Raw genomic sequence first — 60,948 nt, forward strand, 5'->3', positions numbered from 1 at the left:
GCTATATCATCATCACTGTGATGCCTAACTGGATGGATCACATACTATAAATGGCCCTGTTAACATCAACAAGATGGTTATTTGGCTAGATCCGAGTATCAGCAACAGGCAGCAGCTGTTTAAAGAAGAAAACTGGTACCATACTGCTACTCTGAGTTCATCCTAATTAGAGTACCATGCTACTTTGTTGGCAAACTAAGGCCCATGGGCCGGATCCAGCCCAATTGCTCTCTGGATCCGGCCCGCGAACAGTTCTGCAATCGCTGCTTGGGTCGGTGCACCATTTTTTCCCAATCTTTTTTCGGGCGCCATTTTTTGGCAATTTCCCCCTCCCTCACCGCGGCAGCGGCTCCTCAATCCTTCTTCCTGGCTTCTCCAGCCCTGCGGAGGAAGGGAGCTGGGCTTTGATAGGAAGCCTTGTCGCCCACGGGCCTCTCCCCATGACCGCACTGTGGGCTGGAGCTTGGCGCACCTGCTGGCCCCGCGCCTGGGAAAGCTGGCCTGAAAAGGGGGGAGAGAGGGAAGCGCCCTCCACCGCGTGCGCTCCCGTGCGTGCAGTCTGGCCTGCCACTAGGTCTGGGGGACGGTGATCCAGCCCCCACCAAAAAAAAGTTTGCTGACCCCTGTACTAGGGAATGTTAGACGTCAGTCTAACAAGAGCCATTGTTTAAGAAGAAAAAAGTTACCTGTGTCACGTAAGAAATAACGTGAGAGTTATTCCTGAACATCTAGAAGAGGGGAAACCCTTTAGGTTACCTCTACTTGAAGCAGATAAGTCTTGGCCTCATTCAACTAATGCTGGATTTTTGAATTCTTCCAACTGCAAAAAAATGGCAGAGGTTGTGAGAAAGGACAAATGCAGCCTTACATTCCACGAGGCCTCTTTCAGATGCCATTTTTGGGATGCCACCATTAGGTCCACCTCCAGCCTGGTCCACTGACTGCCTAATTCTGTCCTGGCCACAGCACTGCATCTCTCTGGTCTGCTGCTCCACAAGAGAGAAGGTGCCCTCAAGGTTCCCAATATGTAGCAGGTTCTTCATGGGAGCAAATGAAGCTTTCAGAAAAGAGAGTGAGAGCGCTTTACCAGGGGTGCTAGATATGAAGCAGTTTGTTGATATCACGAAGCAATGGGAAAGCACTGCAGAGCATGAAAGAGGCAAATTAAATGCTTCATCAGTTTTACAGGGCATGCATAACAAGCACACTGTTCGGTCCCAAGAGAAAGAAAAAACCAACAGCGACTAGTAAGCTGCTGCTGCCTTAAGGGCAGGTCAACTCAACATGCAAACAAAAGAAAGATGAAGTAACTGAGAGGATCCATCACAAAACTTTCATGAGAGTCAGCCCAAGCCGTACGCATCAAGAGCCTTTCCAGGTGGTTGTTTTATTACACAAACACTGAGCATCTGTTATTCCATCATTATGCAAGATCTAGACAACCCAAAGCACTTCTGTCAAGGCAAAACTCCCATTTACTCAGCAGTGAGCTCATCTTGTTAAAGAAAGTTCCATGTGGGATGTGTTTTTTTTGTGTTAAAGGAGACTAGTACAGAAGTACAGTGGTACCTCTGGTTGTGAACGGGATCCGTTCCAGAGGCCCGTTCGCAACATGAGCAGAAGGCAACCCGCGTCTGCAGGTCGCGACTGGCCATTTCTGCGCATGCGCGTAAAGTCATTTTGTGCATCTGCGCATGCGCGAGCAGCGAAACCTGAAAGTAACCCTTTCCGGTACTTCCACTCGCCACGGGACACAACCTGAAAACACTCAACCTCAAGCAAACGTAACTTGAGATATGACTGTACTCAACCTGCAGTCCATAGATACCTAGGGCGTTCATGAACAAACCCACCCCCTTTTATTTCTGTCTGTGGACAAACGCCGGCTCCCTCGGCCTACAGAGCGAGATGAGCGTGCAACCCCAGAGTCATCCGCGACTGGACCTAATAGTCAGGGGTACCTTTATCTTTTTTACTTTGAAATGTGTCTTGCGGGGGGGGGGAGAGATTAAAGAAGTTGAACTTCTGGAGAAGAGATCCATAGCTTTCAGCAGATTCTCAAAAAGGACCATGCCATGACCCCAAAAAAGATTAAAAACTATAGGTAGTTCCCAAGAGATAGCACTGTTGACAAAACAATGGACTACTTTCTCTCTACTTTCTTTATAGCACACATTTTTTATAGATAGATTTTGTTTGTTTTCAAACTGTGAGGGTTGCCATGCCGTGCCATTCTAGCAGAGGATGTTTATTTTACCCCTGCAAAACAAAATGAGAAATGAAACCCAGGAAACATTTTGTTCTGGCATTCCCTCCAGGAATGTACATTTCTCTCTTGTACTTTTTGATAACTGCAATAGGCTATTCCTACTCCAAACTGTACCCCGGGGTCAGAGCAAACCTTTTTTATTGTCAGCAAAGGCTTCCTACTTTTCCAATCACAACTCAAATTACTTCAGGAACGTACACAAAACTCACTTCCTCCTTCATTCCGAATTAATCATTCTTCATTTACTGCCACCCCTTGGTCCAGCCCCCACAAACCACTAGTTCTGTTCAATACCACTGCACCACTAAACACAAGAATTTCTTAGGGACGAGATCACCATCCCAACTGTTAGTTCAATCACGGAATTCTAATAACACAGCAAAATAATACATGAACAGGTTTACACTATAAACCATTGTTCTGGTTTGTGATGGGCTTTTGGGCATCCACCTCCATTGGGCCTCTTGTTACAGGTACCATGAGATGGCTCACAAGCCGCTCAAATTCAGGTGCACCCAGAATAGCAGCATCTTGCCTGTCTCCAGAGCATGGATTTTAGCAAAGCTACTCTTTTCTGATTTTACTTTCTTGGGCTTCCTGATCACTGTACAGGGTGACAGCAGCCACGAAATTAAAAGACGCCTGCTTCTTGGGAGAAAAGCAATGACAAACCTAGACAGCATCTTAAAAAGTAGAGACATCACCTTGCCAGCAAAAGTCCGTATAGTAAAAGCTATGGTTTTCCCAATAGTGATGTATGGAAGTGAGAGCTGGACCATCAAGAAGGCTGATCGCCGAAGAATTGATGCTTTTGAATTCTGGTGCTGGAGGAGACTCTTGAGAGTCCCATGGACTGCAAGAAGATCAAACCTATCCATTCTGAAGGAAATCAGCCTTGAGTACTCACTGGAAGGACAGATCCTGAAGCTGAGACTCCAATACTTTGGCCACCTCATGAGAAGACTCCCTGGAAAAGACCCTGATGTTGGGAAGGATGGAGGGCACAAGGAGAAGGGGACGACGGAGGACGAGATGGTGGGACAGTGTTCTCGAAGCTACCAGCATGAGTTTGACCAAACTGCGGGAGGCAGTGGAGGACAGAAGTGTCTGGCGTGCTCTGGTCCAGGGGGTCACGAAGAGTTGGACATGACTAAACGACTGAACAACAACAACACTCTTTTCTATTCATCCCCTTGTGTTCAGCACAGCTGCACTGGAGCACAAGAGCTGGGTTTTAGTTAAGCATTTCACGTCATACACAGCAGCCTTGCTAGATCAGACAGAAAGGCTCACTGAACCCAACCAGGTACACCCAAAAAGCCCCTAAGCAGTATGTGAAAGCAACCATCATCTCCCGTCCTTGCAGCCTCTGAACCTGGAAGTTGCATATAGGCACCACAAGTAGCAGCCATTGAGCCTTCCACTCCGCAAATTTCTCATATCCCCATTTAAAGCTACCCAGGATCACATTTGCCAGCAAATCCCTCAAATAACTGTCCCAAACCTTCTGCAAATCGTATCACTGCATGACCCAGAGTTCCAATTTTTGTCACTTGTCTGTTATGGCAGCAGTGAAACTAGGCTTTATTTCACCCGGGTCAAGAACCCAGTTTGACACTGTGCCCACACACATTTGCGTACACGTACACACACACACGCTGAAAGTCTCAATGGCACCCAGGGGCATCTTGCCCATAGAGGCTAGTGGCGCAGGGCACCAGGGCGCCAAGTTCCAGAGGGCGCCAGGGAAAAGGCAGAGGCTGGACGCGGCGCCACCCGACATCAGCTCACCGCCCTCACCCGCCTCCGCCATACCATGCTGAAGCAGTGCCGCACCCGGAGCCTCCGTCTGCCGTGGCCACCACGGCACAAAGCGTCCAGCTGAACCAGGAGGCACCTCCTCCAGCCTCAGCCTCTTCCCCGCCGGAGGAGCCACCCTCCAGCCACTGCCCGCCTCCTGCAGCCCTGCCATCCTCCCTAAAAAACTCTGGGAAACGGGAGGAGGCGCCACCGGAGGGAGCTTTGCACCACAGCACCGGATATGCTTAAGACGGCCCTAATGGTACCCCTCTGGAGGTTTCACCCAGGGCAAAAACCCCAACTAGCCCCCCACAGCTACTGCTCTGGTTATGGCAAAGGCCTTTGGCATTTCCTTCTACTACTTTTTGTCTATTTTTACCACCTGACACTGTACATTTAAAAAAAAAAATCCAAGTGTCCCTCAAGAGTCTTCTTAGAATTTACAGTGGTACCTCGGGTTAAGTACTTAATTTGTTCTGGAGGTCCGTACTTAACCTGAAACTGTTCTTAACCTGAAGCACCACTTTAGCTAATGGGGCCTCCTGCTGCCGCCGTGCGGTTTCTGTTCACATCCTGATACAAAGTTCTTAACCCGAGGAACTATTTCTGGGTTAGCAGAGTCTGTAACCTGAAGTGTATGTAACCTGAAGCGTATGTAACCCGAGGTACCACTGCATTATTATTATTTAGCTCCTTGTGGTTATAAGACCAGTTCAACTGCGTACGCTCACTCCTATCTTTGAGGCCAGCAACAGGCAGACATACAGCAGAAGAGGAACAAGCAAAAACTACGTGGATTCGGGGTTTTAGGGTTCCCAACGCCACAGGGAAGCAAACCCATGAAAATTAAGGACAGTCTGTCAACAACACAGCTCTCTGAGTATCCAGAGCCGCAAGCACCCACACGCACACATACTTGAAGGAGGCAACAGGAAGCAGGTCACGTCCCCCTGCCAACGGTTTGTGCTTGCCTGCCTTACACTTTGCACACAATGGCTGGGTTCCAATTGCTCTTATGGGCATGCATTTAACACACTGCCAAGTCGAAATTTAGGACTACTCTTAATAAACGCCAGTAAATTCTCCTGGACTTCAGAGGCTTTGATGCAATGATCTCCTATTTTGTGTTTCCAAAGGGCTGCTTATATCAACAGTCAAAAGTACAGAATTTAACCACCAAGCACTAAAATCGGGACCCAAACTTTACAATCCTAACAGACACTGCTGTCAGTAAGTTTTGCCCTTAACTTTAAGTGGGAAAGGTGTTGAATAGTAACAGGAAAGCCTATAACTGTTCTGGCATTATTGGGGGGGAAATTGTTAGCACATGGATGGCTGCCATAACTCTGTGTGGGTAGAGATAGAGACAGCTAGTTTTTATAACACAATGCCAGCCCTGCCTTTTGTTAATACCCACAGACTGCCAGACTTTTAAATACTAACAACCAAGTCCCCAGACAATAATAGTACTTTGCAATGTTCTCTGAAGTCTCTGGAGAGCTTTGATTGCTATTAAAAAGACCCTGCCATGGCCAAGAAATTAAATCTCCTCTACACAGATGGTGAACTATGTGGTTTTCAACCCACCAGAAAACACTAGTTCCGGTTTGTTTCTTACAAAAACCGAAACGAATGAAAGAATCACCCAAGAGAGCCGATCCCTGTACACTACCATTCACACAGATGCAACTATTGTGGCTTATCAATCGCAAATTTAGAAGGATGCAAAGCAGGAGAAAATAAAGATTTAAAAAGAACCACGGCATTTAATAAAATCCCGCAGAGGGCTTTTGTAAAAAAGAAAAAAAACAAGTTAGAGGCGTTATCAAGAATGCTTTTGTTATTGGTGTGTTTCTGTTTTATAATATATATTTGTAATTTTTCTGTTGTGAACTTCCCTAGGATCTTCGGTGAAGGGCGGTATAGGATTTTACTTAATTAATAATAATAATAAAACTTATTCAGGGCCAGGCCTTCTGAAAGGGGGGACAGCCTTGTTTGTTATCAGAATTATAGAGCTGGAAGAGACCCTCGAGGGCCAATCTAGTCCGACCCTCTGCAATGCAAGAACCTCAGCAGGATCATCGAAGGGCAGAGTTGGAAGGGACCCCCCCCCCCTTTGAGGGTCATTGAGCCCAACGCCTTCCAATGCAAGAATCTCAGCCCTCTGCTCAAAAACCTCTTTGGCGTTTCCGTCTTGCAAAGCGCCCTGCGCCCTAGAAACGAGAAGGTCAGCGCCGGACCGGCTTTCTCTCCGGACAACCGGAGCAGGGAAGGCCAGCGCCTCGGCCCCAAGCAACGCCGGGGCCTCCCACCCCGGCGGCCCCCGAAAACGGCGGCAGCGTCTCCGCGGAGCTTCCGCGCGCAGCCTCCTCCGAGGCGCAGGCGGAGGAGCGAGCGGGAGAGCGGCGCGCCCTTACCCGAAGAGGGTCCCCGCCGAGCTCCGGGCGCCGCCCTGCGCCCTCCGGCCCTCGTCCGGCCGCGACGCGAGAGCCCACGAGCCCCGCCCGGGCCGCCTCTGGAAATGGAGGCGCTTGGAAGCAGCAGGGGCGCAAAGCGCAGCCCGTGGCCGCCTTGGAGAGGCGCGGAGGCGGCTGCGCGCGCCCGGAACGCGCTTCTTCTCCGCCCTTTCCTGCCGGCGTCCAGGCCTGGCGCGCCTCCGGGGGGGGGGGTTGCGCGCCCAAGCGACGAGAGGAAGCGGGCGCGCGCGCGGGGGGGGGGCGCGCGGTCTTGTCGCTTTGGTGAGGGAGACGGAGACAAAGGGAGGCCTGGAAATGGAAACGGGGGGAAACTTGCCCGCTTTGCGCGCCAAAACTGGGCGGAGAAGCTGTCCAAAAATTTCCCCAATTTTTTTTTTATTGGTTTTCATAATATTATAAACAAACACATAAGACACAAAAACATAAACCATAGCCTTATTGAAAATTACACTTATTAACATTGTTAAGTGACTTCCTCGTTTCCCCTTGGTTGAATTTCATTGCATTGTAGGAGGTGAGGACAGGTGACCCCACCTAGGCCCAAAGTCACCCCCCCAACCAGGCCTCAAAACTATCCAAAATTCCTTTTGTCTTCTAAAAATCCAAAACAGATTTTCTCTGGTCTTCTCTGCTTTTCTCACAAGATGCTGTGGCAAAAGGCAAACCATTACTTTTTATCAGTACAGTGGTGCCTCGCAAGACAAAATTAATTCATTCTGCGAGTTTTTCCGTTCTACGAGTTTTTTCGTCTTGCGAAGCACCACTGCGTATTGACGGTTTCCCGTAGGAATGCATTGGCGGTTTTTAAAAAAAAGGCGCAAGACGTTTTGTCTTGCGAAGCAAGCCCATAGGGAAATCCGTCTTGCGAAGCAACTCAGAAAACGAAAAACTCTTTCGTCTTGCAAATTTTTCGTCTTCCGAGGCATTCGTCTTGCAAGGTACCACTGTACAAGAAGGCTTCAAAAAGCTAATGAATAGACTCTGTCAGAGCAGGCCTGAGAACTGACTTTTATCTCATTCTAGTTGCAGCATCTTTGGACCTGCTGAATCGCTTTCATTCCCCTTTTCCTGGGAAGGGTGCTAAGAGTCCACAATAGTCCCAAGACAGCTTTCTGTTCATGCTCAGAGGAACTCATGGGGGCAGGACTCCTGGAAAAGGAGGAGAAAGGGGAGGGATCTGGAAGGGGTATATATGCTCTGTGCACATGACTGTGAACCCGTGCATGCTTTTTGTGAGTTATCACACTTGCTCCTTCTACCAGTTCATGGATGGCAGAAATAAAACCTTTTTCTCTGAAACTATTCCTTGAGTGTCTGTTGACTCCCACTTCCCTTTCCCGGGCGCAATATTTTTCCCACCCGAGGGCAAAGCCTCATAAGGCTACATTTCTTGGTGCGTTGGCTGGGAAAAGCAGCATTCCCCGAGGATAAGGGTCATGGGTCCAAGGCGTCCCTGCGGTGAACAGCTCAGATTGGTGTCTGCGGTTCCAGTGCACATCCTGCCAAGTTCGTGGGAGGAGTTGCCACCCGTTCCTGAGTGGAGACACTGCAAGGACCGGAGAAAAAGCAACGGCCGAAAGAAGGTACCTCGAGGAAAAAGGTAAGGCTCCACAGGGATAGGTGGGAGCAAAGAGAGTTTGATCAGCTCCACCAGTAGGGCAGAAAAAGTGCCACTGGTTTTGGTTTTGCCCAGAAGGAAGCAGTAAAGGTGCTGCTGGGCCCCGGTCGAAGTCGAAGCTCTGCCGGTTGGTTGTGGTTTTGGTAAAAAAAAGGGGGGGATTGGGGGAGGTGCATGGGTTTTTTCTGAATGTGCGTGTGGGGACACTCCAATGAATGTTTTGAGCGTGTGAGATGTTGGAAGCAAAGTGTGGTCTGTGACTGAGTGAGAGACATGATGTTAGGAGGACAGAGTGTCCCAGTATCCCAGTGTTCCAGGGTCATGTCCTTTTAACGGTTTTCCAAATCACAGTTCTTATAAAATTTAACTTAAACATTAACATCCTTAGATCTTCACCGGCCCAAGACTTTTGGGCACCTGAGGCGGGCCCCAGAATAAGACACCCTCCGCTCACGAGAGGTGGGGCGCCTCTCCTTCCTTGGAGGTTTTTCAGTTGAGATTCCAGCATTGCAGAGAATGGACTAGATCCCTCTGAATCCCTTCCAATTCTGCAATTCTGTGATACAGTGTTGTTGTTTAGTCATGTCCGACTCTTTGTGACCCCCTGGAGCAGAGCACGCCAGGCACTCCTGTCTTCCACTGCCTCCCGCAGTTTGGTCAAACTCATGCTGGTAGCTTCAAGAACACCATCCAACCATCTCGTCCTCTGTTGTCCCCGTCTCCTTGTGCCCTCCTTCTTTCCCAACATCAGGGTCTTTCCCAGGGAGTCTTCTCTTCTCATGAGGTGGCCAAAGTATTGGAGCCTCAGCTTCACGATCTGTCCTTCCAGTGAGCACTCAGGGCTGATTTCCTTCAGAATGGAGAGGTTTGATCTTCTTGCAGTCCATGGGACTCTCAAGAGTCTCCTCCAGCACCAGAATTCAAAAGCATCAATTCTTCGGCTGTCGGCCTTCTTTATGGTCCAGCTCTCACTTCCATACATCACTACTGGGAAAACCATGGCTTTAACTATACAGACCTTTGTTGGCAAGGTGATACAGTACAAGTCCCATAATCTCTTTCTACTGGCCATGCTGGGTAGGAATGATGGGAGTTGTAGCCCAACAACAGCTAGGAACCCAAGGTTTAGAGACTCTGAGCTTTTACAAACTAAAGAAGGGGGGGGAGTAGAAAAATGCTTTCACTTTTCATTACCTCGGGTTAAGTATTTAATTCGTTCCAGAGGTCCACTCTTAACCTGAAACTGTTCTTAACCTGAAGCACCACTTTAGCTAATGGGGCCTTCTGCTGCCCCTGCGCCGCTGGAGCATGATTTCTATTCTCATCCTGAAGCAAAGTTCTTAACCCGAGGTACTATTTCTGGGTTAGCAGGGTCTGTAACCTGAAGCGTATGTAGCTTGAAGCGTATGTAACCCGAGGTACCACTGCACGGGTGTTACAGCAAAATATATCCTCTTAGGACAGGGGTCAGCAAACTTTTTCGGCAGGGGGCTGGTCCACTGTCCCGCAGACCTTGTGGAGGAGCCGGGCTGTATTTTGAAGGGGGGGGGGGAATGAATGAATTCTTATGCCCCACAAATAGCACAGAGATGCATTTTAAATAAAAGGACACATTCTACTCTTGTAAAAACACGCTGATTCCCAGACCGTTCTCGGGCCAGACTTAGAATCATAGAATTGTAGAGTTGGAAGAGACCACAAGGGTCATCGAGTCCAACTTAGAAGGCAATTGGGCCGGATCCGGCCCCCAGGCCTTAGGTTGCCTACCCATGTCCTAGGACAACAATGAATGGCTACTGAGATACATTAGTTCCTTTTGAATGACCAGAGAAATGCACTGGATTTTCAAATAGTCATTTGGAAAGAATGCATTACATTCCTGAGTGATGGGCAGCTTATGCAGTATAATTAAGGAATGTCACAAAGAACCAATGTATTGTCCGATCAAATGGTCGCTGAAATGCATCGGAGTGAGGTAGGCGATGAACCCAGAATAAATAGCGTCTTGGCAGTCATTTTTTGAAATGCATTTGAGATGAGTTGCATCCTGTTATATAAATGCTTGAGACGAAACAGGAGCGTAATTGTAGTGTTGAGGCACTCCTTATTTTCTCTTTTCAGTACAATCCCCAGTTGCTGAGGATTCTTGGGGGGGGGGGCGGAGACGGATGCTTTAAACATGTTTTAAATTTGAAGGTGTGGATGTGAAGTTAGGGAGAAGCAGAAGCCTAAGTGGATATCACCCAGTTGTAACACCCATCGTTCCTGTCCAGCCATTTTTTCCCATGCTGAGGACTCCCAGACCAAATCAAAGCTCCAGGGACGGATGGTGGAGGGGATGAGAAAAGCTTTGAGGTAGTGATATGGTGAAAAGGTCATTTTTTTTCTTAACCATTCTCCATCAATCCATGAGAAAACAAATAGAAAACTTTGGTGAAATTCCGACGGGTGGCGTGTTGAGTTTTTGTTATGCTCCTCTTACTTTCAAAGTAGCCGAAGTGTCTTTGTGAGAGCCCTTCCTTTCTTTCTCCAAACCATCTCTCTGCACAAGTTGCACTCTGGGGCCTTTCCAACGGCATGTGCTTCCTAAAAACATCATGGTATCCTCTGGCTGGGCTTTCCTGTGAGCACAGGAAGGTGGGAACATTGCGCCACGAACACCTGGCAGCTGTTCATTGTTGCTCTTTTTAAGCACAGTTCCTTTTACACTTTTAGAGACAGTGCAGAAAGATGTTTTTAAAGGTAGAAGGAAGGACTTCCTTTAAGGACTTCCTTCCGTTCCTGGGTAAGGTGATTGAGAGAGCGGTTGCTGAACAGCTTGGTGGGTTTCTGGATGAAACATCGGCTCTCGACCCATTCCAGTCCGGCTTCTGCGCTGGTCATGGGACCGAGACGGCTCTGGTCGCCCTAACATGATGTTCGTAGACAGCTGGATCGAGGTGGGTCGGGGCTGCTGATTCTTCTAGATCTGTCAGCAGCTTTCGACATGGTCGATCACGAACTTCTGGACCACCGCCTTGCCGACGTGGGGATCCAGGGCACAGTCCTTCAATGGCTGCGCTCGTTTCTCTCTGGTCGGGGACAGAGGGTGGCGCTTGGGGGGGAACTGTCATCACGCCACTCCTTGGTGTGTGGAGTACCTCAGGGTGCGATACTCTCCCCGATGCTTTTCAACATCTTTATGCGCCCCCTCGCCCAGCTTGTCCGGAGTTTTGGGCTGGGTTGCCATCAGTATGCTGATGACACCCAACTCTATCTGTTGATGGATGGCCATCCTGACTCGGCCCCAGACACACTGGCCAGATGTTTGGAAGCTGTGGCTGGATGGTTACGTGGGAGCCGGTTGAAGTTAAATCCTTCGAAGACAGAGGTCCTCTGGCTGGGACGGGACGATATGGGATTGAGGGGGCAACTCCCATCTCTTACGGGGGTGCAATTAGTGCCAGCACTGTCCGTTAAGAGTTTGGGTGTAATCTTCGACACCTCCCTTTCCATGGAGGCGCAGATTGCAGCTACAACAAAGGCGGCATTAGCAGGGAGGTTGATAGTGCAGGATAGGGTAAACCTTAAGCTGCTCCATCCCAGCTACTGATGTAGAGCTTCAGATATCTCCACCCCTTGCACTTTTGTCAACAGGAAAATAACAAGTTTACCACGCTCTGGTTATGTTCTTAGAGAAAGAGTAAAATTGCACTTTCTTCATCTAGCCACAAGATGGAAATAGACTCCAGTTTATTTAGCTGCATTAATTCTGGCTGCTCCCTGCCTCTGTTTTTGGGTGGGATACAATCCCTTTCCAGCACATTCAGGTTTCACCATTAAAGTTGCTTTGGCACTCAGGCACAACAAATCTGCTCTCCCCCCCGTCCCCACATATCAGACTTCTTGCACAATAGGAATAAGGTTACCAGATTTTTTTTCAGTGAATCTGGGGACATTTTTCAACTTCAATGGATTTTGTATGGGGACTGATTTGTACCGTATTTTTCACTCCATAAGACACACTTTTTCCCTTCTAAAAAGTAAGGGGAAATGTGTGTGCGTCTTATGGAGCGAATGCAGGCGGGAGGCTCTGCTCAGAGCTCCCTTTAAAGAGCCATGTGGAGTGTGTGTGCGGCTCTTGAGGGCTTTTCCCCGAGGAGGGAGAAGGGACTGACGGGCTGCCCTTCTCCCTCCTCGGGGAAAAGTCTGCAAGCGCTGCACACACGCTCCATGCAGCTTGTGAAAGGGGGCGCTGAGCAGAGCCTCCCACCTGTATTCGCTTCATAAGACGCACACACATTTCCCCTTACTTTTTAGGAGGGAAAAAGTGTGTCTTATGGAGTGAAAAATACGGATACTGGGATGCATACAGGCTCTGCTCAGGGCTCGCTTTAAAGAATTTTTTTTTCTTGCATCCCCCCTCTAAAAACTAGGTGCGTCTTATGGTCAGGTGTGTCTTATGGAGCGAAAAATACGGTAAATCCAGGGACTGTTCCTGGGAAACGGGGACGTCTGGTAACCTTAGATAGGAATATACTGCCATGGTTACAGTGTTGGATTAGGACCTGGGAGACAAGGGTTAAATTCCCCACTCAAGCCATGAAACTCACTGGGTGACCTTGGTTCAGCCACAGTCTCTGAGCCTAATCTAACTCACATGGTTGTTGTGAGGATAACGTACCATGTGAGCCACCTTGAGTTCCCTGAAGGAAAGGTGGAATATAAATGCAATAAATAAATAAAATAAAATAAATAAAAATGGCATGATGCAATGTTGTATTTCCTCCAGACACGCAAATCAGGATGAATGCTGAATAAGCAGATTGCCTAGAAGTGACCTATGTTGGTGTTTCATATGTAAAGGGAGGACAAAGTTACCTGAGGAAAATAATCCAGTTGTATGCTTTCTCTTTCCCCCTCTAGAAGTGCACAGTTAAGAGGCAGGTGATTTAAAGAGAAGTAACCTGGCCTTGGGGACACGGGTGGTGCTGTAGGTTAAACCACAGAGCCTAGGGCTTGCCGATCAGAAGGTTGGCGGTTTGAATCCCCATGACGGGGTGAGCTCCCATTGCTCAGTCCCTGCTCCTGCCAACCTAGCAGTTCGAAAGCACGTCAAAGTGCAAGTAGATAAATAGGTACCGCTCCGGCGGGAAGGTAAACGGTGTTTCTGTGCGCTGCTCTGGTTCACCAGAAGTGGCTTAGTCATGCTGGCCACATGACCTGGAAGCTGTACGCTGGCTCCCTCGGCCAGTAAAGCGAGATGAGCGCCGCAACCCCAGAGTCGGTCACAACTGGGCCTAATGGTAAGGGTCCCTTTACCTTTACTTTTAACCTGGCCTTTGAAACTTTCAGCACCAACCTGGTCATTCTGTTGCAGATTACAGCGGTTTGCATACTCCCTGTTTGAACAGGGCAGGCATCTCTCATCACTTTGTTTCACATGGTTTTCCTTGGTTTTCATTTCAATGAGTCTTACTCCATCCCAGGTAAGTGGATATAAGACTGCAGCCTCAATCAAGATATCAAACCCATTATTAAACAAACATTACATCCCTAGTTATAGCTGGTGTAAAAGACCATATTTTAGCTTGGTGCGAAGTGTAGTAATCTCTCGAGATGATACCCATGCTGTTTCTCAAAGAGAACTTTTGGCGCTAATCTGGATCCATCATATCTTGATGCAATCATAGAATCATAGAGTTGGAAGAGACCACAAGGGCCATCGAGTCCAATCCCCTGCCAAGCAGGAAACACCATCAGAGCACTCCTGACATATGGTTGTCAAGCCTCTGCTTAAAGACCTCCAAAGAAGGAGACTCCACCACACTCCTTGGCAGCAAATTCCACTCTTGAACAGCTCTTACTGTCAGGAAGTTCTTCCTAATGTTTAGGTGGAATCTTCTTTCTTGTAGTTTGGATCCATTGCTCCGTGTCCGCTTCTCTGGAGCAGCAGAAAACAACCTTTCTCCCTCCTCTATGTGACATCCTTTTATATATTGGAACATGGCTATCATATCACCCCTTAACCTCCTCTTCTCCAGGCTAAACATGCCCAGCTCCCTTAGCCGTTCCTCATAAGGCATCGTTTCCAGGCCTTTGACCATTTTGGTTGCCCTCCTCTGGACACGTTCCAGTTTGTCAGTGTCCTTCTTGAACTGTGGTGCCCAGAACTGGACACAGTACTCCAGGTGAGGTCTGACCAGAGCAGAATACAGTGGCACTATTACTTCCCTTGATCTAGATGCTATACTTCTATTGATGCAGCCCATTCATAGTCCTACTTCATTTTATACAGCCTCTCAGATCTGCTTCCTTTTGGATGCTAAGATAAATCATAGCAAATGGTCTATTTCTTTTTTTAAAAATGAAAAGTCAAAGTTCTAATCTTAAAGGGCATCTTTCTGTCTTGAAGGCAAGAACTGCTACTCAAAGAGCAAAGTGGTAAAGTAAACTGGGGGATGTGAAGTGAAAAGACAAGCCCACTTTATCCTCTACTTTTTACGAACAAGTAAAATATGTGTTAAAAGGTTTATTATGGCCCTTTCACAACAACACCAAATACATACGATTCTGAAGGACAAAAGCTGTTCTTTCAAGCATTTCCACCACTATAAAATAATGTTGCTTTAGATCAAAGATTGCCATCGTGCACCCCATACGTTAGATCTGGCAGTAATACATATCACCTGGCCCAACATTATTAATTAAGCAAGCGTTAAAAATATTGTTCAGTTTGACTTGTTTTCTACAAGTTGTAAGGAAAAGTTGCGTTTCACACTTTAAATAGGCCAGCTTTTGGATTTTGTATGCAGTTATATATTTAAAGGTGCATTTTTCTGCAATGTTGTGCTTGTTCATATTGCTCTCCACAACTCTGAATTAGACTACCTGTGGCCCCACACAAGTACAGGCTGAGAACGAGAAAATCTCTTGAAAGTTTGGCATCTCTGCCTCAGAGCATGTCAGAGGTTAATGCTGGAGTCTACTTGGCTCAAATGCAGAATGGGAGAATACGTTCTGCATTGCTGGCACCAGAAGAAGTATTGGTCGACTTGCAAATTACCAGGGAATGCTGGTTAAGCGACAACAATTGGTGGATACTCCTTATGCATTCTAGTCTTAAGATCTACACTAAAGTATCCCTTCTGATACTTACCTGTGTAGAGGTGGCTTGACGGGACCCTACCCAAAGGAACCGAACCCAATACTGCCTTGCCACTTTGCCACCCATCCATCTCTAGCAAAGATGGTGGGGGCAAGATGTAAGCCTTTGCACAGGGAGAAATCCAAGTGTGCACAAAAATGCATATACCAGCGGGGAAATATATTGCAGAATTGTGAAGAATGGAATACAATGAGAAAGAGAGAGACAAAAATGGGTAGATTCATGCGCTCCTTACTGCTGTCATACATATAAACTCAGAACTGGCCATGCAAAGAATCATGATAAGTAATAGCTTCCTGACTGGCCATACCAAAAGGTACCATGTTCTAAGAAAAACTCTATTGTACCGCTGTACAATAGAATCTGTGGGACGCGGGTGGCACTGTGGGTAAAAGCCTCAGCGCCTAGGGCTTGCCGATCGAAAGGTCGGCAGTTCGAATCCCCGCAGCGGGGTGCGCTCCCGTTGCTCGGTCCCAGCGCCTGCCAACCTAGCAGTTCGAAAGCACCCCGGGGGGCAAGTAGATAAATAGGGACCGCTTACTAGCAGGAAGGTAAACGGCGTTTCCGTGTGTGGCTCTGGCGATCCAGAGCAGCGATGTCACATTGGCCACATGACCCGGAAGTGTCTCCGGACAGCGCTGGCCCCCGGCCTCTTGAGTGAGATGGGCGCACAACCCTAGAGTCTGTCAAGACTGGCCCATATGGGCAGGGGTACCTTTACCTTTACCTTTACCTTTACAATAGAATCTATATTCTTTGTCCAAAAAGACCAATCATGGTGCATTCAGACTAAAGGAATTTTATTTCAGATTCAGAAAAAAACAACAGTGAACAAACATGATTGGGAGTTAGAGAGTTTATTCTCTGTCAAGTTAGAAAGGAACTTGATTCATTAGGCAGCACACTCTAGGCAAGAACAAGTGAGGGCTTGAGGATCATCTTATGTGTAGAGGCAAAATACACAAATAGTATCATAACATCAGCTCTGCAATCACATATCTACATAGAATGCCTTTAATGTACACAAATGTAATTGGTCCTTTGTAGTGATCAGGACTGTATGGAGCCATATGGACAAAATATATATTAAGAACATTTTACAAAGCGAGGGGAGGAACTTAGAAAATGGAGTGGTTATCTGTACAGTCAACATAGGTTTTTGGCCTCTGACAATTCCTTTCTTCTAGGGCTATGCCTTTATATTCCTATGAAATATACTAGAACAAGATAGGTGTGATGCAACATAACAATGTTCATTGAAACATTAGAATAGTACAGAATTATACTGCACTAATCATGCAAAAAAATAACTTTTCTGATCTGTCACTGTTAAACAAACTCATAGTTTTAAAAAAGCAGACATATCAGTGAACCAATGAGTTTAATGAAGGAATACATCCAACAATTCAATTGATGCCAATGGGAATTTTCCTTCCACCGCAAATAGTTGTGTGTGTGTGTGTGTGTGTGTGTGTGTTGAGATCAAGATCAAGTGGGACTGCAGCAGCTGTAAAGGGTTCAATACCTCCCTATCATTTACTCTGTTCATGGTCTGGATTAGGCCCTCTTGCAGCTGCTATTTACTTTAAAAACATCAATCACACCATTGCTCGTGTCATTTGGCCCTCCTTCACGTGTAATTTGGCCCTCCTTCTTGGATACTGGCCCACATCACTGCCAGCAACAGGAGGCTCTGCCTCCCATGGTGCATAGTTATAAAAACAGCAAGATACTAAACAGTGGCCAACAGCAGCGCTGAGCAGGTCAAAGCACCTGAGGTATAATAAGGCAGGTGGTGTCATAGTTCTTTTTTAGACTCACAGCCTTCCCAGCATGGGCCTTCCTTATTAATGTAGGCACCATGTTGAGCAAAATATCCACCCAGCGGTTCGTTTTCAGTTTAACAGAGGTTCTTTTGGCTCCACCTGCCATTTACTGTGGACATCAGCAGAGAAAGACACAGAAGGCATTGTTACACGGTAACAAGGCGTGACATCATATTTCCTCCTAAAAACCTAACTAAGAAGAGTCACAAAGCACATGTGTAAAGATACGGCTTAAAAATGCAGGCAAACAGAACGGGAAAGCACTCCGAAGTCTGAAATAGATGGCAGAACCGTATTTTTCCTTATGAGAAGTTTAGTCACTGAAATAATATACAGTGGTGCCTCGCAAGACGAAAAGAATCCGTTCCGTGACTCTCTTCGTCTAGCGGTTTTTTCGTCTTGCGAAGCAAGCCCATTAGCGGATTAGCGCTATTAGCAGTTTAGCGGCTATTAGCGGCTATTAAAGGCTTAAGGGATTAGCGGATTAGCTGCTAAAAGGCTATTAGCATCTTAGTGCCTTAGAAAAAGGGGGTGGGGAGCGAAAAAAAACCCCCAGGAATCGCAAGACATTTTCGTCTTGCGAAGCAAGCCCATAGAGAAATTCGTCCTGCGAAGCACCTCCAAAACGGAAAACCCTTTCGTCTAGCGGGTTTTCCGTCTTGCGAGGCATTTGTCTTGCGGGGCACCACTGTACCACTTTGAAGTGATCTTGCTAACATGAGGGTTTGGACTGATCCCACTAAACCAGAAGAAAATGGGAGTGTAGCAGGAACCAGAGAGGCAACCACCTAAAAGAATGGCTATAGTGGGAACACTTAAGTTTGTTGATACGTTTTCCTTAAGGTGCCTTCCTCTCCCGTCCAGCTGAGTTCTGTAGCACCAAATCAGTCAGCTACAGTTTGGACACAGTTATTTTCAAAGCCTCACCAGTCACAATGCATAGATTTGCATTTCCCCCTCCTGGCAAGCTAGCTGAAAGCTAGCCTGGATCACCTAAAATCACCAGAAGACCACACGCACTTCAGGCCAGATCTCCTCCATAATGAAAACAGGACAGCATCTCTACATACCCCTCACATTTTCTCCAAACCCACCCCTTAATATATGTGAGTCTTGATCCCTCTCCACAATTCCCCTCCAACTAATTATCTTCCTTTTCAGTAGCACTTTCCACAACTGCACTGCAAAAATCAACTGCTTTGCTCACTGTTTAAACTATGAACCCGAATCCTCATTTTTAGTGTTTACATCAATCCTTCACTCTCCTCCCATGGCTTTGGAAATCAGTTTAGCCCAGGATATGGCTGTTTCATGAAATACAAGAAATCCTTACAACAAGAACAACAAAATAATCTACTGGCCATGTCCAAGTGCATAAGGAGGTCTGGCAAAACAATCCTCAAAAAAATTCCAGGGTTTCTTTTTTCAGCCACTGAAGTAGTATAAGTGCTGTTTTTGGACTACAATTCCCATCATCCCTGACCACGTGTCCTGCTAACTAGGGATGATGGGAGTTGTAGTCCAAAACAGCTGGAGACCCAAGTTTGGGAAACCCTACTCTAAAGCATATTCAAAGCACATTCCACCCTCCCTGAAGTTTAGAGTTCCTGGAAATTGTATTTCTGAGAGGTAAACTATAGTGCCCAGAATTCTTTGAGGGGGAGAAACTGTTTCAAATGTGCTTTAATGGCAGAGTGTGTACATAGCTAGCGTTTGCTTTCACATAAAGAAGCACTAATAATCGCACACAGATACAGTTTATCGCATGGGGAAAAAACTATTCCCTTCTTCACTCTAATTACTCTAGAGGGAGACAAGACTAATGTCTATCTCAAGTGGTTTAAACCCTTCTCTTTTGAAGGAATGGGAAATATTCAGAGAATGGAGAGGAGAGATTATGACATTAAGATTTCTTAGTGGCCTGTAGAAAACTGGAATGTTGTTAAAACTATCAGATGGTGGTGAAGGTTTGCTGTTTCAGGTTACAAATACTCAAGACTACTCACAAAACTCAAAGCTTCTTATAACTACATTCGTGCCATTTAAATCAACTGGTGAGGGACCAGAGTGCAGTAACTTATCACTAGTTTTGCATGCAGAATGACTTAGGGGTGGTCTCTGGCATCTGTAATTAAAAAGAACCAGCTTGAAAAGGATGCAAAAGGCCTGAGATGATAGAGAACAGCGGCTAGTCAAAGGAGACAGTACTGTGCTGCAGGTTAACACAGTCTGACCTGGTAGTGTGACCATGCCTAATGTGCCTGTGCTAATTTAAAGGTCCATAGGGCGCCTGAAGACAGGCTGTGCCATCCATGTTCAAAAAAGCAGCTGCATTTGCTTTCTGGAAAGGTACAAAAGGACATGTGTTACGCAATGTACACAGTGTTGGGGTAGAAAGGATAAGATCACCTTGGATTTTGTCCAGGGATTGCCTGGTAGAAAAGAAGTTTGTAGCTGCCAAAGAACACACGACCTGCGCAATTTCCAGCTATGCACCCACTTGATTTTCTCGAAAATAAAGATACTGGGGAAAGCAGAATTGTTTAACAAGAGAAGGAAAGAGAAGACTGCAATTTGGTAATTATGTTGGCACTGACTCAATATTTGAACTGAAGAAAATGTTGAGAAACAAATGTTTTCCTCTTCAGCTTCTGTTCTCAATTAGCTTTTCCCAAATCAGCCTGCAATTCAGATACTTAGCATGAAAAGGTACCCTCATTACGGGCAAGAACATCCCCAAAGGCTTTTATCTTCTCAGCAAAAGATGATGGGAACACATTCAGCTGGTTTTGCCATTTTGGAGACTCGGTGGAAGGGTTCTTTGTTCAAGCCTCCCACCGGGGCAAAAAGTGTACTGGCTCTTAATGCCGTATTTGTCAGGCAACCTGAGTGCCCCAAAGCAGAGCAGATTACATTTCTATGATACCCAGTATCATTTCAATAATGTTTCTTCATCTCATGACACTTTGCAGACATCAACGACGGGTTTTATCTGGCATGGGAGACAGGTTTTGTTCTGTTGCAGCCCCACTTATATGATGGGCTACAGAGGATATCTGCAGTGACGTTAGAAAACTAGTCTTCCACCTTCTCCTATGACAAGGGGTGTGTTTACTGTGTGCACAACAGTGTTTGCTACCGTGAACACCATAAAGAATTAGAGGGAGTTGTGTGGCTAGGCTGCGCTGGGTGGTATCCCAGTGGTACTGAAGGCAGAGAGTCTGACACTGGGTGCAGCCAGAGCCAATGAGAGGTGGAGCCAACTAATTCTGCCTTTGACCCTATCCTCTTTCCCACTGAGTTCCACAAGGGCACCACTGAGGCTAAGAAGGAGAAGGAAGCTGTGCCACGGTTGCAAGTAAGGAGGTAGGCAAGTAGGGGCTGCTGGTGAGCAGGCCGAGGTTCGTGGGGCAGTTCCCCAGCAGTCCTGCCTCTGCTATAGACTCAACATGGAACTGGGGCTCATTAATGTGTGTCGCGGGTGGCGCTGTGGGTTAAACCACAGAGCCTAGGACTTGCCAATCAGAAGGTCGGCGGTTCGAATCCCCACGACGGCGTGAGCTCCCATTGCTTGGTCCCTGCTCCTGCCAACCTAGCAGTTCGAAAGCACGTCAAAGTGCAAGTAGATAAATAGGTACCGCTCCAGTGGGAAGGTAAACGGCGTTTCCGTGCGCTGCTCTGGTTCACCAGAAACGGCTTAGTCATGCTGGCCACATGACAAACGCCGGCTCCCTCGGCCAATAAAGCGAGATGAGCACCGCAATCCCAGAGTCGGTCACGACTGGACCTAATAGTCAGGGGTCCCTTTACCTTTATGGCCTTGTTCTCCCTGGACGTGGTACTCACTCTCTGTCTGAAATAAGCCACTTCAACAGGGAGGGTAAGGCTGTCAATTGCTGATAGTCAAGATTGCTGTCTACTCCCTCCAGGACCATAGGGGGTCTTCCTCTGAATACCAGTTGGCTGGGGGTCACCATCAGGGGAGGGCTATTGCCCTGCTTATGGGCTTCCCCATGGCATCTTCTTGGCCACTGTGAGAAACAGGATGCTGGACTCAAGTACAGTGGTGCCTCGCAAGACGAAAAGAATCCGTTCCGCCAGTCTCTTCGTCTTGCGGTTTTTTCGTCTTGCGAAGCAAGCCCATTAGCGGCTTAGTGGATTAGCGCTATTAGCGGCTTAGCGGGCTTAGCGGATCAACTGATAAGCGGCTTAGCGGATCAACTGATAAGCGGCTTAGCGGATCAGCTGATAAGCGGCTTAGCAGATCAGCTGTTAAGCGGCTTAGCGGCTTGGGAAAAAGAGGGGGGAAAGGAAAAAAACCCCGCAGGAACTCGCAAGACATTTTCGTCTTGCAAAGCAAGCCCATAGCAAATTCGTTTTGCGAAGCACCTCCAAAACGGAAAACCCTTTCATCTAGCGGGTTTTCCGTCTTGCGAGGCACCACTGTAGTTACATTTATTCCCTCCTTTTTCTACCCTCTAGCTTCTCTTATAGGTGACAGAAGTGAGCATGACAGCCTCCCTTACTTAGTTACTTAGTTAGCAGCAGTGGGGGCAAGTTAAAGCAGGGAAACAGTGTAAAGAGGAAAATAATTAAGCCACCCCTTCCTCAACCTGATCCAATTCAGGGAGAGGAGGGAGGCGAGACCCTAGAGTTCCTGTTAAGTTAAAATTAAATGTGTTGGGAGATCCAGTCATAAATATCCTGTGTAGTTTGGTCTTTATCACCTGCAAAATGTAAATTGTTTGAGCCGTTCTTGCAAAAGTAGCTCCTGTATATTACAGGTTGAGAAAATGGGGTATTTCCTGAAGAACAGCTGAACTTAAATGTTGTTAAAAGGTAAAGGTACCCCTGCCCGTATGGGCCAGTCGTGTCCGGCTCTAGGGTTGTGCACCCATTTCACTTAAGAGGCCGGGGGCCAGCGCTGTCCGGAGACACTTCCGGGTCACGTGGCCAGCGTGACGAAGCTGCTCTGGCGAGCCAGCACCAGCGCAGCACACGGAAACGCTGTTTACCTTCCCGCTATAAAGCGGTACCTATTTATCTACTTGCACTTAGGGGTGCTTTCGAACTGCTAGGTGGGCAGGAGCTGGGACCGAACGACGGGAGCTCACCCCACCGCGGGGATTCGAACTGTTGTTACTGATTAGGAAAGATGCTACTTTCAACTTTTGAACTTCTTTTATTTCTTGCTTAAACATTTGCTAGATCAATTAAAGCAGTTTGCTGGTGTTTATTCTCCAAATGGATTTCTTCTTCCCTGCAAGCTCTGATATATACTTTGAATGTGTAAGCTGAAATACTTGACTCATGAACCCCAAGCAAAGCTATAAGCTGGTGCCAGAAACTAGAAAAGATGTACACTGCCTGTCTCTTCAATGTAAGCTAAGTTTATCTGCATCATCTGTTATCTCAGTCTGTATGTCTGTCATTTGTTCAACAGGAACCCTGAAATCAAGACCACAGACAGTGAGAATATACCGCCATCCTTTTTGAAGCGTGCTCAACAAATTAAGCAAGGGATGGATGCAATCTTATGACAATGATTATCTAACAGAAAGGCAATGGGATTATTTACAGATTGTATCTTTCTTGCAGAAGAGAACCTGGCAATTTGTGCAAAGAGGACTGGCTTAACTGGCTGGGCTACTAAGACTACAGCAGGGCCTTTGTCAGTCAGCATGCCATAGACCTTTAGCTATAGGGCCCAGCAAAACAAGACGGCATTCTTTGCATAACACATTGTAAAAAGAAGTACACTTGAAAAGGTACACATGATAAATACTGCTGTGTTCCCACAGAGAAGGGAGATTTTGGGGGCCAGTATTTATGTGCAACCTTTTTTCAAGGGCCTGCACTAAACCAAATTGTGCTGACTGAAAAAGGGTCATTTCAGCAGGTAGATACCGGATCATTCCTCCTGAAAGGCAGATAAGAAATCAGCATTATTATTATTAGTAAGATAATCAAAAGTTTCCTATCCTTGTATCAAGGAGGAGTTCATCTCAGCTTATCCCATTTTATCCTACACAAGACTAAAAGTCTTGTACAAAGAAACACAAGCCAGAGATTGTAGGAGAGTGCCTGGATTCAAAGCTCAACCCAGAAGTCCCAGCTGGGTGTTAAAATACAGTGGTATCTCGGTTTTTTAACGTACTCCGTTCCAGAAGATTATTCAAGTTCCGAAACCAAGGTGCAAAGGGCAGTTTGCAAATATAATAGAGAAAATTGAGAAAAATAACATATACACTCAGTGGAAGCCGTTCAACTTCTGAGGCACGTTTGAGAATGGAAGCATTTACTTACGGGTTTACGGCATTCAAAAACTGAAACGTTTGTCAATGGAAACGTTCAAAAACTGAGGTACCACTGTACCTCTTTGGGGGAAAGGTAGAGCTAGGCTCTCATTCTGTTCTCCCTTCCTCCAAAACAGTCGATATAATGCATTAAATATATTCTGAGCAGGGATGCATTTGCAGCAGCTCTCTATGCCTATATATTAGAATAAGTTGCCTTGTCTGGAGTCCCGTTTTTATGTCCTAATTCTTACCTATGGCTTAGGGGGCATTTAATGATAATGGTGTAGAAATAGTTGGTAGTAGTCCATTAGAGGTCAAGAACTGCTCTTCTAAAGCAAAGAACAAGCACTTTAACAGTCATAGAGAAAACAATGACTATACTGCTTCAAGTCTTTTCTTTGGTCTGCATTCTTGAGGTTTAAGGCCTTAAGTAATAATGTGTGTTAACTGGTACCAGTGATAAGAAGGAAACCAGAATGAGAATATCTGCACAGGAAGCTTACATCAGGCTTTCTTCAATCAGGTTTGTAATATAGATGCTAACACTTACCAATAATCCAGAATGTTCAATTACATTACAAATGCCTTTCATCTGTCTAAACAACAGCCAGGTGTTAGAATAAAGGAGCCCAGAGATGCTCAGAGGCAAATTAAGTGTCTTGTGTAAAACGGTCTTTGAACTTCTTGCATCAAGCTCACTGTGGCCATTCCTGTATAGTTACAGGTTCTTGACATTTCTTAGTTGGAGCAGCTAAAGATTCTTTCCAAATATCCCAATGTTTAACATACACAGATACTGTGGCTTAGCAGGAGGGGGATAAGAGAAATATACCGTATTTTTCGCTCTATAAGACGCACCAGACCACAAGACGCACCTAGTTTTTGGAGGAGGAAAACAAGAAAAAAAATATTCCGAATCTCATAAGCCAGAACAGCAAGAGGGATCGCTGCACAGCGAAAGCAGAAATCCCTCTTGCTGGGATTCTGGGATAGCTGCGCAGCCTGCATTCGCTCCATAAGACGCACACACATTCCCCCTTAACTTTTTAGGAGGGAAAAAGTGAGTCTTATAGAGCAAAAAATACGGTAAATGAGAACGTACTTTTTAGAATAGCTAGGACTAGTTTCCATTAGGCATGCATGTCTGGCATACATTGGTTCCAGTCCACTCTGCATCATCAAGATATATCCAGTAACTGGTAGCAGAAACATAATCCCATAATCTCTGGCCTTAGAATCAAGAAGACTTATCCCTTCACAGAGAGGGGGCCTTTCAGAATACAACAGGGCAGGCTTGATGTAATAAAGGGAGAGAACTCAATTTGTCTCCCCGTACAAGCTAGGCTATCAAGGTGACCTTGCCTAGTACGATCCAGCAGTCAAACTCTACCTCTCAGAGTGGGCCTTTAGTGTTCCAGCAAAAAGCAAACACCTTGCTTTCACTCGTATCAGCACACGAGTGTTGCATATTTTGCACACACGCAAAACTATGAAACATCACTACCTCATCACAAAGGTGTCTGCACTCAAAGGGGGAAACACGCCAGAAATGCGCGCGCGCACACGTAGTCTGTGACTGGCTACCACAGTGTTCCATAAATGGAAAAGGGACACATCTGTTCAATCCAAACGGCCGCTTGGGTCTGCTCCAAGTTAAATATGCTGTTGTCTCCAACATACAGTGTCCTCAGAGTGCCTCCCCGCTCCTTCTCATTCATAGGACTGACTCTTTAGATTCTAGATCTTTAGTGCTAGGTGGCGGAGCGGCAAATGGGATGTCTTGGTTTCTGTGCATTACCAGAGGTGACGTTTCCCCCTCAGCCTTGCTGTTTGGAACGGCTTCTACGCAGACTTCGTTTAGTTTTTCTTCTGCTTTCTCCTTGGCTTCTTTCTGGTTCAGATAATGAAGGATACCTGCTCCAAAGGCATCCCCTTCTACATTCACAACTGTAGTGGTCCGGTCCCTGGTCAATTGGGAAAGAGCACAAAGGGAACCCGGTGTTAACAAAACATCACAGGAGATGAGATTGCTCAGTCAGCCTACAGGGTACCATGTTTCCCCCAGATGTATACAGTTCAGATGTCATGAGAAACTCCGTAGAGCTTCTCAGAATTTGCTCCATTTCTGTGAGCAGGCTCAGGGTCAGAAGCAAAGCCCACCTCATGCAGAATATTGCTCCCCCAGTTCTACTTACACCCAGCCCAACAAGCCTTGAAACCTTGAAGAAGGGCCACAGCCTAGAGGCAAAGAATCTGCTTTGAATGCAGAAGGCCCCAAATTCAATGCCTGGTATCTCCAGGTTAGGGCTGAGAGAGACCTGGTCTGAAACACAAGAAAGCTGCTGCTTCCAAGCACAGTTCAAAGTGTTGGTGCTGACCTTTAAAGCCCTAAATGGCCTTGGCCCAGTATATCTGAAGGAGCGTCTCCACCCCCATCGTTCTGCCCGGACACTGAGATCCAGCGCTGAGGGCCTTCTGGCGGTTGCCTCATTGCGAGAAGCCAAGTTACAGGGAACCAGGCAGAGGACCTTCTCAGTAGTGGCGCCCGCCCTGTGGAACGCCCTCCCATCAGATATCAAAGCAATAAACAACTACCTGACATTCAGAAGACATCTGAAGGCAGCCCTGTTCAGGGATGTTTTTAATGTGTGGCATTTTAGTGTATTTTTGGTCTCTGTGGAAGCCGCCCAGAGTGGCTGGGAAAGCCAGCCAGATGGGCGGGGTACAAATAATAAATTATTTATTATTATTATTATTATTATTATTATTATTATTATTCAGTGTGGACAATACTGAGAGTAGCAGAATGAGAAGGATCCACATTAGCTGCTTTCCTGTTTTCTTCCGTCGCAACTACAGGCAAATGTAGCCACCATGAGAATGAACAAGGATAAACCTGAACAGCCACAGCAATGACCTCCTTATTTCCTCCAGTAGGAATAAACAAATGACTGGAATGAAACAGCTCACCTCCTTGATGATAGCTCAGTCAGTAGAGCATGAGACTCTTATAAGTGGTGCTCCAGCCACAGAGGCTAATAATAATAATAATAATAATAATAATTTATTATTTGTACCCTGCCCATCTGGCTGGGTTTCCAACAGAATATTTAAATACAATAGTCTATTAAACATTAAAATCTTCCCTAAACAGGGCTGCCTTCAGATGTCTTCTAAAAGTCTGGTAGTAGTTTTTCTCTTCGACATCGGGTGGGAGGGCGTTCCACAGGGTGGGCGCCACTACCAAGAAGGCCCTCTGCCCGGTTCCCTGTAACTTGGCTTCTCGCAGCGAGGGAACTCCCAGAAGGCCCTTGGCGTTGGACCTCAGTGTCCGGGCAGAACGATGGGGGTGGAGACGCTCCTTCAGGTATACTGGACCGAGGCCGTTTAGGGCTTTAAAGGTCAGTGGTAATCAAAAACAGTGATTACTATAGCTGGCTGGAGGCATCAATACTTATATTGTCCAAGGGTGTGACTCTAACCAGACAGGGCAGCAGCAGTTCCAGGGGAGGAGAGGCTACTCTCTGCTGATTTGTGGCTTGTCTCATAGGAAAATGGAAGGCTGCTTTACAGCGAGTCAAACCAATAGTGCATCTAGCCCAGTATTGTCAGGGCTATTGGCACCTGCTCTTCAGCGTTTCAGTCCTATCTGGAGATGTTGAGGACTGAACTTGTGACCTTCTGCAAGCAGAGAGGGTGCTCCAACACTAAAGCTCCCTACAGCTCCACCCTCCACAATGCTTCTCTCTTAGGGCTTGTCCACACTTATCTTTTGTCCCACTCTTTCCAAGCACAGGCCCACACTTAAAAGCTCTTGTGTCCCAAGCATTTTCTTTTTTTGGTCTGAGCTTTCCCCACTTTTCAGCGTTCAATCGGAGCAAATGTCAATTTGGGTTTTCCATGGATTGCTATTTGCTCCAACTGAGCTTTAAAGAGCGGGTTTTCGTACAGAGCTTTAAAGTGCAGACCATGCCTGGAAAGAGCAGAGGAAAGGGAAGTGTGAATCAGCCAAAAGTCAATCATTCCCAGTGCTGCCAGACAAAAAGTGCCTGGAGGGGTGGATTGTAGGAAAGTAAGTTACTATGGAGAGAAACTTTAGCTCCCTTCACAGGAACACAACAAACTGTCTTATAGCTTGTCAGACTGTTGGTCAATCTGGACCCAAATTGTTTACTGACTGGTAGACTGCAACCCAGAGTGGATCTACACACAGAAAAAAACACACTATATATGAGTCAGAAATTAAATCGTTATAACAAAAAAAAACCCTATGTAAAAATCGCATAGAAAATATGTTTGTTCTCTGGCGCCATCTGGTGGTACACATTCAAAGCATTGGTGGTGGTTGTTTTTTTTACTAATGTAGCTGAGTCCCTAATTACTTTAACTGGGGATTCTAAGGATAAGCTGTGCCATAACATCATCAAGATTGGCCCTTGATAACTGGCCTACAGTATACAGCATCTCTCTTTCATTTTTTAGGTTCCTGCCTTTTAGGAATTCTGTACTTCATTCACACTGTCAGCTTAAAAAATATATATATTCTGAAATGTATTGTTATGAGTTTGTGGGGAGGAGGCAGGGAAGCTAATTCCTGGATCCAGCACAGATTCAACTGCTGGAATAGCCAAGCCAGCCTGATCATGGCCCACTAAATATGGAAATGGCTCTGTGCCAAAGGACAAACGTGTGGGTCTCCCTTACTCAACGTTCTGTTAGTTAGAAAGACAAGAGGCTGGAGTTGAGAGTTGAGTGATGTGAGCTAGAAGCTGGATGCAAAAGTGGCAGATTGGAAACGCAGAGAGAGAAAGAGAGAGAGAGAGAGAGAGAGAGAGAGAGAGGAAGAGAGAGCCATGGCTGATTTCTGCTAGGGTTCAAGGCTGTGGCTATGGGAGAAGCAGGACATTCTTGGCATGTCAATGCTGTAAGCCCCTCCATCATAGGCTCAGCTTGTATATATGTGTAAATAAACCATATATCTTAAGGACACTGCAGTCTCCACGGTACCTCGTTGCAAAGGAAACACAATCTTGGGCGAAGCACCCCAGGAATCTCCCACCACTTGGAGACTGGAGTGGTGTGCAACAGTATGCTCCCCTCAAAATATAATATTCAATTCATGCCACCAACCACCTGCAACGATGCCACAATAATGTGTGCCCTAACCACACACCAAGTACTTACACAATCCAGTCGACAGCCAATATGAGGGAGATGTCATTGGTGGGAAGTCCAATTGCCTCCAGGATAATAGCTATGGTGAGAACTCCTCCCGCTGGAATTCCAGCAGCTCCCACGCTGGATGCAGTTGCCGTTACACTGTCAACGGGAATCAATATTGGTTACTGTTGTGCCGCAATGGCACATAAGCATAAAAGTGCCAAAGGTTTCCTTTTTTGACTAGGGATATTTCTACCTTTCCACATGCTGGCACAACATGTTCCAGGTAAAAAGGCAAAGGACCCCTGACAGTTAAGTCCAGTCGCAGACGACTCTGGGGTTGCGGCGCTCATCTCGCTTTACAGGCCGAGGGAGCCGGCATTTGTCCGCAGAGTTTTTCCGGGGTCATGTGGCCAGCATGACTAAGCCGCTTCTGGCGCAACGGAACACCAAAACCAGAGCAGTGCACGAAAACGTCGTTTACCTTCCTGCCGGAGCAGTACCTATTTATCTACTTGCACTTTTTGGCGTGCTTTCGAACTGCTAGGTTGGCAGGAGCTGGGACCGAGCAACGGGAGCTCACCCCCTCGCGGGGATTCGTACCGCCGACCTTCCGATCGGCAAACCCTAGGCTCAGTGGTTTAGACCACAGTGCCACCCCTGTCCCTATGTTCCAGGTAGGTAAAGGTAAAGGTAAAGGTACCCCTGCCCGTATGGGCCAGTCTTGACAGACTCTAGGGTTGTGCGCCCATCTCACTCAAAGAGGCCGAGGGCCAGCGCTGTCCGAAGACACTTCCGGGTCACGTGGCCAGCGTGACATCGCTGCTCTGGCGAGCCAGAGCCGCACACGGAAACGCCGTTTACCTTCCCGCTAGTAAGCGGTCCCTATTTATCTACTTGCACCCAAGAGTGGTTTCGAACTGCTAGGTTGGCAGGCGCTGGGACCGAACAACGGGAGCGCACCCCACCACGGGGATTCGAACCGCCGACCTCTTGATCGGCAAGCCCTAGGCGCTGAGGCATTAACCCACAGCGCCACCCGCGTCCCAGGTACTTAGATGTAAAAACAGAAATGCTTTTTTGCAACACAGATGATTCATATCACCATTGGGAACCATACACTTACTACTAGCGCTAGGTTTAATTTTGTTCATCATGGTCTCCATTTGCATCACACTCACAATTCAAAGCGCATATATTTCTCCAAGCTGTATTCTGCAGCTCTGAATCACTGTTGTGCACACTCATCTTAATTATGTATCTATTTATCTTATTTCTTAAATTTGTAGCCTGCCTTTTCACCAGACGGTGCTCAAAATAGCTAACAGCAATACAATACAATAGAACATTAATAAAAGAAAGCAAAAAAGAGGAGGCATCAATAGAAACAACCAGTTAAAACCAATAGCAATGTATTTATACATCAGCTTAGGAACAAAGGCTTTTGCCTCCATGCAGAAAGCCACAGAAATGGGGTTAGCTTGGTCTGCCTTGGAAGGGAACAAGTGGCAGACTTTGGGCTCTCAAATTTCAGTGGCCCCGTGTGACGCTAAAATTCAGTGCGCACCCAACTGCCACACTCTGTTCCACATCATTGTTGTGGTGCCCCCTGCAGTGCTGGTGCCCAGTGTGCCCAAACCGGTCCTGCTACCCTGAAACCACCTCTGCTAGAGAAGACCCAGCTTGGCCCTTTTACAGGACTCTTTCACCCAACACAGGGCTCAAACCCACAACCCTGAGATCATGAGTCTCATGCTGAGACCTTCTGCCCATCTGAGCACTTATTCACAACTGCAAAATATACTGCTTTTTCACTGGGAGGAGAAAGTTGCTGATGTTTTCAGCACATTGAACCCAGACTACCCATGAAGCGGAACACTGCCCATGGGGTGCCGTCTTAAGAGGACACTATTTTCTGCCTATTCCCCCTGCAGACTTCTGTGCTCCCATCCCCAAAGAAGATCTGAGGGATCTTCCCTCCAGAACAGCATGTTGAGTGGCAGGACTGGTGGAAGACTTACTCCCGTAGATCTGAGTCCCTTCCGCAAACAAAAGCTCCTTCATCCACAGAAGGGAAAGCCTGGATTTAACCCACCACCTCTGTGAAGGGCACACGTTCTAAATAGTACTAGAAGTGCAACCAAGAAAGCTGCAAGAAGGCAAGCACCTTTGCAGCTAGATAACTCCATTTATTGCATATCCTCAGTGGAGCTATCGCTGCATTCGGCCATCAGAAAAAAGCAGCTCTGCATTGCAACTTACAGAATGGTGAAGATCTGTCCGCTATTGAGCTCATGGTTGTTCAGCTGGGCAATAAAGATAGCAGCTACACACTGAAAAATGGCAGCTCCATCCATGTTCACCGTGGCCCCGATTGGCAGAATAAACCTGCTAATTCTTTTGTCTATTCCATTGTTCTCCTCGATGCATTTCATCATTGATGGAAGAGTTGCAGAGCTAAATGTGGCCAAGAAAGGATATCATCATCAGGTCTGGCAATGTATATAACCCACTAATATAAACATTCTAACAGCTGGATCTCTCTGCCAGCCTAAACATATTGTGCAGCATTCCAGGTACATGCCGTTCCAGGGTAAAAGAGCTCCACGTTCTATATTTCCAAAAGATACATCCAACTCTTATTAGAGGAAAAATAAAGGGTGGTCTAGGGTACATTTTAAAATTGCTGTTTCTGTTTCAGAGCTGTTGTGACTAGTTTAAGCAAGACACTGTCTAAGAATTTAGATTAGAGTGGATTTCATTATTTGTCTTGGTGGCCAAAAGCAGACAATTTGCACCTCAGCTATCTCACACTATTAGGGAGGTGCTGCTATTTTCTCTGGCCCTTTAAAACTGGTCAGAGCCTTCATTAAGTGGGAAAGGGAGTGAAGAAACAGATCATTTACAACTCCTCGCTTGAGCTGCCCGCGATGGGGTTGCAACAGGGACCTCTCTCTCTTTTTAGCCCAATTGTAAATGCCCCCCACCCGCTTTGAAACTAATAAGAGGAAATGGCTATGTCAGTCTCAAACTGGCATAGCTTATGAGCCTGATCTTGGAGCTTCTTGTAGGATCTTGGAAGAATTTGGATCCAGTGGAACCAAGGCTGCCTCTGGCCTGCTCCTGAAATGCCTTATTTCGGGCCTAACTAATGGCTACTTCCATCAGCAGGTCTACACCTGCAGAGCTTTCCACGTGCAAGGAGAGAGGGGGCTCTTTGGTGGGCACCCCTACTCTGCTGGAGAAACTCCACCTCATCTTAAATCTCTTCAGCCAGTGGATCAGGAGGGCAGGATTACTCTGTCAAATTCTGACAGCTATATTAGGGTATATAGACATGGAACATCCAAATATCATTCTAAAAGCCTATGTGACATTTTGAGAAATTAGACACCCATAGGAGGGCTTCTTGCATTGCAATAAAAGCTACGAAAATGACTAAGCAGGTCATTAAGCTAGAATTATTACCCTGGACTAGAATAATGCTATTCCCATTTCACATATAAAAGCTTACACCAACCAACCTGGAACAAGTGGCAAAAGCTGTTGCAAACGGTGTTATAAGTCCTAGCAGAAAAGTGAAAGGGTTTTTGCGTGTAATTGCAAAATAAATAAGTGGTAAAACGACCAGTCCATGGATGAAGTGGCCCAGAATCGAAGCAAATATATATTTCCCAAGGCTCGTCACCAGAAGCATGATGTCGTCCATTTCCACTATTTTGCTTCCAACAAGAAATGTGATGCCAATAGGTACATACCTGCAGGGAAGTTAACAGTCAACATTAGTAAGGAACAAGGTCTTTAAAGTGCCATAAACCAAAGCATGTGAAGAATGCAACAGCCATGCCATACAGACCAAGTCTGGAATAACATTCTAATTAAAACATTTGACTAAGGTTTGTTCTTTGATGAGCATATTTCCCCCCACCAACAATATTACCCTTTCTGCATCGCCTACATTTCCCAAACCCTTATATTTAAGGCCCACCCTCATTATTTGTCAGCTTCCATGCTGTGCTAAATCAGCCCTGCAGCACTGACCCAGCTCAAATGGGGCAGGGGAAGATCTGAGAGCTACAGGTAAAATATCTGTGCTCCCACAGCAAAACTGTTACTGTCTCTTCCTCTCATCTATTGGGCAAGGGACATCATATCAATGCTACTGTTTAAATAAGTGTGTGGGCCTCCTAAATACATAGGAGCAGAACAAATTGATCCAAGCTTACAAAAGGTCCCAGGCTGACTCTCTTGCATTTCTTGGTATGGCCAGGAAATATTCCTGCCTGAATCCCTGGGGAGTGGTTGCCAGACATATAGACAATTCTGAGTAAGATAAACCAATGGTTTCACTAAGCATAAAAGCAACGTTATTTGTTTCTAAATATGATTTGAGCATGAAACCTAATGAAGTTGATGTTTTGAATGCCACTTTTTAAAAAAACTTAACTGTTTGATCTTTTAATCTATAGCTGGGTGGCTTTTCTTCACGTTGCTAATTAGTATTTCAAAGAGAGAGATAATAAATTCCAGAAAAGGAGAAAAGCAGCCCTGAGAATTTCTGTTCATTCCAGGGTCAAGTTAAAATGTATGCCCATAATCTACAAAGTGGAGGATTATTTGATGACTGATTAACTTGGAGTGTTGGCTTAGTAATGACAAAATGACGATGCCACCTATCAATTGCTTTAATATTACAAAGGCATTATATTTAGGAATTGCGGGGGCGGGGAGAGGAATCCTACTCAGATTCCAGAGCAAACACACCTGATTTGATCTGGGCAGATCATGGCCCAGAAAACATTAATCAATCCACAGTCCAGGGGATTGCTTTGCAAGAAGGTCCATAAAAATGTTTTGCGTTTAAACTCCCAAAAGTAGGGCATCCATAACTTGGACTGACTAACACTCAGAGCTCCTTATCTCTGCATGCTTTGAATTCATATACAATGTCACACAAGAATATATCACCGAGGGCAACTGCTCCACATTAAGGAGTGTAAACAAGCAAATAAATAAATTACAGAAGTACAGTGGTGCCCCGCAAGACGAATGCCTCGCAAGACGGAAAACCCGCTAGACAAAAGGGTTTTCCGTTTTGGAGGTGCTTCGCAAAACAAATTTGCTATGGGCTTGCTTCGCAAGACGAAAATGTCTTGCCAGTTCCTGCGGGGTTTTTTTTCCTCCCCCCCCCCTTTTTCCCAAGCCGCTAAGCCGCTTAACAGCTGATCCGCTAAGCCACTTATCAGCTGATCCGCTAAGCCCGCTAAGCCGCTAATAGCGCTAAGCCGCTAAGCCGCTAATGGGCTTGCTTCGCAAGACGAAAAAAACCGCAAGACGAAGAGACTCGCGGAACGGATTCTTTTCGTCTTGCGAGGCACCACTGTAGTCTTTTTCTTTACAATCACTTGTGTGTACATCAACTTGTGAGTCAATGATGTTCTGGTATAATCAGTGTTTCTTCCCACAAATGGGCTTAACTATCAAGCTGCACAGTGAAATCTTAACGGTATACAATCAATAGTTTAGAAAACTGGGCCAATCTGTCCTTATATGCATCTCTCCCAAGGCCTTCTTGGTAGTGGCGCCCGCCCTGTGGAATGCCCTCCCATCAGATGTCAAGGAAAGAAACAACTATCTGACTTTTATAAGACATCTGAAGGCAGCTCTGTTTAGGGAGGTTTTTAATGTTTGACTTACTATTGTATTTTAATATTTTGTTGGAAGCCGCCCAGTGTGGCTGGGGAAACCCAGCCAGATGAGCGGGGTATAAATAATAAATTATTATTATTATATTATTATGATATAAGTGACAATACAGGTCTACACAGGGACAAGCAGCCAGGGCTTCAGGTCTTTTAGCCCTTCAAAAGTCGCACACTCACTTTGGCCACTTTCAAATCTAAGTATCATATGACACAATTGGCATTTTGCTGTTCAGGTCTGGATTTCTTTATTATTTATTTTAATGTTTGATGTTTTATGGCATTATTATTATTTTTCTGTTGGGAGCCACAAAGAGTGGCTGGGAAAACCCAGCCAGATAGATAGGCAGTGTATAAATAAATTATTATTATTATTATTATTATTATTACAGAAAGAGGCTCTCTGGCCTTCTATTTGTTAGCCTAAGGAAGGCTCCTTATTGTGGAGCAGTTGCCCTTGGTGATATATTTTTGTGTGACTTTGCATTTTGCTATTATATCACTAGCCTGTGTATTGTTTGTTGAATTCGTATACGGCAAGTCCTTTTGGGAGTGATGGGATCTCACAATGTTCTGTTACTCTCAGGGGGAACAGTATGGGAAGAAAGCATGGCTGCCCCCAGTGTGTACGCTGAGAACTTGGGTGGGCCAAACTTTAATGAGCTCATCCATCCCTAATTATCCTTGGAAGTAAAAACCTTAAGCTGCTCTAATACAAATCCCTAATGGCAAGTTCTAACATAAAGGTCTGGCTTCTAAGGTCATATGTTCTACGAGATTCGTTCCATTGCTTACGGACCAAGCCCAACATTGGACGCTATTAACTGCTGAGAAAAGATTCTTAAGAAGATGCACGCATACACCCCCTAAAATGATGAATTTCAAGTAAAGCAGTGATTATGTGTGAAGTCTGGCTTCCACTTTCCCTTTTCACCCAGGAAGATTTTATGAACCAATACCTGAACGCAGTGGCGTAGCGTGGGGGGTGCAGGGGGGGCCGGGCGCACCGGGCGCAACATTTGGGGGTTAGGGTTAGGGGGCGCAAATCCACAGGTTAGGGGGCGCAAATCCACGGGTTAGAGAGCGCAAATTACTTGCCTTGCCCCGGGTGCTGACAACCCACGCTACGCCACTGCCTGAACGTTGCCACCTGCAGCCAAATATTCTGAAAAGGGCTGCTCGATAAGGGGTGAGCTTGCACAACATCCAAGTTTACTGTCTCACTGTGAACACCTTGTTTCAAGGAGGATGCTCGATCCCCTAAAGCATGGGTTTTATGTAGGAGACTAGGGATAACCACTTAACAGATTTTATTTGTAAGACCGTGGAAGAAACAAATAGTTTTCAGACCGGAGTGTGAGCCAATGTGGTGTAATTAGTGGAGAAACCTTTTTTGGTACAGAAACCTTCACATCCCTTCTCCACCCTATTCCAATCCCCTATTTTTTTCCTGAACAAACCAGCTCCACCTTGCTCCTTCTGAACATCCCACCTTCCCTAAGACCTTCCTTTCCTCTTACTTTAACATTCTGTCCTCCAGAAAACCTCCCCTGGTGTTGGTGCTGACCTTTAAAGCCCTCGGCCCAGTATACCTGAAGGAGCGTCTCCACCCCCATCGCTCTGCCCGGACACTGAGATCCAGCGCTGAGGGCCTTCTGGCGGTTCCCTCATTGCGAGAAGCCAAGTTACAGGGAACCAGGCAGAGGGCTTTTCCGTAGTGGCGCCCGCCCTGTGGAATGCCCTCCCGTCAGATGTCAAAGAGATAAACAACTATCAGACGTTTAGACGACATCTGAAGACAGCCCTGTTTAGGGAAGTTTTTAATGACTGATGTTTTATTGTATTTTTAATCTTTGTTGGAGTTGGGACGCGGGTGGCGCTGTGGGTTAAACCACAGAGCCTAGGACTTGCCGATTGAAGGTCGGCGGTTCGAATCCCTGCGACGGGGTGAGCACCCGTTGCTCGGTCTCAGCTCCTGCCAACCTAGCAGTTCGAAAGCACGTCAAAGTGCAAGTAGATAAATAGGTACCACTCTGGTGGGAAGGTAAATGGTGTTTCCATGCGCTGCTCTGGTTCACCAGAAGCGGCTTAGTCATGCTGGCCACATGACCTAGAAGCTTTACTGGCTCCCTTGGCCAATAAAGCAAGATGAGCGCTGCAACCTCAGAGTCGGTCATGACTGGACCTAATGGTCAGGGGTCCCTTTACCTTAATCTTTGTTGGAAGCCGCCCAGAGTGGCTGATGCAGTTTTTAAATAACAGCATCAAGTGTAGCAGCAGGTCCCCTGTACATTTCAAAGATCCTGCATTTCATATGGCATCTGTACTGGCATTTAAGTAGACAGGCAGACGGTGTGCTGCCGTAAGAACTGGATTAATAATTCTTAGGCTGGTTCAGACTTCATACCTGTAAACTAGAAATGTATATGTGGGTACGTATACATGTAGTTTTGCCAGTTCCCCAGTACTGGAACACCAAAGGAAATCCCTAAAAAAATTATTTGCATGGGCACAGAAAGAAGATATGTGACACTGTTATGATAAATCCAGACCCATCTCATAAGAACATAAGAAGAGCCTGTTGGATTAGGGCAATCTCCTGTGCCTATACAGTGGTACCTTGGGTTAAGTACTTAATTCGTTCCGGAGGTCCGTTCTTAACCTGAAACTGTTCTTAACCTGAAGCACCACTTTAGCTAATGGGGCCTCCTGCTGCTGCTGTGCTGCCGGAGCACGATTTCTGTTCTTATCCTGAAGCAAAGTTCTTAACCTGAAGCACTATTTCTGGGTTAGCGGAGTCTGTAACCTGAAGCGTATGTAACCTGAAGCGTGTGCAACCTGAAGCGTATGTAACCAGAAGCGTATGTAACCCGAGGTACCACTGTATTTAGCTGATTTGTGCTGCTTTTGCTGATGCTAACACACAAAATTGCCAGAGAGGATCGTCCCAAAGAACACTCACCACATAATCCAAGATACTAAGACCATGGTTGCTTCGTTGAAGGAATTAAAGAAACGGATGAGTTCTTCTCCTTCAGTGCCAAGCTTTTTTAAGGCAACTCCCAAAACCAGAGAAAAGAGGACGAGCCCCAAGATATTCATTCCTTCAATATCTGTGCCAACTGGGAACTGTGAAATAATACATAGTTGTAATATTAAATATATTAGCGCTAAACTCCAATTCTATGAAATTAAATCTTTAGGTCAGTTTTCCCTTTCCCCCTCTTTTGATATGAACTACGGCAGGTCACACAATGGATAGAAGATACATGCAAAATATTGTAGAAACACCAGGGGACAACTAGAAACAGCCAGTCTCTAGACACAAATGTAAAACCTTGAAAAGAAAATATTGTTTCTAGGAGAGCTCAGAATAAAGACAGTAGAGCCTCCATCAGTCCCAATCTCGAAATTTAAGGGTTAGTGCTTTGTCACAGGATCAACCCTTCCCCACTCAGCCCACCTGGTCACAGCCTGCTCCATTCAGCAGTGACCACTGCTATCATATAGTTGACATCTTGAAATTCTTCTCTATAGACTGACCATACAGACCAATAGGTTAAGAATTACTTCTATATCTGGTTAAATTTTGTGAAAGGAAAGACGGGTGTCGTATGTGCATTGACTAAAGGCACATGCATTAGACATAATGTCTGAATGGAGTCTGCAAGTGTACATATTGCACACATGTAAACTCTGTGCAGAGTTTAGGGTGACTGTGCATGTTTTGGGGGTACTGCAGGCACAACCCCAAATTGCCCCCATATGTTTGATTGGTGCATATGTTGTCTGAACAAAACTTACATAATCAAGAGAGGTAATCAAAAGCAAGAATAAAACACAGGCATGCTTGTGAAATGTTATACTGTTCATTGTACATCAGGGCAGGGTGTGTGGGTGTGTATTCAATTGAGATGTTCCAATTTTCCATGTGTCCCAAGAATCCAGCTCTGCTAAAGTGGTAACTCAATATCAAATAGAATATTTCCCCATGACAAACCATTTCAGGCTAATGCTGGATTGCATCTATCAGAATCCTAAGCATACCTCTTCAGGAACTTATTTTTGAATAGACATTGACCATATTATTATTATTATTATCTGAATTTATATACCACCCTGTACCTAGAGGTCTCAGTTCACATCACAAGTGCTGATGTGGCATCATGCTAAAACCCTTGGAAATACACAAACACACAGACACACACACACACACACACACACACACAGAACAATCCATGTGGCAATAACCTGCCAAGTCAGAGATTATTTAGAAATACTTTGTTCATATCTTAGAGATGCTCTGATTGTCAAAAAAACAAATAAATCAAACTATTTAAAATAAGAAACAAAATGAAACATTCAAGAACTAGAAAGGAAAACTGTTCAAAGTCAGCAACAGCTCGCCAGATTTCAAGGACAGCCTAAGGCGTATCATGCTGTGTTTCCAATGTACGCAGGACTCCATTATACCAGAGCACCAGCAGATCAAAACATGAGAAAAGGATTCCACATTATTAAGCGTCCAAAAGCCACATTAAAATCTTACAAGAGAAAACAAAAAGAGGTAAATGGTTTCAGTGTGTGTGTGTTTCAAATATAATATAAACCCAGTACAGTGGTGCCTCGCAAGACGAAAAGAATCCGTTCCGCGAGTCTCTTCGTCTAGCGGTTTTTTCGTCTTGCAAAGCAACCCTATTAGCGGATTAGCGGCTATTAGCGGCTATTAAAGGCTTAAGGGATTAGCGGATTAGCTGCTAAAAGGCTATTAGCAGCTTAGTGCCTTAGAAAAAGGGGGTGGGGCGCGAAAAAAAATAGCAAGAATCGCAAGACATTTTCGTCTTGCGAAGCAAGCCCATAGAGAAATTCGTCCTGTGAAGCGCATTGAAAAACGGAAAACCCTTTCGTCTAGCGGGTTTTCCGTCTTGTGAGGCATTCGTCTTGCGGGGCACCACTGTACAGCACATATTGGCTCTTGCCCTTTGTAGCTTAAGAGTTTTCACACATGCCATCTGAACTGGAATGTAAACAGTCCTATTACAGTGGTACCTCGGTGTACGAACTTAATCCGTTCCGGAAGTTCGTTCTTAAACCAAAACCGTTCTTAAACCGAGGTGCGCTTTCCCTAATGAGGCCTCCTGCCACCGGTGCCCTTCCACCGTTCAGCTTCTGTTCTTAGACCGACGTAAAGTTCACTAACTGGGACACTACTTCTGGTTTTGCAGAGTTCTTAAACAGAATAGTTTGTAAACAGGGCTGTTCTTAAACCGAGGTACCACTGTACTCTGATTGTATCTGGACATCATACTAAGACACATCAAGTCCCAAGCTGGCCAATCGGAGGCAGCCTCAGCATGGATACTGAAGTCCCCCAAAACTACCATGAAAGGATTCTCCAACACCACATCCAAGACTACCACCAGCAGCTTAGTTCTGTCTCATTGGCCCAACAACACAAACAAGGCATTACACCCACACAATGCAGATAGGTCTCCAGGGAAAGGATATGAAATGTTTTTGGTGCTGCACCAAGCACCTGAGAATAGGGCCGCCCAGTCAATTCACCCAGGTTTCAGTTATGCATGCCAAGTCAGTGTTCTCACCTGCAAACAAATAATGGATAATACAGTGGTGCCTCGCAAGACGAAAAGAATCCGTTCCGTGAGTCTTTTCGTCTTGCGGTTTTTTCGTCTTGCGAAGCAAGCCCATTGGCGGATTAGCGCTATTAGCGCTATTGACATTTTAAGGGCTAAAAACGGCTTTTTAAGGCTTAAGGGATTAGCGGGTTTGCTGCTAAAATGCTTTTAGCAGCTTAGCGCTTCAGAAAAAGGGGTTTTGGAGCGGAAAAAAAATCGCAAGAATTTTTGTCAATTTTCGTCTTGCGAAGCAAGCCCATAGGGAAATTCATCTTGCGAAGCGCCTCTGCAAACAGAAAACCCTTTCGTCTTGCGGGTTTTCCGTCTTGCGGGGCACCACTGTAGATGTTTTGTTCTCAAAAGACCTGGCATTTAGCAGCAACACCACCAGACCAAGGGGGCTTAGCAGGCTGGCACCCCCACATTATGAGACACAAAACAGAGAGGGCAATGGCTTTGATGTAACTGTCCAATATGGCACAACCTTAGCAACTGAACTTTTAACAAATGAGTTTTATATAGTTTTAGACTCTAAATATGAAGCATCATGTTGTTTTATGATTTCCTAGAGGATCTGGGACTCCAGCACGCTGGTTGCTCCTCCACAATCAGCAAACCCTAGTAATGGGCGAAAATGTGCCTTTTTCCCCTTTAAGTGAAACAAACGAAGAAACAGGCTGATTGGCCTATCCCTCTCTAGGGATGGCCTCAGGTCACTGCATAGAGGTTGCCCTTGTGTTTGAGAAGGACAAAGGATTAAAAGACAATGCTCTCTGAGAGTGCTTTAATTTTTAAAAAAATCACACACATTTTGAAGCCAAAAGTCCAACTCTAAAGGAAGCATTTACATTCACATGTTAAGATTTATGCAAAGCCTTAAAACATGAGAGGGGGAAACAAAACAATTGCTTACCTTTTCAATCGAAGCATTTCCAACAACAGAAGTTCCATTTATCACTACTGCGTTGTAATCAGTAATATACTGTTAACAATAAAAAAAATATTAGATTAAATATTCTATGTAGCATTACAGAGGTATGCAAGTTGATTGTTATACAGCAGCCTTTCCCAGCTTTTCTGCCTTTCCAATGCTTTGGTCTACAACTCCCACCACCGTGGTCAATAATCAGGGACAGTGGGAACTAAACGCTAAAACATCTGGAGGGCAGTTGTTTGGGGAAAACCGCTACACAGCTTGCGAGTTCACATCCAGAGCTTCATACATATAATAAGGGAAACCACTGCACACATTGGTACAAATAAAATTAACCCATTTGTCAAAATAGTTTTCTTTTACCATTTTAAGCCTAGAGGTAGCCTAGGAGCTTTTTCTTCACTGGTACTTCTGAACATACCCTGACCTTCAATCTTACATACACTGGACCTAGCAACAAATCCCATTGAATTCAGTGTTATTTACTTTTGTAAGCATGCCTAGGATTTATAATAATAATAATAATAATAATAATAATAATAATAATAATAATATTTTTTTATTTATACCCCGCCCTCCCCAGCCAAGGCCAGGCTCAGAGCGGCTTACAAGCAATAATAATAATAATAATAATAATAATAATAATAATAATAATAATAATAATAATAATAATTTATACCCCACCCATCTGGCTGGGTTGCCCCAGCCACTCTTATGTTATTATGCATCTTATAAAGACTTTAGGAAGATTTAATTCTAATCTCAAACTCATATGAAGAGGGTGAAATTAACACAAAACCATTGCTTACCTTTTCAATGGTAACGTTTCCGATAGTTGCGTTCCTTACTATGGCTTTATAATCGGTGGCATACTGTAAATGCAAAAGGATAAACTGAGTCCTACACTGGTAGACAGATATACCGGCTCACTGTTAAGACAGCTTGTAAATATCTCAGATCTCTTACATGTAATTTTGGAAACTGCTACTTGCATTGATGAGGCTCTATTGATATTAAGAGGTCAGTTTTGCTCTCTTAATATCTTTGTGTTGCGTTCTGATGTGCGTTTTGTAAGACCCTTTGTGAAAAATGTTTCTTAAAGAGCAGGTGAACCATCTTTTAAATTCAACAAATAAATAACATTGCTTTCGATATGTAGTCCCCTATATTCAGCTTTTCCTGTGATTCAATGGTAGGTTACGGCTGCCATATGCCCGGGATTTCCCGGACACTTCCGGGCTTTGATGGATTTCCTTAAAAATAGCTCAAAAAGCTCAATTAATTTTTTGGGAGATTTGGAAAGGAGAGGGGGCTGAACAACTTTTGTGTCCGGATTTTCATTTTTTGAAATATGGCAACCCTATTAGGTGCTCTATTTTCAGTTGGGATGTTTTCCTGCCCTGCCCTTGGCTGTACATGGATATTATTTGTCTCCTTTGACAGAGACACACTGGTGGTGCATGTAGAATGTCTGAGGAAGCAGCACATTCAGCTTGTGTCTGGGCTCACTGACTTCTGCTTTTTGAAGTACAGTGGTGCCTCGCAAGACGAAATTAATCCATTCCGCGAGTCTCTTCGTCTTGCGGTTTTTTCGTCTTGCGAAGCACGGCTATTAGCGGCTATTAACGGCTTAGCGGCTTTAAGAAAAAGGAAACAAACTCGCAAGAACTCGCAAGACATTTCGTCTTGCGAAGCAAGCCCATAGGGAAATTCGTCTTGCGGAACGACTCAAAAAACGGAAAACTCTTTCGTCTAGCGAGTTTTTCGTCTTGCGAGGCATTCGTCTTGCGGGGCACCACTGTAGTTGTGGATATTTCTTTGTAAACCGCTGTGAGGTTCTTTCTTTTTTTTACACTCAAGCAGTATGTGTGTGTGTGTGTGTATGTGTGTGTGTGTTATGAAATAAATAATATCCATAGATAAACAAATAAAAACAGCTCTGCTTCTTCTTTGCTTTCATTCCATGGCAACCTTATAGAGAAAGCCCTTATACTTTTCTTTCAACCTTCAACCAATCAAAGCTTCTGTTTCCCAATACATTATTTTAAAGCTAAAGGGACCCCTGACCATTAGGTCCAGTTGCGGACGACTCTGGGTTGTGGTGCCCATCTCACTTTACTGGCCGAGGGAGCCGGCGTACAGCTTCCGGGTCATGTGGCCAGCATGACTAAGCCGCTTCTGGCGAACCAGAGCAGTGCACAGAAACGCCGTTTACCTTCCCGCTGGAGTGGTACCTATTTATCTACTTGCACTTGGACGTGGTTTCCCCATAAAGATGCTAGTTATTTCTGGAGCACCTGGTTGGCACTTTTGATTTCTAATCTTGGCCACTGCCCACGTCTGCCCCTCAAAAAGCAGGGTCAGGTCCAACAGCACCCCCAACCTCCTCACCTAATTGCAAAAAGGCACCACGATTCTTTTGTTTACATTGCCAGAGCAGTATCATTAGATCAGAACAAGCAGCATTCATCTGAGCTGCGAACTGCCTGCTGGCCAGGAAAAGTGCAGACTGGCCTCAGAGGTCACTCTAAACCTCTTGTTGACTATCTGGGTGTGCATGTGTCTGTGTACGTTAAAAGAAATAAACAGATTTATGATTTTGGAGGCAGAGAAAGCACACACACCCCTTGCCTCCCTACCCCACATTTATCCATGAATGAAAGCCATGCTGTTTCATTAACTGACAGAAAGGACTGCAGTTTATCAAGCTAAGTATTTGCTGACAAAAATGTAAAAAAGTGATAGGCAGAATGTTAAATGCATGTATGCTAAACCAAGCAGAGAAGCATGAATTACACAGGAAGAGTTTGAAAAAACTCCCAGTACTTGCCAGCATGAAATGCCCAAAATAAAAAAGTGAGCCACATGCAAACTAGCACCTTTTTCTGCTAATGGAGCAAGGGTTCTGAAACTACATAAAACTTGGTTACTCAAACTGCAGCCAAGTAACCCCTTTTGCATGTCTAAGGAATGTGGGAGAGCTATAAAAATACAAGGTATTGATTGGGAGTTTAGGACGAGGAATGACAAGGCTATGCATAAAGGTAAAGGTAAAGGTACCCCTGCCCGTACGGGCCAGTCTTGACAGACTCTAGGGTTGTGTGCTCATCTCACTCTAGAGGCCGGGGGCCAGCGCTGTCCGCAGACACTTCCGGGTCACGTGGCCAGCGTGACAAAGCCGCATCTGGCGAGCCAGCGCAGCACACGGAAACGCCGTTTACCTTCCCGCTAGTAAGCGGTCCCTATTTATCTACTTGCACCCGAGAGTGCTTTCGAACTGCTAGGTTGGCAGGCGCTGGGACCGAGCAACGGGAGCGCACCCCGCCGCGGGGATTCGAACCGCCGACCTTTCGATTGGCAAGCCCTAGGCGCTGAGGCTTTTACCCACAGCGCCACCCGCGTCCCCTGTGCATTATAGGAGTATGCAAACCGCTATAATCTGCAACAGAATGACCAGGTCGGTGCTGAAAGTTTTAAAGGCCAGGTTAAAAGTAAAGGTAAAGGGACCCTGACCATTAGGTCCAGTCGTGACCGATTCCGGGTTGCGGCGCTCATCTCGCTTTACTGGCCAAGGAAGCCAGTGTACAGCTTCCAGGTCATGTGGCCAGCATGACTAAGCCACTTCTGGTGAACCAGAGCAGCGCACGGAAACACCGTTTACCTTCCCGCTGGGCGGTACCTATTTGTCTACTTGTACTTTGAGATTCGAACCGCCAACCTGATGATCGGCAAGTCCGAGGCGCTGCGGTTTTACCCACAGCGCCACCCGGGTCCCTTTAAGGCTATGCATATAACATAATTAAAGCTGGAGTAGTACTGTAGAAATTGGAGGCCAGGAAATTGAACTGTTGAAGCAGTGGGATCACAAGGAAAATAGTTGGCATCTGCATCAGTAGAATTATGAACTAATCAATCAGATTGTCAACCCAATATTTTGGTATATGAACTGACAACAATAGGGGTTTTTTTTCGACCATAGCTTCAAGGCAATGAGAACTTACTTGCACTTTACAATTCTAGTCTAGGCATTTTAAAGTTATGAACTGGCTTTTTAAAATGCAACTTCCATGTTATGAGTGGTGCTGTTTTATTGCTTTTAGGGTATTGTATTTTTGGTATGTTCTTCACTGAATATCACTCTGGAATCTACACAGATGGGCAGTTTTGAAAAGAACCTTCTTTTGCTATACCTGTCATGACAGTGTTTATAATTGAGAAATTAGTGTTCAGTATTAAGAAGCTGGTAATGTGAAGATTTGCCCTAAGGTCACATGATTCAGACAGTTCCAAAGCATAGAAGTTGCTGCACAGGTTTGTTTTAGAGTCTCTGAATAGTTTGTCTGTTGATCCAGAATAATTACATGACATCTGAAACGCAGAATGAGGAGCAAACTAAATCAACTGAAAGCAGATTTCTGGATGTACAGCTAGAAACAAATGATAAGAAATTGTGGGAGCCACACCCAGTGAAAGCAACAATATCTGTAAGTGCTGCTAAATTGGAGAAATTATTATAAACAGGAATGAATATGTTTCAACTATCACCAAGCCTGCAGTCGTGAGTGGATATTTCAGATAATTGGAAAAGGTTTAAATTCTACCTGGCAGCAATGGGAGAAGAAGAGAAAACTGATAAGATCAAATAACTTTTCTACATGTTGTGTAAGGTTGCCATATGTCCTCTTTTTCCAGGACACGTGATCTTTTTCAGAATTAAAATTTCCGTCCAGGCAGATTTTTAAAATTTGGCAAAATGTCCAGGTTTTTTTTGTTTACAGTAGCCCAAGAAAAAAATTCTAGTGTGTTAGACTCAGATCTAAGGCACCCAACTAAGCTAGTCTGCAGCAGAGACTCACAACAGAGCAGCATCTTAAACTAACTACACACTGTATAAATCCCTTCTCTTGTGGCTGAACTAAAAGGATATTGGCTCAGCTACAAGATCTTGGGGAAGGAGTCTGGGAGGGCAAGAGTTAACATCCTCCTGCCCTTAAGGAGAGCACATATGTACATGTTAAACAGTTTACTAAATTGTTCTGTGCACACTTATGTTCACAAAGATGTGAACATGAGCCCAAATACAGTGGAACCTCGGGATACAAACAGGATCCGTTCCGGAGCCCCGTTCGCATCCAGAATGGAACGTAAGACGTGACGGCGCATTTGCGGGTCGTGTTTCACCACTTCTGCGCATGTGTGTGACGTCATTTTGAGCATCTGCGTATGTGCGAGCGGTGGAACCCGGAAGTAACGCGCTCCGTTACTTCCTGGTTGCCGCGGAGCGCAACTTGAACGCGCTCAACCCGAAGCACATTCAACTCGAGGTATGACTGTATGTATTCTTATTATTTTGTTGTTGAAAAGTTAAGAACATTGCTACTAGCGATATATGTCATAGCTTCTATAGCTTACATTTAGTAGGAGTATTTAAAATTAGAGTTGTCAAAGTGATCTGTAGTTAAAAGTAGAAGTTGGAGAATGTGTCCTCTTTTTTGCTCTTCAAAATACAGTGGTACCTTGGCTTACATACGCTTCAGGTTACATACGCTTCATTTTACAGACTCCGCTAACCCAGAAATAGTGTTTCAGGTTAAGAACTTTGCTTCAGGATGAGAACAGAACAGAAAATCATGCTCCGGCGGCGCAGCAGCAGCTGGAGTCCCCATTAGCTAAAGTGGTGCTTCAGGTTAAGAACAGTTTTCACGTTAAGTATGGACCTCCGGAATGAATTAAGTACTTAACCCGAGGTACCACTGTATGGCAACCCTAGTGGGAGAGCAGCCACTGAACATGTAGGCTAACTTTGTGTTTGCTAAGGGTGAGAATATGAAACTAAAAGAAATAACTGATAAATTTGAAGAATATAGTATGCCTAAAAAGAATGATGTTTCTGAAAGAAATATGCATTCAAAAAGCAAACTATTGATCAGTATGTTACAGAACTAAGGAGGCTGTGTAAGAACTGTAGTTTTGGTGACTTGAAAGACTCTCTGATAAGTGGTGGAAATTGAATTATTTGTGGAATCAGAGGTAATGTTCTCAGACAGCAGCTGCTGCATGAGGGAGATCTGTCAGGTATATGTGAGATAATATTCCAGTTCAAGAAAAGGGAGAAAAATAATTCTGAAATAGCCAGATTCTGCCAGCGCCACAGAAATACATCATGGTAATGTCAGAATGTCCATTGTAGCATTGCTAGTGGGTAGCTTCTCATCAAGAGGTTATGCACTAGATAAAAAGGAAGAATTCAGTGCTGAAATTCTTCCATTAGTCTGTCTTCAGCATGTTGAAATTGCTAGATATCCAAATTCATTGTGCCCTCCACAACATTTGTGCAAACAGTCCTCTTTTAAATCTGAGTCTACATATTTCCGCAACCCTTCATTCATCTTGATAAGTGAACTACTATACTTAGTTGAACCACACTATGGGCTAAATTCAGTGACTATTTAAACTGGTACATAAACAGTAACAAGTAAATGATCAGTTGCCTTGATTTTAATAAGAATAAGAATAAGAATAATAAGAATAATAATAATTTGTTTTCTTAATCATCCAGGATAAAGAATTGTAGGTACTATGATGTCTCAGTGAAAGTACCGTATTTTTCGCTCCATAAGAAGCACTTTTTTCCTCCTAAAAACTAAGGGGAAATGTCTGTGCGTCTTATGCACAAATGCGTGGTCCCATGGAGCCAAATTGCCCAGGGGCAAAAAGCAGATCATGCTTTTTTTTTTTTTTAGAAAGAGGGAAGGGGGTGTTGAAACGAAGCCGCTGAGCAGCTGGTCGGCAAGTGATCAGGAGGGAGATAAGGGAGGCTAGCGATAAAGGAGGCTGCCTGGAAGGGGGGAGGTAAAAGCACATGGATCCTCAGGATTTTCGCATTGGGTCACCCCAAATTAACCATCAGATCACATAGCATGTCCATGGCTACAGCCTGCACCAAAAAAATCACGCATCCACTGTTTCGTGGGGCCACAATGGCGCAAAAACATGGTTACAAAGCACGGATCCACATGGATCCTCAGGATTTTTGCATTGGGCTACCCCCAACCTCACCGTCAAATCACATGTCTGTGGCCATAGCATGAACCACAAAAATCATACATCCACTGTTTCGTTCAGAATATTTTTTCCCCTTTGTTTTCCTCCTCTAAAAACTATGGTCTTATGTGTCAGGTGCATCTTATGGAGCAAAAAATACGGTCTATCAAAGACATGATCCCCTTAGGAATTGAGTTGAGTTTCTGTTTTCTGTTTCTTGGTCACATGCTTCAGAAATATCAGTCCAAAGAAAGAAAGGAAAAGGCATATGAAACTCACCGATCGAAAGGCTGCTGCAACAAGATTTGCTGGGAACAAGTTTCTGGGTGAGCAGGAACCCAAAAAAAGTAAAAAGAGAAGAAAAACAAAGATTAGAATTTAATGACAGCTTATCAACTTAATTATTTCTTTTCACATTAGTACAACATTATGCCTATATAGTAGGATTAGGGCATTAATTCAGCATTAACAATGTTGTACAATGCCATATAATCACTTCTTGCCTCAATCTTATTAGGCCTCAGCAGACACGCTTGCCGTTGCAGAATATAGGAATGAACTAGTTGAATCAATAATTTTTTTCTCAAAACTGTCATGTGACATTTCCCTACCAACTTTTTAAAAAGAGCCATCATCAAACTGGCATCCTGGGATCCCATGGATGTCATTAGGTTAATCCCTTGGCCGATCCACTGAGTCCAGAATTTTCTTAATGCTTCTCCAAATAATGTCCTGCCTCAATCTGCTTGTCGCCGCCACACCTGCCCTGCAAGTAAGGACATTCTGCTCCAACTCAGCATGGCAACAAGGCTCTACCCTCTTCCTTTCCCCTTCTGTGTCTTATCTATTAAATCAGGCTTCCTCAACCTCGGCCCGCCAGATGTTTAGAGACTACAATTCCCATCATCCCTGACCACTGGTCCTGCTAGCTAGGGATCATGGGAGTTGTAGGCCAAAAACATCTGAAGGGCCAAGGTTGAGGAAGCCTGTATTAGATGGTAAGCCTGTCTTAGACAAGGTTAGGCGTTTTGTGTCATTATTACTACAACTAGTGCTACATTTAACCTTGCTGTGTAATTCAAAGATAGCATGTGAGATGAGATCTGGTAATCTAGAACCCACCAGCCCAATTCTGCATGTACAGATGTACACACGTCTTCCACAACAGCCCATACAACTCAGGTCACACTTCACATGGGAGAGCGGGTATATCCCAGAAAAGGCACACACAGAGCACACAACTTCAGTTGACAACAACAACAACAACATAATACATCTGAGACTGGAGTCTATATACTGTACAGCGGTGGAAAGAAAAACAATAAGCTTGCAGGACCTATTGTATGAAGATATTGTATGTGGTGGAGTCTCCTTCTTTGGAGGTCTTTAAGCAGAGACTTGACAACCATATGTCAGGAGTGCTCTGATGGTGCTTCCTGCTTGGCAGGGGGTTGGACTCAATGGCCCTTGTGGTCTCTTCCAACTCTATGATTCTATTCTATGATTCTATTCTATTCTATTCTATGATAAAGTGAACCAGGAAGATTGGTATGACAAAGGGAAGAGCCATCATCTAAACCACAGATAAGCTGCCTGGTCTCAAGTTCTTTACGCAACTCACACTGAGTGAGCTTTCCCACAGCCATGAGCAGCCATGCACACAACCGCACAGAAAACTGCTTCTGCCAGCGTCTGAGTATTCCTGTTGTTGCTTTTCTACCCCTACTCCACTAGAAACGAAGGGGAATAATTCAGGGGGTTTGAAGTATTGTTCTATTTCAAACTTTACAAAATGTATCAGACTGTATTTTTCAGATGTATTCCAAACAAGTTTCTTTAAACTAATCCCAAACTTCTTTGGCTGCATAAAAGGTTGGAGCTTTGTGTACATTCGCTGCTGCCACCCATCTGTGCAGCCTAACTAGACACACACAGGAAGCTAATTTGTGCTGTTCAGAGTTGATTTAAAAGAAAAGAAAAGAAATGTATCGGTTACTTTTCTATGCTCAAAGCAACATACAGTACTTTCATATGAACTCGCCTGGGTTTTCAGATTTTTTTAAAAATAATATTTATTAGAAGTTTTATAATCACAGAAAAAAAGTATGAGAAAAAACAATAAAAAATTAACAAACAATACATCGAAAATAGAAAGAAAAAACAATACATCAAAGCAACAAGAAAAAACAAAAACATTTAAAAACACATCCAATTTCCATATCTTTATCTTTCATTTACTTGTTTCCTTGACTTCCTCACACCTCCCTTTTTTGTATTCTAGTTCAAATTAGCTAATTCAGCAAATCCTTTCCCTCTTTCTCAATTTTTTGTTCTATAATTTATCTTAACTCAGTCTAACTTTAAATTTTCCACTTTAGCCCATTTACAGTTTTTGCTTAATTCTTTACAACATTTCTGCTAAAACCATATAATTTTATTCCAATATTCTTCTTACATTCATTAATTTTGCAGTATTTCTGTAAATATACTTTAAATTTTTTCCAATCTTCTTCCATTGACTCTTCTCCCTGGTCTCGGATTCTGCCAGTCATTTCCGCCATTTCCATGTAGTCCATCAGCTTCATCTGCCATTCTTCCCGGGTGGGTAGATCTTGTTGGGTTTTCAGATCTTTGAGGGAGGCTCCTCTCATGGTCCCATCACCTCCCAGGCATGCTTGGTGGGGAAAACGAGAGGCTGCTCCCAGACACTGGAACTCCATCCCTGAAAAGGCTAGGCTGACTCTCTTCCTGTTGTCTTTCTGCCAGCAGGTGAAGACTGCTTTTCAGAACTGGCTGCTTTTAATGAAATGGCGCTGTGCTGTTTTTATTGTAACTATTGGTATGATTTTACTAGATTTTATATATGTATATAGTTATAAATTCTATCAATGTTTAATCCTTTTTCAATTATTTCTTTTTCTATATTTTTAGCAGTTCTTATTTTTATCTGTAAGCTGCCTTGAGTCCCATCGGGGGAAAGGCAGCGTAGGCAAACTAAGGCCCGGGGGCCGGATCCGGCCCAATCGCCTTCTCAATCCGGCCCCCAGATGGTCTGGGAATCAGTGTGTTTTTACATGATTAGAATGTGTCCTTTTATTTAAAATACATCTCTGGGTTATTTGTGGGGCATAGGAATTCGTTTTTCTTCAAAATATAGTCCAGCCCCCCACAAGGTCTGAGGGACAGTGGACCGGCCCCTTGCTGAAAAAGTTTGCTGACCTCTGGAATGAATGAATGAATGAATGAATGAATAACATAAAGCTACATAAAATATATAAAATCTAATCCTACAGCCAGGTCTACTCTGCAGTGTTGTCATATTCCTCCTTGGCAAAGAGGAAGCTGAGTGGGGATTTGTTTTCCTGTTTAAAACAGGGACAGTATAGCTCAGGGGTCAGCAAACTTTGGTATGAACTAAGAAGCAGGCAAGGGTTTCTTTAGTATTCCCCAACTTTGTATGAGCAACAAAGGTCCAGTTGCTTATATTTCATCTTGCCAGCGCTTCGTTGCACTGGTGAGTTAGAACTTAAGAAGGGTTCAGTCGAAGAGCTCTTTGCCATGTCTCAGCTTATAGGGAATCAACTGGTTAAAAATATCGCTCACATTATACAGTGGTACCTCGGGTTACATACCCTTCAGGTTACATACGCTTCAGGTTACAGACTCTGCTAACCCATAAATAGTGCTTCAGGTTGAGAACTTTGCTTCAGGATGAGAACAGAAATTGTGCTCCGGTGGCACGGCAGCAGCAGGAGGCCCCATTAGCTAAAGTGGTGCTTCAGGTTAAGAACAGTTTCAGGTTAAGAACGGACCTCCGGAATGAATTAAGTACTTAACCCGAGGTACCACTGTAGAAGTTATTTTCTAACAATGGAGGGTGGCACAACATAATCAGTGTGCATCAAAACAATCCTGGCTGTTTTCTACTCCAGCAGCAGCACACCTGTCCCCATCATATAGTTCATACAGATGCAGGTCTGGCACACAAATGCAACGCAGGAGCCATGTATTTGAACCGCAAAACATTCCACTCTGTTCTAGGCTGCAAGGACAGATACTTGGTCTAGCCTGAGCTGACACTACGTTGCAATATACCGTATTTTTTGCTCTATAAGACTCACTTTTCCCCTCCTAAAAAGTAAGGGGAAATGTGTGTGCGTCTTATGGAGCAAATGCAGGCTGCGCAGCTATCACAGCAGCCAGAACAGCAAGAGGGATTGCTGCTTTCGCTGCGCAGCGATCCCTCTTGTTTTTCTGGCTTCTGAGATTCAGAATATTTATTTTCTTGTTTTCCTCCTCCAAAAACTATGTGCGTCTTGTGGTCTGGGGCGTCTTATAGAGCGAAAAATATGGTAATAGATGAAGGGCTCACCCACCTGCGCCGAGAAAGAAAGTATGGGTCTGAGCAGTTTTCTGCTTGTCCTGTGCTTTCTATGCATGGGTCCAAACAATTTTGCCTTTTCCCCACCCTTTCCCCCAGAAAACACACTCTTTAGCACTGAATCAGAACAAACAGGAATCTGTGGAAAACCCAGTTGCCCTTTATTCTGATTCAGCACCAATCTGTGGGTTTCCCTGGGGGGAAGCAGAGGGGCAAATGAAAGTGTGGGTGAGCCGTTAGAAGCAGAAGAGCCGTCCACACAGCACATTATTCTGCATGCAGAAGGTGATGCTAGTTATGAGCACAGGAAAGCTGTGAGTTTATAGCATTTAGCAAGCTGTGTTTCAGTCAACCAATGGACAGATGGTATCAAAAACACTGTAGCCAAGCTACATACCAAATGTTAACTATTCAGCACCAAGAAAATGCCACTCAGGGATATATTTATTATGAATGTGACCAGAGCTTTTTTCCAGCTGGAACTCACAGGAACTCAGTACTGGCACCTCTCAGGTGAGCACCATTGCCGTCCTAAGAGAACGAGGGAGGTGTTCATGGTGAGTTCCAGCACTCCTTTTTTCCAGAAAAATAGCACTGAATGTGACAATTTCAAAGTCCTCCCCAAGTACAGAATGTGTAGATAACATTTGTACTTGAAGATCTACCGCCCCCTGCAAAAGAAAATAATAATAGTATTATTTTTTAATGAGGGTATTTACTGAGGGGCGTTGTGCTGAAATCCATGAGTGTTCGTTTCTCTGCAAAAATTTAGTACTGAAATTTAAATGTTAAGTAAAAAAAAAAAGACCCTGATGTTGGGAAAGAGTCAGGGCACAAGGAGAAGGGGACGACAGAGGATGAGATGGTTGGATGGTGTTCTTGAAGCTACAAGCATGAGTTTGATCAAACTACGGGAGGCAGTGGAGGACAGAAGTGCCTGGCGTGCTCTGGTCCATGGGGTCACGAAGAGTCGGACACGACTAAATGACTAAACAACAACAACAACAACAACAAAAAAGAAAAGAAAAGAAAAGAAACACCTTCTACTTTGAGTGGACAACATTGGCTGGGGTGTAGGGTGCTATATGACGAATTGGAGACATTGCTAACAGTCCATTTGAGTTGATTTTACCTGACTGCATAGGCAGAAATGCAACCTTCTACATCAGAGTTTTCCAACCTTTCCATGTTGGTGACACACTTTTTAGGCATGTGTCATTTAGCAACACAGTAATTCAGTTTTACTAGCAAACCGGAGGTTAAACTAACCCCTTTCCAGCCCCAGGAGGATCACGGGGACCATTCGTGCGACACGTCTGCACACTGCAGCCGACACACTAACATGTCACGAGACACAGTTTGAAAAGCTCTGCTCCACATGTTTATTCAGACATAGGCGCTACTGCATTCATCAGGGTTTTTACTCCCTAGCAAGTGCAGAATCAATGTCTGATATGGTTATCTCAGTATAAATCAACGTGCCCCAGTTAACAGTTAAGCATCAAAAGCTGTCGGGCAGGAACTAGGGAACACAGGAGATGCATGAGTGCTACTGAAAACAATGGCCCGTCACCAACTCTCACAATAGCATATAATAAACAAAAATGTGTGAAGAAATGGCAGTTTTTCTGCCCCCACAGGCATCAGCCAATGAAGCAGAGCAGGTAGATTCTGAGTGTGATGACAACACATTCTGAAACAAGTTTTCAGAGAAACAGTTAATCTGAGGCTAAGCAAACAAACAAAAAGGAAAATAGTCTCCAAAGCATTCAACTAATGCCTCAATTTTATCACAGAACAAATTGCGAGCACAAGTTATTTGGAGAAATGTGTAGAGTTCAGAATTTTACACATACAAAATGCTGTTCTCAGGTGTGATAAAATAGGGATATGTGGCTAATATACCTTGACACTTCAAAGAGACAGAGAGAAATTGGTTGTTGAAGCAGGCTATCAAGCATAGGGAATGTTAAATTAAGAAATATGAAGCAACCTGGTCCTAAACACTCTAGGGCTTTGTAGGTTAAATCTGGCAGTTACAATCAGGCCCAGAAACTGAGTGGTAGCCAATGCAGCTGTTAAAGTTCAGGCTTAGTATGGTCAAACCACCCAGTCAGTAATCTTGCTGCTCTAGATTGAGCCAACCTCTGCTTCTAGTCCATTTTCAAAGCCAGCCCCAAGTTCAACACATTACAAAAGTCTAAGCACACTTCCACCTGACCTGTTCGTTGATCATTCTCATCCAAATTTATTTGCAGGGACATAAGAAAACATTGGCTATTTAATAGACATTTGTTCTGATTTATTGGAGGGGAGAGTTAGATGATGATAAATAAATGGAACTGTTATCTCCCACTTTCCCCAGTTTTCCTTATCTCAAAAAGTCTGATATTTTGAGGAAGCGGGTTTGTTGCATAAGACCTCCCAACCAACTCTAATTGTGCAACCTGAATTTGCTGGTATATAACTGGATCCCCAATCGGTGCTGGATTACCAAATAAGCAAAGTAGGCACTGGCCTGTGGGCCCCACGCTGTTTAGTACCCCTGTGACAGCGGATCACAACGATATTCATTTTATCTTGAAAGAAAATTACAATCAAGCTTTCTTAGTACAATGTTATCCCATTAGAGAGTGCACATGAAGGGGGCCCTGAGATTTCAACTGCCTAGGGACCTCCAGAGGGTTTAATCCAGCACTGTCCCAAATAAAATAGCAATAGTCTGTTAGCAACCTAAGTGGAAGGTTAAGGTAAAGGTAAAGGTACCCCTGCCCGTACGGGCCAGTCTTGACAGACTCTAGGGTTGTGCGCCCATCTCACTCAAGAGGCCGGGGGCCAGCGCTGTCCGGAGACACTTCCGGGTCACATGGCCAGCGTGACAAGCTGCATCTGGCGAGCCAGCGCAGCACACGGAAACGCCATTTACCTTCCTGGTAGTAAGCAGTCCCTATTTATCTACTTGCACCCGGGGGTGCTTTCGAACTGCTAGGTTGGCAGGCGCTGGGACCGAGCAACGGGAGCGCACCCCGCCACGGGGATTCGAACTGCTGACCTTTCGATCAGCAAGCCCTGGGCGCTGAGGCTTTTACCCACAGCGCCACCCGCGTCCCTACAACTGGAAGGTTAGGTTAGGTTAACTGTGACTACACTATCTTAAGCCAGATATGGTCGCAGCTGGCGCCCAACCGAAGCTGATAAAATATGCTTTGAGTGCTTAAGGACAATGCAGGATTCCCAAACTGCAGGCCTGATCTTTTAGGGGGAGAGTACCACCACTTCCAGAACAGTATGAGTATCACTCACCCAGAAGGCCAACCACCCACCAATAGTAGATCTGTCTTGTCAGGACTGAGACTGAAATCCTAACCTGTTACCTGGGACAAGGCAGATGCACTGTTGCTCATCCCCTTGAATCCTACACAGATGAATTATTTCCAGGGGTGCCACCTGGGGGCAAGGGTGCCATCCCCCCATATTTTCAAGACTGGTCCCACCCCAAATTGTGTGGTGATCCTCAAAAGGTCCCTTTCACAAAAGGTAACCTGCGGAGGTGGCCTCAGCCCTGCGGTGGCGAATGAAAGGTCAGACAGCTGACGGGGGCCGTATTGGCCTGGCCAGGTTGGGGGGCAGCACATGTGTGACGTCATGAGCGTACAATGCCCCCCCCCAATGTTGAGGGCAACTTGGCATACATGAACAAAACCCAGCTGTGTCTCTTTTCCATCGGATGCAAGCAAGTCTGTGAATAGTCGGAATCAGGGCTTGGATATGGTAATGCATTGAATGGAGATGAACAAACTTCTCTTTTGTCTGAATACATTTTATTAGATTTCATAAAAAGAGATACAAAAGTTATTATCAGTTTTTTTTGGCCCAGACTAAAACATTAATCTAGATAAAATAAAAATATAGATCCAGAGGAAAAGAAAGAAAAAAGAAGGGGAGGGGAGAGAGAAATAGAGAAAGGTGAATAAACTTCTGAGTAGACGTGCTTTTAGGATTTTGCTGTGACACCTTCATTCATTCCATTACCACACAACCTGTTTCATCCAAGGCTGCGTACACATTACCAGCTTAAAACACAGCTATGTCATTTTATTTCTCAGGTCACATCAAGCTGGTTTTGGGGGGGAGGGATGCATCAAAATATAATTTTTTGCAATAAATGGCAGGATACCTGATAGATATGCAAGACCTTCACAGTGTCTTGCAAATGCATTACAGCATTTCTATGAAATCCCCCCACCCTGCCCCGATTGCAAAATGTCCCACAACACCAGAGAAAGCTCCTTTTGATGACACTGAGAAAACGATGCGGGAGGATAAAAGTTTCTTTGCTTCTGTCACTACCATGAGTAGGCCTGATAATAGGCTGTCACTTGGGTTCAACCCAATTCATCATGCATTTTGCTCAACTTTCTTTTCAGCCATCATTGACTAGCATCATAGCCCTCAGCTCAGGTACAAACCAAGCCTTTGATCTGCTCAGTGGAAGAGGATGCATAGGGTCTCTCCAACCCAGAGAGGAACTAGGGCTTCAAAAGGAGCATCTGCCACTCTATTTGGAAAAACTCTCCAAAGACTTCAGTGGACCATGTTACTAGATCTTCCACTCTTCCAGAGGGAACAGGTGCCAAAAGCTTAAACCTCCACAAGATACAATCCGACCACAACAAAGGAGATAAATTATGAGACGCATAATGAGAACCACAAGTCAGAAGCATTAAAATAATACAGATAAGAATACAGATAAGAAAGCACATGATGTTTCCAAAAACCAAATGTTGGCCATTCAGATAAAAACAATAACTTGACCAAGCCCTATCCTATCCCCTGGTTATTATAGCACTGTCTCTCTCTCTCTCTTCCACCCCAGGATATGCTTCATGAGTGGAAGCAGACTCTGATCCATTAACAGTTCAGTCCACAAAAAAATCTGTTAGTGTTCAACTTAAACTTTAATGTGTCACAAGACATTGTTATTTTTGCTTCAACAGAGAAATGCTGCCTCCGCTCTGGTATTAACCTTAAAATGAATGCTCCTGTAGCAATACTCTTCTGTAAACCAACATGAATTTTTGCCAAAGTTTATTGGACTATGAAACGCTTGAAAGCACAAAGAGCTTAATCAGGCACCCCCAAACTCGGCCCTCCAGCTGTTTTGGGACTACAACTCCCATCATCCCTGACCACTGGTCCTCTTAGCTAGGGATGATGGGAGTTGCAGTCCCAAAAGAGATGGAGGGCCAAGTTTGGGGGTGCCTGGCTTAATCCTGCTCAGTCCTGCCCATTTTGGCCTTTAGATTGCGCTGATCATGCACCTGTGTGCAATAAAAACCTGAAGTACAAGCACCTATGCACTGGCCAAGCTCTCAAATCCTTATTTAATTCTCTTAATCTCAATAACTGGCAGTCATGCCAACACACTAGTTCCCTAGCTCCAAGTACCTTTTACGAAGACCAAGGTTTCTAACTATTAACAAACTGCCCAGAGAGGAAGGCTTGATGACAGAAGCCTAGGGTGTGCGTGTCACTTAATTTTTTTAACTGGCAAGAATGTCCAGGGTTCTAATCTCGAAATGTCAGTCACCTCTGGAGTTCCACAGAGTCTGGCAGAAAGCACACTAGGTTAGCAAAGGGCTTTTTAAAAAAAATAGCACAGATGCTACTCTCCCAAAATGGGAGACTATGAGCCAGGAAGACAACACACGTGGCATTCCTGAGTTTGCTCCTGTGCCTCCAGCTCCACTCCTTACCTTGCCAAGTCCAGGAAAGAGTCCACCGTGTCCTTGCCGGTGTGCGCGGTGTCATCCAAGCCCAGGGAGTTTTTGTTGAGGTTGCCGGCGCCCACCCCGGGTTTGATGATGAAGGCCAGGGCGACGGCGAGGGCTGCGGCCAGCAGGGTGGTGACCAAGAAGTAGGCGACGGCGATGCCGCCCAGCTTGCCCAGCGAGCGGGTGTCGAGGCTGGCGGCGCCCGAGACCAGGCTGCAGACCACCAGCGGCAGGATGATCATCTTGAGCATGCGGAGCAGCATCTCCCCCGGGAAGGCCAGGTAGGCGACGTGCGCCGAGCTGAGGTGCAGGCGCCGCACCAGGGTGCCCATGGCCACGCCGAGCAGCACCCCGGACACCGTCAGCAGCACCATGCAGTTCCTCCTCAGGAAGCCCCCCAAGCCGCGCAGCTGGAAGAGCTTCAGGCGGGGCCGACGCGCCCCTTCCTCCCCGGCCTCCAAGCCCGACACCACCGTCGCCTCCAGGTAGCCATTCCGGCTCTCGTCGGGCTTCTCCATGCTGCCCGGCGCGCTGCGGGAGCTTTTCCTCAGCGCTGCTCGCCCTTCCCGGCCGGACCGACAGCCTCCCCTCGCCCGGCGTCGCGCGCGCCCTCACCGCGTCTTTTACGCGCGGCGCTCGCCGGCTGAAGCGGCTGAGAGGCGCAAGCAAGGTGGGCAGCGGCGCCCGGCTCCGCTCCTCGCCTCTCCCCCCCGATCCGGATGATGCAAGGCGAAGGCGGTCTGGGCTCAGCTGCTCCCGCCGCCCCTTCCCACTCGGAAGGCTCCGCCCCTCACGCGCGCCCCCTCCCCTCTTCTTTGGTACAGCTCATTGCACGGCAAGCGGAGGGGTTGAACCCGGGACTCCCAAAAAGAAGCAAGAAACGGGGGGGGGGGGGGAGTTGTCGGGAGGGTGGAGCCAACTAGGCTGGCCGGGGGCGGGCGCGGCGGCGACTGCGCTTTGAAGCTGCTACTGCTGCCAGTCAGCCGGGGCTGAAATGCCGACTTTTCCCCTCGGCTCGCCGTTTGCCCGGCCGCCCGTGCGGGATCCCACCGGGGAGGCGGAGTGATGATGAATGCCGTTACAGTTTTATTTTGGGCGCCTCCTGTTTTTCCCCATAAATGGTGACGGAGGCGACAGAAGGTAGAGGCGCGCGTCACTTTCTATCCGAGGCGCGTGGAAGCGGAATGAAGCGGCTGGCAGAGAATCGCCGGGGGGGGGGGACATAATGAGGCCGAACCACTTCTGGAGACGGGGGTGGGGGGCGCATTCAGTGGCGTAGCGTGGGTTGTCAGCACACGGGGCAAGGCAAGTAATTTGCGCCCCCTAACCCGTGGATTTTAGTAGGGGCAGAGAGCTGCGAGTGCGAGCGCGCCCTCCCCCAGATGTTGCGCCCGGTGCGGCCTGCCCCCTCCCCTGCACCCCCCCCCACGCTACGCCACTGGGCGCATTTGAATGGCCGCACGCTTTTAAAATAAGAAACTCCTACATAATAATAATAACAACAACGGAGAAAATCTGGTCGCCTGGTGGTCCTCTATTTGCAGGGTGGTTTGAAAAAGCAGGTGAAAGGTCCGAAGATGGCCCTGTGGTCCAAGGCGAGCTGTGCAAATATCGTGGTCAGCAATGGTGCGGCCCTTTGCGGGCCCTCGGCGTTCGAGCCCTTCATTCGGCCGCGAGGGCCCAATCGCCGCTCATCCCGTGGAATCCCATCCAATCCGAGAAGGGATTCCCTGAGAGTAGCGCGGGCCACATTCGTGCGTCAGCTCCCAGGTTGGCATCACTTGGAGGGCCGCCGAGGCCGCCCCGGGGGCGCTGCCCCCTAACTGGGCGTCACGGAGGAGCAACAGCCGCCGCTGCTAGGAGGGAGAAGCCCCGGGGAGGTTTTTGAGGAGCTTCTGGAAGCAGCCCCCCCTCTTCCCCGCCCGCAGCCCCCAAAGCAGACAAGCAAAGGGAACTGGACCCACCTGGAGGGAGAGAGCCAGCAGGCAACCCGAGGTGGCTGTGCCTTAGGTGGCCACGCACGACAGTGGCAAGAAGCGGCTATTGTTGTTTTTATTATTGGTTGTTAGCTGCCCTGAGCCCGGCTATTATTGTTTTTATTATTGGTTGTTAGCTGCCCTGAGCCCGGTCTTGGCTCCCGAAGGCGGGGTATAAATAAAAATTTATTATTATTATTGCCTCCGGTAGCAAAAAGTTCCTCTTACTTAGCATTTTCATTTGGGTGAAGGAGCTGTGATTCCTACATTGCATGGAGTTGGGCTAGACGACCCTTGGGATCCCATCCAACTCAACAATTATATGATTCCATGATGGGGAATTGATTCTATGATGGGGAATGTTACACCACAGAGCCTAGGACTTCCCGATCAGAAGGTCGGCGGTTCGAATCCCTGCAACGGGGTGAGCTCCCGTTGTTCAGTCCCAGCTCCTGCCCACCTAGCAGTTCAAAAGCACGTCAAAGTGCAAGTAGATAAATAGGTACCACTCTGGCGGGAAGGTAAATGGCGTTTCTGTGTGCTGCTCTGGTTTGCCAGAAGCGGCTTAGTCATGCTGGCCACATGACCCGTAAGCTGTACGCCGGCTCCCACGGCCAATAAAGCGAGATGAACGCCGCAACCCCAGAGTCATCCATGACTGGACCTAACGGTCAGGGGTCCCTTTACCCTTTACCTTTATGATGGGGAAGAGTCATTGCTCCATGATGAGAGCAGCTGCCTTGAATGTGCAAGGTCTACACCCCCAGCTTCCCCTTCCTGAAGCTCTGGAGAGCCACTTCTAGTCAGTGTTTGGCAATACAGAGATGGGTGGACCAAGTGCATGGCAGCTTCCTGTGGTTCTATGGTTGGCCATTGCTTGGGAGAGAGCCAGTGTGGTGTAG

The 60,948-nt window shown here is 45.7% G+C and overlaps 2 protein-coding genes across 4 annotated transcripts in view; both read right to left on the reverse strand.

Annotated features, from left to right (window-relative positions):
- The window catches only part of CEP68 (centrosomal protein 68), a 17,466-nt gene extending 10,692 nt beyond the window's left edge, over positions 1–6,774 (reverse strand). The window contains exon 1 of one of the 3 annotated variants that reach the window (XR_014509978.1): positions 6,490–6,730. The gene's annotated coding sequence lies outside the window, so the exon portion shown is untranslated. Of the gene's footprint in view, positions 1–686; positions 821–6,489 lie in introns of those variants that run through there. The other 2 variants (XM_083435328.1, XM_083435329.1) reach the window with 2 other exon arrangements.
- Positions 6,775–22,302: 15,528 nt separating this feature from the next.
- Positions 22,303–59,284, reverse strand: SLC1A4 (solute carrier family 1 member 4). The gene is made up of 9 exons (XM_083435358.1): positions 58,053–59,284; positions 48,195–48,237; positions 41,681–41,743; positions 40,851–40,919; positions 37,264–37,430; positions 32,124–32,357; positions 30,862–31,056; positions 28,624–28,758; positions 22,303–25,403 (listed from the first exon to the last, which is right to left on the reverse strand). The coding sequence occupies exons 1-9, from the start codon at positions 58,586–58,588 to the stop codon at positions 25,154–25,156; spliced, it is 1,692 nt and encodes a 563-aa protein (XP_083291484.1). The 5' UTR covers positions 58,589–59,284; the 3' UTR covers positions 22,303–25,153.
- Between the last annotated feature and the right edge of the window lie 1,664 nt (positions 59,285–60,948).

The sequence above is a fragment of the Podarcis tiliguerta genome (assembly GCF_965153285.1).
Source record: "Podarcis tiliguerta genome assembly, chromosome: 3".
Classification (NCBI taxonomy): Eukaryota; Metazoa; Chordata; class Lepidosauria; order Squamata; family Lacertidae; genus Podarcis; species Podarcis tiliguerta.

Coding starts and splice junctions, on each gene's coding strand:
- SLC1A4 (XM_083435358.1), bottom strand. CDS start 58,588: ATGGAGAAGCCCGACGAGAGCCGGAATGGCTACCTGGAGGCGACGGTG. Junction 48,238..58,052: donor TCTTTCCTGGACTTGGCAAG/GTAAGGAGTGGA, acceptor CTGCTCACCCAG/AAACTTGTTCCCAGCAAATC. Junction 40,920..41,680: donor GAAACGTTACCATTGAAAAG/GTAAGCAATGGT, acceptor TATTGTTAACAG/TATATTACTGATTACAACGC.